At 46.8% G+C, this 72,089-nt stretch overlaps 2 protein-coding genes across 3 annotated transcripts; one reads left to right on the forward strand and one right to left on the reverse strand.

Annotated features, from left to right (window-relative positions):
- Positions 1–9,221: 9,221 nt before the first annotated feature.
- Positions 9,222–49,466, forward strand: ABCB6 (ATP binding cassette subfamily B member 6 (Langereis blood group)). Of its 2 annotated transcripts, XM_040439690.1 has the most exons (21): positions 9,222–9,484; positions 16,733–16,807; positions 17,316–17,845; positions 20,583–20,720; positions 27,029–27,212; positions 27,584–27,676; positions 28,995–29,187; positions 29,275–29,396; positions 29,573–29,682; positions 32,550–32,615; positions 33,555–33,680; positions 33,764–33,840; positions 34,248–34,311; positions 36,642–36,727; positions 37,071–37,128; positions 37,668–37,772; positions 44,026–44,200; positions 44,497–44,609; positions 45,805–45,899; positions 46,950–47,018; positions 47,532–49,466. In XM_040439690.1, the coding sequence occupies exons 3-21, from the start codon at positions 17,327–17,329 to the stop codon at positions 47,689–47,691; spliced, it is 2,553 nt and encodes an 850-aa protein (XP_040295624.1). In that variant the 5' UTR covers positions 9,222–9,484; positions 16,733–16,807; positions 17,316–17,326; the 3' UTR covers positions 47,692–49,466. The 2 variants fall into 2 exon arrangements, with proteins under 2 accessions (XP_040295624.1, XP_040295623.1); XM_040439689.1 differs by lacking the exon at positions 16,733–16,807.
- A 2,432-nt stretch (positions 49,467–51,898) lies between these two features.
- On the reverse strand, positions 51,899–53,582 carry LOC121008068. Its single transcript, XM_040440357.1, has 2 exons — positions 53,406–53,582; positions 51,899–52,520 (listed from the first exon to the last, which is right to left on the reverse strand). The coding sequence occupies exons 1-2, from the start codon at positions 53,452–53,454 to the stop codon at positions 51,922–51,924; spliced, it is 648 nt and encodes a 215-aa protein (XP_040296291.1). The 5' UTR covers positions 53,455–53,582; the 3' UTR covers positions 51,899–51,921.
- Positions 53,583–72,089: the final 18,507 nt, after the last annotated feature.

Here is a 72,089-nt window from a genome sequence, read left to right on the forward strand (position 1 = left end):
GTCTCGATCCGTCCCGGCCGCTGCACGGACATTATAGTAAATAGCTGGGAGGAAAGATAAACGGAGCGCCAGGATCAGGAAACAGTCACAAGGTGAAATCCGCAGATCTGCTCACCTCATCTGCCCCAGGTCACCTTAGTATCCTTATTAACATAACTACAAGGAAGAGAAACACCCCGACTCCCAGCACCCCACCAATAAGCTGTACAAAGGGGCCGCAGCACACAGAACAAGCTCCGATACAGCGCCACATACTGATTAGTGGCTGTGATTGGTACTGCAGCTATCTCCCATCCCGGTGATTGCATGAGAGCTGCAGCAGGGCGCTGTGCTTTTCCGAGACTTAACCCTTAGGATAGCGGAGGTTTTTTCGTTTTTGCATTTTCATTTTTCTTCCCTGTCTTCCTTGAGCCATAACTTTTTTATATTCCTGTTCATACAGCTGTATGAGGGCTTATTTTTTTGCGGGACAAGTTGTACTTTCTAATGCCCCTATTAATTATGGCATACAATGTAGTGGGAAGCGGTAAAAAAAATTCCAAATGGGGTGAAATTAGGAAGAAAAAAACGCAAATCCTCCACCGTTTTACGGGTTACGATACCCCATATGTATAGGTTTTTCATGTCTAAATAGTGTAAAATTAAATGTAAACATTGAAAAATAAAATTTTTGCGGTACAATCTGTAGGTTTTATTGATACCATTTTGCTGTTTGTGTGACTTTTTGATCACATTTTATTTGATTTTTTTTACGAGCGTCCAGGTTTTCGACCATTTAGATGCCATGATCTCACTTGATCATGGCATCTAAAGGCTTTAATTGCCACGATCGGCATTATTGCCGATTGTGGTAATTAGCCACGGGTCTCTGCTGTTTGAAACAGAAGAGACCTGCCGGCCATGATGCCTGCTGCACGTGCAAGCGAGCGCCATGTTTGCCTATCGCTCCAGCGCCGTACTAGCTAAAGGGTTAAATAGGGAGCAGGTAAGTATGACTCCCTATGCGGGGTCAGCCATATTGAGGGGTCCGCCTTAAAGCTCCTGGTAGTGCACAACCCCTTTAAGTATAAATACTATACAGCAGGTATCCCCCAGTTGTCAGTTTTATCATGTAACCCTACGGCCCCTTTCACACGAGCGTGATTTCCGCGCGGGTGCAATGCGTGATGTGAACGCATTGCGCCCGCACTGAATCCTGACCCATTCATTTCAGTGGGTCTGTGTACATGAGCGATGTTTTTCACCCATCAGTTCTGCGTTGCGTGAAAATCGCAGCATGCTCTATATTCTGCGTTTTTCACGCAACGCAGGCCCCATAGAAGTGAATGGGTCTGCGTGAAAAAGCCATTGTGTCCGCAAGCAAGTGCGGATGCGATGCGTTTTTCACTGATGTTGTTTGTAAACATTCAGTTTTTTATCGCGCACGTGAAAAATGCATCAAAACGCATTTTACCCGCGCGGAAAAAACTGAACAACTGAACGCAATCGCAGACAAAACTGAATAAACTTGCTTGCAAAATGGTGCGAGTTTCACTGAACGCACCCGGAGCTAATCTGGATTGTTCGTGTGAAAGAGGCCTACATGCTAGATAATTACATAGTAACATTTGTCCATCCAGTTCGGCCTGTTCTCCTGCAAGTTGATCCAGAGGAAGGCACAAAAAAAACTTGTGAGGTAGAAGCCAATTTTCCTCACTTTAGGGGGAAAAAATTCCTTCCCGTCTCCAATCAGGCATCAGAATAACTCCCTGGATCAGCGACCCCTCTCTAGTAGCTATAGCCTGTAATATTATTACGCTCCAGAAATACATCCAGGCCCCTCTTGAATTCCTTTATTGTACTCACCATCACCACCTCCTCAGGCAGAGAGCTCCATAGTCTCACTGCTCTTACCGTAAAGAGTCCATAGTCTCACTGCTCTTACAGTATATAGTCCATAGTCTCACTGCTCTTACCGTAAAGAATCCATAGTCTCACTGCTCTTACCGTAAAGAATCCTCTTCTATGTTTGTGTACAAACCTTCTTTCCTCCAGACGCAGAGGATGTCCCCTCGTCACAGTCACAGTCCTGGGGATAAATAGATGATGGGAGTGATCTCTGTACTGACCCCTGATATATTTATACATAGTAATTAGATCTCCCCTCAGTCGCCTTTTTTCTAAAGTGAATAATGTGGATAATCTTTCAGGGTATTGTAGTCCCCCGATTCCAGTTATTACTTTAGTTGCCCTCCTCTGAGCCCTCTCCAGCTCTGCTATGTCTGCCTTGTTCACAGGAGCCCAGAACTGTACACAGTCCTCCATGTGTGGTCTGACTAGCGATTTGTAAAGTGGTAGGACTATGTTCTCATCACGGGCATCTATGCCCCTTTTGATGCAACCCATTATCTTATTGGCCTTGGCAGCAGCTGCCTGACACTGGTTTCTACAGCTTAGTTTGCCGTTCACTAAAATTCCTAGGTCCTTTTCTATGTCAGTGTTAGGCCTCTTTCACACTGGCATGTGTGGCCCGTTGCTGTATTGCGGACCGCATTTGTGGATCCGCAATACACGGGTGCCGTTCCATGGGCATTCCGCATGTGAATGGGTCCGCAAATCCGGAAATGCGGAATGGTGCGGAACGGAACCCTACGGTAGCACTACGGAGTGCTTCCGGACTGTGCTCGTGTATTGCGGCCCTCATTTTGCGGGCCGCAATACAGCAACGGGCTGCACACGCCGGTGTGAAAGAGGCCTTACCCAGTGTTTTACCATTTAGTATGTACGGGTGACTTGCATTATTCCTACCCATGTGCATAACCTTACATTTGTCAGTGTTAAACCTCATTGCCACTTCTCTGCCCAAGCCTCCAATCTATCCAGATCCCTCTGTAGCAGTATACTGTCCTCTGTAGTGTATATACAGTATACTGTCCTCTGTAGTATATATGTACAGTATACTGTCCTCTGTAGTATGTATGCAGTATACTGTCCTCTGTAGTATATATACAGTATACTGTCCTCTGTAGTATATATGTACAGTATACTGTCCTCTGTAGTGTATATATACAGTATACTGTCCTCTGTAGTGTATATATACAGTATACTGTCCTCTGTAGTATACAGTATACTGTCCTCTGTAGTATATATATACAGTATACTGTCCTCTGTAGTATATATACAGTATACTGTCCTCTGTAGTATATATACAGTATACTGTCCTCTGTAGTATATATACAGTATACTGTCCTCTGTAGTATATATGTACATCCATTGATTCACTGCTGTCAAGTCTAGAACTTACCTCCTCATAGAAACTGATTAAATTTGTTATACATGACCGATCCCTCACGAAGCCATGCTGATATGGTGTTATTTGCTTATTTCCGTTGAGATGCTCTAAGACAGTGGTTCTCAACCTTTCTAAAGCCGTGACCCCTTAATACAGTTCCTCATGTTGTGGTGACCCCCAACCATTACATTTTTTTCCTTGCTACGTCATAACTAATTTTGTTACTGTTATGAATTGTAATGTAAATATCTGATATGCAGGATGTATTTTTATTGCTACAAATTGAACATAATTAAAGCAGAGTAATTAATCACAAAGACAAAATGTTATATATTGTCAAATATTTATTTCTAATTACAAATAAATGAAATTTTGTAGCATGGTGTATAAATCAGCGGGGCTTCAGGTCTCCCCCAAATAAATAAATCAGCGGTGCTCAGGGTACCCCCAAATAAATAAATCAGCGGGGCTTCAGGTCCCCCCCCAAATAAATAAATCAATGGTGCTCAGGGTCCCCCAAATAAATAAATCAGAAGTGCTCAGGGTCCCCCAAATGAATAAATCAGCGGTGCTTCATGTCCCCCCAAATAAATTAAGCCTTGCTCAGCCAAATAATTAAAATAAAATTAGCCAGGCTCAATTAAATCATTGGTGGCAGTGGTGCTCAGCGGCGGTGTCATTAACGAAAAAACTCGGACCTCAGCAGACAGGCGGCCCGACTTACCCGTCCAGACGTCAGGCTCCTTCAAGCACAGGCAGTGATAGGACATCACTTCCTGTGCGCGAGGATAAGGGGCCGCTGCCATTGTGCAGGCGACCCACAATAGGAAGCCTCAGACGACCCCCCGGAAAGGGCCAATCGACCCCCAAAGGGGTCGCGACCCCTAGGTTGAGAACCGCTGCTCTAAGATAGCATCTCTCAGAAAACCTTCAAACAGTTTACCAACGACGGATGTTAAACTTACCGGCCTATAGTTTTTAGGCTCTGTTTTTGAACCCTTTTTGAATATTGGCACCACATTTACTATGCGCCAATCCTGTGGGACATTCCCTGTCAGTATAGAGTCCTTAAATATCAGAAATAAGGGTCTGGCTTTGACATTACTTAATTCCCTTAGGATACGGGGGTGTATGCCATCTGGTCCTGGCGATTTGTCTATTTTAATCTTTTTAAGTCGCCGTTGTACTTCTTCCTGGGTCAGACAGGGCATATTTAATGGGGAATTTACTTTTACATTCTGCATTTTATCTGACAGTTTATTTCCCTCAGTGAATACAGTGGAGAAAAAAATATTTAACAGCTTTGCTTTCTCCTCGTCGCTCTCTGCAACTCCCCCTAAGGGCCGACACCTTCAGATTTATACTTTTTACCATTTATATAATTGAAGAACATTTTAGTTTTACTCTCTTTGGCAATTAATCTCTCGGTCTCTAGTTTGGCCACTTTTATTTGTTTTTTACATGTTCTATTTTTTTCCTTATAGTTTTTCAGTGCTTCCGTGCTACCCTCCTGTTTTAGTGATTTATATGCTTTCTTTTTGTCATTTATTGCTTTCTTTACAGTTCTATTTATCCACATTGGTTTCTTCTTGTTCCTTAACCTTTTATTCCCATACGGTATGTACCTCTCACAATGAGATTTTAGGATGCTTTTAAAAATATCCCATTTTGTGGCTGTATTTTTATTTTTGAGGACTTTGTCCCAGTTAGTTAGGCCTCTTTTAGTTGGCTAAATTTAGCTTTTTTGAAGTTTGGTATTTTTGTTCCTCCCTGTAGAAACGCTCTTTTGAATGATAATTGGAAGGTTATTACTTTATGGTCACTATTTCCCAGGTGTCCCCCGACCTGCACGTCTGTTGTTCTGTCAGGCCTATTGGTTAATACTAAGTCCAGTATGGCCGTCCCTCTAGTCGGGTCCTGAACCAGTTGGGAAAGGTAATTGTCTTTGGTTATTGCCAAGAACCTGTTTCCTTTATGAGATGTACAGGTCCCAGTTTCCCAGTCTATATCTGCGGAGTTCCCCCATAATAACCACCTCATTATGATTTGCCGCCTCGTCTATCTCGTTTAGTAGTAGATTTCCTGTGGACTCTGGTATATTAGGTGGTTTATACTAAACTCCTATTAGTAATTTATTGTTGTTTTTGCCTCCATGTATCTCTACCCACAGTGACTCCACATGTTCATGTCCCTCACTTATATCTCCCCGGACTGTGGCTTTAGACAGGACTTTACATAAAGGAGAACCCCTCCCCCTCTCCGGTTTTGGCGATCCTTTCTAAACAGACTGTAACCTTGTACATTAACTGCCCAGTCATAGCTATCATCCAGCTGTGCCTCAGTTATTCCCACTGTCATAGCTATTATCCAGCCGTGTCTCAGTTATTCCCACTGTCATAGCTATCATCCAGCCGTGTCTCAGTTATTCCCACTGTCATAGCTGTCATCCAGCCATGCCTCAGTTATTCCCACTGTCATAGCTATCATCCAGCCGTGTCTCAGTTATTCCCACTGTCATAGTTATCATCCAGCCGTGTCTCAGTTATTCCCACTGTCATAGCTATCATCCAGCCATCTCTCAGTTATTCCCACTGTCATAGCTATCATCCAGCCATGTCTCAGTTATTCCCACTGTCATAGCTATCATCCAGCCGTGTCTCAGTTATTCCCACTGTCATAGCTATCATCCAGCCATGTCTCAGTTATTCCCACTGTCATAGCCATCATCCAGCCATGTCTCAGTTATTCCCATTGTCATAGCTATCATCCAGCCATGTCTCATTTATTCCCACTGTCATAGCTATCATCCAGCCATGTCTCAGTTATTCCCACTGTCATAGCTATCATCCAGCCATGTCTCAGTTATTCCCACTGTCATAGCTATCATCCAGCCGTGTTTCAGTTATTTCCACTGTCATAGCCATCATCCAGCCATGTCTCAGTTATTCCCACTGTCATAGCTATCCTCCAGCCATGTCTCAGTTATTCCCACTATCATAGCTATCATCCAGCCATGTCTCAGTTATTCCCACTGTCATAGCTATCATCCAGCCATGTCTCAGTTATTCCCACTATCATAGCTATCATCCAGCCGTGTCTCAGTTATTCCCACTGTCATAGCTATCATCCAGCCAGGTCTCAGTTATTCCCACTGTCATAGCTATCATCCAGCCGTGTCTCAGTTATTCCCACTGTCATACCTATCATCCAGCCATGTCTCAGTTATTCCCACTGTCATAGCTATCATCCAGCCATGTCTCAGTTATTCCCACTGTCATAGCTATCATCCAGCCGTGTCTCAGTTATTCCCACTGTCATACCTATCATCCAGCCGTGTCTCAGTTATTCCCACTGTCATAGCTATCATCCAGCCGTGTCTCAGTTATTCCCACTGTCATACCTATCATCCAGCCATGTCTGTTATTCCCACTGTCATAGCTATCATCCAGCCATGTCTCAGTTATTCCCACTGTCATAGCTATCATCCAGCCGTGTCTCAGTTATTCCCACTGTCATACCTATCATCCAGCCATGTCTCAGTTATTCCCACTGTCATAGCTATCATCCAGCCATGTCTCAGTTATTCCCACTGTCATAGCTATCATCTAGCCATGTCTCAGTTATTCCCACTCTCATACCTATCATCCAGCCATGTCTCAGTTATTCCCACTGTCATAGCTATCATCCAGCCATGTCTCAGTTATTCCCAATGTCATAGCTATCATCCAGCCATGTCTCAGTTATTCCCACTGTCATACCTATCATCCAGCCATGTCTCAGTTATTCCCATTGTCATACCTATCATCCAGCCATGTCTCAGTTATTCCCATTGTCATAGCTATCATCCAGCCATGTCTCAGTTATTCCCACTGGCATAGCTATCATCCAGCCATGTCTCAGTTATTCCCACTGTCATAGCTATCATCCAGCCATGTCTCAGTTATTCCCACTGTCATAGCTATCATCCAGCCATGTCTCAGTTATTCCCACTGTCATAGCTATCATCCAGCCATGTCTCAGTTATTCCCACTGTCATAGCTATCATCCAGCCATGTCTCAGTTATTCCCACTGTCATAGCTATCATCCAGCCGTGTCTCAGTTATTCCCACTGTCATAGCTATCATCCAGCTGTGTCTCAGTTATTCCCACTGTCATAGCTATCATCCAGCCATGTCTCAGTTATTCCCACTGTCATAGCTATCATCCAGCCATGTCTCAGTTATTCCCACTGTCATAGCTATCATCCAGCCATGTCTCAGTTATTCCCACTGTCATAGCTATCATCCAGCCGTGTCTCAGTTATTCCCACTGTCATAGCCATCATCCAGCCGTGTCTCAGTTATTCCCACTGTCATAGCTATCATCCAGCCATGTCTCAGTTATTCCCACTGTCATAGCCATCATCCAGCCGTGTCTCAGTTATTCCCACTGTCATAGCTATCATCCAGCCATGTCTCAGTTATTCCCACTGTCATAGCTATCATCCAGCCATGTCTCAGTTATTCCCACTGTCATAGCTATCATCCAGCCATGTCCCAGTTATTCCCACTGTCATAGCTATCATCCAGCTGTGTCTCAGTTATTCCCACTGTCATAGCTATCATCCAGCCATGTCTCAGTTATTCCCACTGTCATAGCTATCATCCAGCCATGTCTCAGTTATTCCCACTGTCATAGCTATCATCCAGCCGTGTCTCAGTTATTCCCACTGTCATAGCTATCATCCAGCAATGTCTCAGTTATTCCCACTGTCATAGCCATCATCCAGCCATGTCTCAGTTATTCCCACTGTCATAGCTATCATCCAGCCTTGTCTCAGTTATTCCCACTGTCATAGCTATCATCCAGCCATGCCTCAGTTATTCCCACTGTCATAGCTATCATCCAGCCATGCCTCAGTTATTCCCACTGTCATAGCTGGGGGAGGGGAGGGGGGTTAACCCTTTAGACCGAGTTCATACATCGCATATTTGTTGTAGAATTTTAGTCGTTGAATCTGCGGTGGATTCCACGCACACGCCGCAGATTTTAAATGCGGATTTCGTTCCTTGCACCGCAGTGACCGAGAAGCGCAGCGTTGTGCAACACAAACAAAATTCATTGTGGATTTCTAAACCGGGTCAACAACCTAATATCTGCGCTGTGTGTGAACCCGGCCTTATTCTGAACTATTCATAAACCTGATTTTCTGGATACATTGTAGCAAGCTTGTAAACCCAGAATGTTTCCAGTGACTGACTGCAAGCAGAGCTGTTGACCATGACTCTGGCTTCGTAGGACATTAGTGCTGACTCACGATGAGAGAGGTGCCAGTGATTGATCGCTCCGTGGAGGTAGGTGTTGAGTCAGTGTACACGGCGCTGTACACAAAGACACTGCTGAGTCACAGCGGCTAACAGGGCGGGCGCAGGGACCCGGGGGCGCTCTGTCGGCTGCAGGAGGACATGCGCACTACAATGCACTGAGACAGGCAGAGTGCTGGAGGAGAGACTGCCTGGAGACACGGGGCATAGTGACTCCTACTGCAAGAGACTGCCAGACACAGACCTGAGGCACTCATAGGCTTGGACTTTGTACGAGAGACTGAAGGGAATCAAGGGGCAGGCCCAGCTGAGAGACTGCTGCATGCAAAAAGAGAGAGCTAGAGAGAGACCCAACTCAGAGACTGCTGCATAGAGAGAGAGAGAGCGCTAGAGACAGACCCAGCTCAGGGACTGATGCATGCAAAAAGAGAGAGCTAGAGACAGACCCAGCTCAGAGACTGCTGCATGCAAAAGGAGAGAGCTAGAGACAGAGACTGCTGCTTGCAAATCAGAGAGACAGACCCAGCTCAGGGACTGCTGCATGCAAACAGATAGGCAGCTAGAAAGAGACCGTGGTCAGAGACTGCTGCTTGCAAATCAGACAGCTAGAGACAGACCCAGCTCATAGACTGTTGCATGCAAGGTCTGCTTGCTAATTAGAGAGAGAGGGACAGTTAGAGACAAACCTAAGAGTCTTTAGTAACAGAGAGACAGCACCACACTACATTAGACAGAGACTGCCTGACATTACACAGAGAGGGTACAAAGAAACTGACAGAGACAGTCTCTGCACAATGAGAGAATCTCACAGACTGCCTCCACTACACAGAGAGTGACCTGCTAATATACAACCACCAGCCTGAGAGACTGCAGGGAGAAGAGACATCCCTCACCCCATTCCTATAAAAGGTAAGTGAGACAAGGACACACAATGTGGATTATTATACAACTGGAGTCTCTTAAAGGGATATCGCCTGCACAGAGCGGTGCTCTTGAGGATGTGTATTCTGCATTGGATACATGTATCTGTGTGTTGCCAGGTTACGGGTTGTTTGGTGAAAAAAAAAAAATGGTGCACAAGCAGTGACATCTCAGACCGTCCTGCACGTGTGTCTGGTGTGTAAGACTGCGAGGGGAGATTTGCATGGATCCCACGTGTCTGTATTGGTACATGTGACCCGCTGCGTTCTGCAATGTATTACACGCGTGAAATCGCATCGCACTGCGCTCCGCCTGGAAAACAACGCTTTTTGTCTTTGAAAATGTTGTGTGTTAGTAAAACTTTGCACGACCGTCAACACTACACTTGCCCTTTAAGAAATGTCTAAAAGATGCTCTTGGTTCTGGGCAGCATGGCGAAATTACTGATCGCGGAATATCCCCACCGGTGCTGATCTATGGCGGACACAATCGCATGAATCCCGCATTGTATGAATGATGAGGCCACAGGATGACTGAAAACATCATGCCATTAGTCAGTAGGTGCAGACCCGATACTTCTCACAGCTGAGGGTTTGCTACAGTGGTATCGAGTCTACAGATAGGTGTGTGTTTTTTTGTTTTTTTTTATCCAAAAGAAAGATCTGGGATAAATCTGCAAGTAAGGGCTCGTTCACACGAACGTGTGAAGCCCATGCCCGCAACGCACGGGCACCGTCCGTGGGTAAGGCGCATGGGGATCGCAGACCCATTCACGTGAATGGGTCCCCGAGCCTTCCGTTTCGCAAAAAGATAGAGCAAGTTCTCTCATTTTGTGGAGCGGAAGTACGGAACGGAACCCCAGAAAGCACTCCATAGTGCTTCCGTAGTGTTCCGTTCTGCATCTTCGGATTTGCGGACCTATTGAAATAAATGGGTCCACATCCGTGATGCAGAATGGTGCAAATGTGGTCCGCAATACGGCAACGGGCATCACGCGTTCGTGTGAACGAGCCCTAAGGCCTCATGCACACGACCGTTGTTTTGGTCCGCATCTGAGCCGCAGTTTTTGCGGCTCGGATGCGGACCCATTCATTTCAACGGGGCCGCAAAAGATGCGGACAGCACTCCGTGTGCTGTCCGCATCCGTTGCTCTGTTCCGTGGTCCGCAAAAGAAATATAACCTGTCCTATTCTTGTCCGTTTTGCGGACAAGAATAGGCAGTTATATTAATGGCTGTCCGTGCTTTTCCGCAACTTGCGGACCGCAAAACACACAACGGTCGTGTGCATGAGGCCTAAGGCCCCTTTCACACGGGCGAGTATTCCGCGCGGATGCGATGCGTGAGTTCAACGCATTGCACCCGCACTGAATACGACCCATTCATTTCTATGGGGCTGTTCACATGAGCGGTGATTTTCACGCAACGCAGGCCCCATAGAAGTGAATAGGGTTGCGTGAAAATCGCAAGCAAGTGCGTATGCGGTGCGATTTTCTTAATTTTTTTTAAAATTTTTTTTAAGTTTTGAAAATACTTTATTCTGAATAATGAGCAGAAAATACAAAAGATACAATAACCCCACAATAGGGTACTTATTACATAGAGTTCACATTCTTATAAGTGACATATTCAAGTACCTACAATAGGGGGGGGGGGAGGAAGGGAAGAGAAAAAAAAAAAGGTGGGGGGAGGTGGGGATCTTCCTACTGCATCTTCACGCACGGTTGCTAGAAGACCATCGGGATGGAGACCCGATCATTATTATTTCCCCTTATAACATGGTTATAAGGGAAAATAATAGCATTCTGAATACAAAATGCATAGTAAACTAGCGCTGGAGGGGTTAAAAAAAATAATTTAACTCCCCTTAGTCCACTTGATCGCGCTGCCGGCATCTCTTTCTGTCTCCTTCTTTGCTGATTGTAGGAACAGGACCTGTGGTGACGTCACTCCGGTCATCACATGATCTTTTTCCATGGTGATGGATCATGTGATGGACCATGTGACGACCGGAGTGACGTCACCACAGGTCCTGTTCCTACAATCAGCAAAGAAGGAGACAGAAGGAGATGCCGGCAGCGCGATCAAGTGGACTAAGGGGAGTTAAATTATTTTTCATTTTTTTTAACCCCTCCAGTGCTAGTTTACTATGCAGTCTGTATTCAGAATGCTATTATTTTCCCTTATAACCATGTTATAAGGGAAAATAATACAATCTACAGAACACCGATCCCAAGCCCGAACTTCTGTGAAGAAGTTCGGGTTTGGGTACCAAACATGCACGATTTTTCTCACGCGAGTGCAAAACGCATTACAATGTTTTGCACTCGCGCGGAAAAATTGCGCGTGTTCCCGCAACGCACCCACACATTTTCCCGCAACGCCCGTATGAAAGAGGCCTAACACACATGGATTTTGGTTTGGAAACGCAGCAAAATCTGCACAAAAATACAGATAAACCACATGGCTGTGCACGTACACCCTTAGGCCTTTCACACGAACTATATGGATTGGCTCAGGATCCGTTCAGGGTGCGTTCAGTGAAACTCGCACCATTTTGTAAGCAAGTTCAGTTAGTTTTGTCTGCAATTGCGTTCAGTTTTTTATGCGCGGGTGCAATCCGTTTTGATGCGTAAAAAAAAAACCTAAAGATTTACAAACAACATCTCTGAGCAACCATCAGTGATAAACGCATTACACTCGGACTGCATCCAGTAACATCCGGATACAATGTGTTTTTCACTGAAGCCCCATTCATTTCTATATTCTGCGTTTTTCACGCAGCCCTGGCCCCATAAAACATGCTGCGATTCTCATGCAACGCAGAACTGATGCGTGAAAATCACCGCTCATGTACACAGACCCATAGAAATGAGTGGGTCAGGATTCAGTGCACGTCCTATGCGTTTACTTCACGCATCGCACCCAGATGGAAAAACTCGCTTGTGTGAAAAGGGTCTAAGGGGTCCGTTACTGTGCATTTTTTTCCATGACAACTACCATGCAACCAAAGATCGCCGTTTAGCAGGGCTGCTATAGGAATGAATGGAACCATGGGCAGAAAATCCATAGCATAAAACAGTATTATGAAAATTGTATGCACTCACGCAGATATTCACTTGAGGTACATATTTTAAATCTGCCCCCTGGATTTCACTCTTTGCAATGCTGATGGTGAAATCTGCAACAGATCTGCAGGTAACATATGCGACTTTTGCTGTGGATTTTTACAAGGAAACGCAGCAAAATCCATTTCTGCACGGCCTATTTTTCTTGCAGAAAGTCCACAGCTTAAAGGGGTTTTCCCATCTTAGACAATGGGGGCATATCGCTAGGTTTAGCCCCCATTGTCTGATAGGTGCGGGTCCGCTGGGACCCGCACCTATATCGAGAACGGAGCGGGGAGCGCTGTGGCTGGAGGACCCCAGATTTCCCGGGGTCCGTCCACCACCAAGCGCTAATCCCCACCATTATTATTTTTTTTGTCACCTTACATCAACAACAGTGCAACAACAAGTGATCAAAAAGGCATATGCCCCCCAAAATAGTACCAATCTAACCATCACCCACCTGCAAAAAAATGAGCCCCTACCTAAGACAATCGCCCAAAAAAAAAACTATGGCTCAGAATATGGAGACACTAAAACATAAATTTTTTTTTTTGTTAAAAAAATGCTGTTATTGTGTAAAACTTAAGTAAATAAAAAATGTATACATATTGGGTATCGCCGCGTCCGTAAGGACCTGCTCTATAAAAATATCACATGACCTAACCCCTCAGATGAACACCGTAATTTTTTATAAAAACGGTGTAAAAAAAGCAATTTTTTGTCACCTTACATCACAAAAAGTGTAATAGCAAGCGATCAAAAAGTCATATGCACCCCAAAATAGTGCCAGTCAAACCGTCATCTCATCCCACATAAATGGTACCCTACCTAAGATAATTGCCCAAAAACTTAAAGTATGGCTCTCAAGATATGAAGACACTAAAACATGATTTTTTCTTGTTTCAAAAATGATATTATTGTGTAAAAACTTAATTCACTAAAAAAATGTAGACCTATTAGGTATCACCGCGTCTGAAATAACCTGCTCTATAACAATATCACATGACCTAACCCCTCAGGTGAATACCGTAAAAAAATTAAAATTAAAACTGTGTAAAAAAAAACATTTTTTGTCACCTTACATCACAAAAAGTGTAATAGCAAGCAATCAAAACGTCATACGCACCACAAAATAGTACCAATCAAACCGTCATCTCATCCCGAAAAAAATGAGCCCCTACACAAGCCCAAAAAATAAATAAAACTACGGCTTTCAGAATATTGAGACACTAAAAAATCATTATTTTTTTTCAAAAATGCTTTATGTAAAACTGAATCAAACAACCAAAAAAAGTTGTCATATTTGGTATTGTCGCGTCCGTGACAACCTGCTTTATAACAATACCACATAATCTAACCTGTCAGATGAATGTTGTAAATAACAAAAAATAAAAACGGTGCCAAAACAGCTATTTCTTGTTACCTTACGTAGATTCCAAAATGGAGTTTCTACTCTACAGGTGCATCAGGGGGGCTTCAAATGGGACATGGTGTGAAAAAACCAGTCCAGCAAAATCTGCCTTCCAAAAACCGTATGGCATTCCTTTTTCTGCGCCCTGCCGTGTGCCCGTACAGCGGTTTACGACCACATATGGGGTGTTAATGTAAACTACAGAATCAGGGCCATAAATATTGAGTTTGGTTTCGCTGTTAACCCTTGCTTTGTAATTGGAAAAAATTGATTCAAATGGAAAATCTGCCAAAAAAGTGAAATTTTATCTCTATTTTCCATTAATTCTTGTGGAACACCTAAAGGGTTAACAAAGTTTGTAAAATCAGTTTTGAATACCTTGAGGGGTGTAGTTTGTAAAATGGCGTCATTTTTGGGTGGAAAACAATTTCAGAACGGCCTGGATAAGTAAAAGCGTTTTAAAGTTATCACCACATAAAGTGACACATGTCAGATTTGCAAAAAAATGGCCGGGTCCTTATGGTGAAATATGGCAGGGTCCTTAAGGGGTTAAAGGGGCTGTCCAGGCTTTTACTAATGTTGACCCCAGCCAATCAGCTATATGAGGAGATGGCACCCGCAGTGTGCACGTGCCGTCTCCCTTCTCTCTTACTGCTGCTGTCTACTGCACGTATTTTCCTTCATACAGCTGATCAGCGGGTGTGTCGGACCCCCGTCAATCTAACGATAGGTCATCAATATTAAAAGCCCGGAGAACTCCTTTAAACAAGCCATGGTAGGAAATGTTCTTAGGTCTCCTTCTAAAATGGCGGTTTTTCGGTACTAAGGTTTTCAACTCATTGGCGAATTTAATTTCGGAAATAAGTAACAAACCCAATAAAAATGTGTCCATAGCAAATAAAAATAAATTGGCCGAACAGAGAAAATGCGTCTTTGTTTCCGTAGTAGTCAGAGTCCATATTTCCTTTTTCTGTTGCAGCTTAGAAATATGAACTCTGATGGGTTGCTGACTGTGTGCGTACATGAGGCCGACCGTGTAGCTCAAGCTATTCCCACCAAAGGGTTAACCCAGTGACATATCCTGTAGAGTACAATGATATACTCCTAGGCAGGCTTTTATGTGTACACTAGGCCTCAGTGTCTTGCGTCCATAGCAACTTCTGGTCTCTGCTTTGCAGAGTGCTTTATCACTATGGTTACCATATCTCTGAGGCCTAGTCCGTACACAAGCCTGACCAGAGTGAAAGCGGGCGGCGGGTGTGGGTCTTTGACAATGGAGGGTTCAGGGATGAAACCTTCCGCACGGTCAAAGTTCAGGAAGCATTTATATAATGTCTGTGGCCAGTATTTTTCTTTCTCTGTCATCCGTCTTTGTTCTTTTGTTCATTTTGGTGACTTCTCTTGTCAAACACCATCCCACAGCCTGTTACTAGACCTGTTCTGAGAAAAAGACGTCACACGACACGTACATAACCCAACTATAATAACAGCTACTGTTTACCTTACAATAATTATGGTGGCCATAATAACATCCTACCCCTCCCCCCATGTACAATGCTGATGTCATCATTAACATGGCACCTATATAAATATCAGGGCCTGTATTGTACATTTTCTTGCCTCCAGTTGGCACATAGAGGTTTGTTCACATGGAATAATATGGAATCTGTAATCTACTCCATCGGATACAGTAGGACAGAGAGGAGAATATAGTTCTTTGCACCATATGGCGGCTTTCCAGCATTCCCTATACAGTCCCTGTGCATGCTGCATGAGGCCATAGACTGTGTTCATATCACGTTTCACTTTGGGGTATATAGTCCAGAAAAAGTCACAGGCAGGTACACCAGACGTTTCAATAGGACTCATCCACCTGACGGAGTTCAAGAGAGTGTCCTGCAAACCACCGTCAGCTGTTAGACATCATTATACTTTTTTCTAACTGTATAGAAAACTGCAGTGAGCTGCTATTTTCTATGGAAAAACAATATAGATAATGTGGTAAAGTGTATGGAAAAGTCTTGGAAATGGTGTATATCTCGCCCAGGTTCCTCAACAGGGTGAGGTAAGTAAAATCCAGAAAAGCTAAAGTGGTTTCAGCAAGGTGTAGCTTGCTGAGACAGTTTTGTTTAGAAGTTCAAGAGCTGGATTTTATTTGGACTGGGAAGGTAGGTTTGGCAGTGGGACCTCCCCGGTCCACCCCCATTCCAGGGCAGATTTTGCCCTTGCCTGAGGGATACCCAGTATGCCCTCTGAGATATACAGTCCGGGCAGGAGTTTATTTTCTTTGGCTTTTGTTTTGTGGTGCTGGAACTTCACCGTACCTAGTGAATTATAACTGGGTTTGCCTGTAAATTGCCGGAGTGTCATAAAATAAAGCATCAATTTGGACTTTATTCCTGTTGTCTTCAAACGAATCTGTCACCGCCGCCCTGCTTGAGAGAGCAACCCATTACAATAAATATATACTGTATAATATCTCAAAACAATAAAAAAAAGTCTGTAATAAAATCAAAAAAATACACCGCAACACAATAAAAAAATGCAAAGCAATACAATTGAAAATACACCACAATTCATCAGTGGGCAGCTTATGACGATGCCTATTTACTGTCATATCTCACAGGTATACCATACATTCGGTGTTACCGCTGACCTATACGTCACGTCTGATAAGTCGTCTCTGTTTTTTGTTTTCTGGAGACGTCCCGTTTTAGTCGGTGGCTGACCGTGCCTTCAGAAAAAGCCAATAGGAGTTGTCAGGAGGAAAAGTGACGCAACGTTTGGCAGAGGTTGCAGCAATTATAGTCTCGCCTATCAATTATTGACAAAGGGCCATCATCGTCTGTACTGAGAAAATCCCTTTCATCGCTGCATAATAAGTTCCTCAACGTTCTTATATACTGTATGCAGTGCTTCTCACCACTTTCAAGATCTCTACTTGCTTTCAGTGAATACCCACAAACCTAATTCTTGAGGGTTTTATACAGTTGTATCCAGTGTAGAGTTCCAAACTGATATATATAGGAAAGCTATGTACAGCAAGGATGTCGGCAAGAATACTTTCCTCCACTGACAGCAAGCAGAGTTCTTGATCAGAGTGAGGAATTCACAAAGTATGTTAGAAAGTTGCAGAAGTTTGCATTTACTTTTTTTTCTCTAAAACCAGAAACTGCTGCTGAGAGAAGTGTCCCAGCTGGTCCTCTCTGCTTTGTTTCTGGTCTTGGAAGTTTGGATTCTGGTTTATCAGATGCCGGATTATAGAGATTTCACTGCACTAATGATGTTTGTATTTTCTAGGTATTGGAAGAATGGCAGCGCTAGGCGGTTACTGTGAACACAATGGCAGCGTGTCGCGGGCTTGGCTGGACAATGGACTGTCCCCTTGTTTTTACTTCACCTTGGTCCCATCCGTTCTCCTCAGCTTCTCTTTTCTTCTGGGAAGCCTGCAGTCCGTCTTTTACGCCAAGCATAGCAGGACAATGGAGCCCAAGTACATGCCCAAGTCCCGGCTTTACCGCCTGCAGCTGGCGCTATCCGTTGTGCTGATAGCCCAGGCTCTGGGGGGTCTGATCTGGCAGGCTGCGGGCACTAAGGTCTTGTATGGGTACATGATCGTATATGGCTGCCTGTCCGTAGGGGCTTGGGGCTTCAGCATCTGGCTGCTTCATTTGGAGCGGACGAGGGCCCTCGAGCGAGAGCGGAGTAAGGGCCACGGAGTGGTGCTCCTTCTCTTCTGGGCACTGGCCTTTGCTGCAGAGAACTTGGCATTCATATCATGGATGAGCCCTCATTGGTGGTGGACATCGATGGAGAACGTGTCACAAAAGGTAAGCCACTGCCACTTCAGTATGTTCTGCAAACTGAATTTGGGAATTGCAAGACCTCCGCTGCCATGCCCCGTTTGCCTCAGAAGCTTTGTGTGACAGCCGTAGACCCGCGCTAGGGCATCACGATGGCTTTACTTGCACAATTTTGCAGCAGACATCCATAGGAATAAGGCTACTTTCACACTAGCGTTCAGAGCGGGTCCGTCTGATGTTTCATCAGACGGACCCGCTCCTATAATGCAGACGTTTGCATCCGTTCAGAACGGATCCGTCTGCATTATAGTTTGAAAAAAAAACTAAGTCTGAAAGTAGCCTGAGCGGATCCGTCCAGACTTTACATTGAAAGTCAATGGGGAACGGATCCGCTTGAAGATTGAGCCATATAGTGTCATCTTCAAGCGGATCCGTCCCCATTGACTTCCATTGTAAGTCTGGACGGATCCGCTCGCCTCCGCACGGCCAGGCGAACACCCGAACGCTGCAAGCAGCGTTCAGGTGTCCGCTCACTGAGCGGAGGCTGAACGCTGGCAGACTGATACATTCTCAGTGGATCCGCCTCCACTGAGACGCATTAGGGCCGGACGGATGCGTTCGGGGCCGCTTGTGAGCCCCTTCAAACGGAGCTCACAAGCGGAGCCCCGCACGCTAGTGTGAAAGTAGCCTTAATGGAGTTGCTCTATTTCAGGGATGCTCAACCTGCGGCCCTCCAACTGTTGTAAAACTACAACTTCCATCACACCCTGCTGTAGGCTGTCCAGGCATGCTGAGACTTGTAGTTTTGCAACAGCTGGAGGGCCGCTGCTTGGGCATCCCTGCTGTATTTCAATGCTTCTGCAACAGTTGCAATCCTCGAACTTGCAACGGTCCTGCTTGTAACTACAGTAAACATTCATTCCTCCAACAGCTGCTTTTCCTGACTCTCCATTGCACATGCATGCTCCAATCAGCCAAGCATGCATGTTTTTATTTTAAAAATGAGAAGGGAATAAAGCTGTGGCAGACACTTCTGGCAGCAGATTTTATTCCTGCAGTATCTGATGTTGTGAAATCCAGCATTAGCAAACCTTTTTTTCCCCGTTATTTGCTGTTGGGGAGAGTTGGGACGCCCCTATACACATCAGGCAGTCCTGCAGAAATTGCCGCATTTAGGCCGAGTTCACACGAACGTGTGTGACCCGTGCCTGTGCTGCGGCCCGCAAATAGCGGGCCGCAATGCACGATCGCCGGCCGTAGGTCTGCCGCATCGGATCGCGGACCCATTCACTTTAATGGGTCCGCGATCCGGCCGTTCCGCTAAAAGATAGGACTTGTTCTATCTTTTTGCGGAACGGAAGTACGGGACGTAACCCCACGGAGGCACTCCGTAGTGCTTCCGAGGGGTCCCGTCCCGTGCGGCCGTTCCGCGATTCCGGATTTGCGGACCCATTGAAGTGAATGGGTCCGCATCCATGATGCGGAATTCACACGGAACTGTGGCCGTGTATTGCGGGCCGCAATACGGCCACGGATCACACACGTTCGTGTGAACTTAGCCTTAGACGACTTTGCTATAAAAATACATGGCCGCCTTAGGGGCGAGAGCTAGACTGTGACTTCTACCGAGTTGGAAAATATTGCCTGACTGCCTTAAAGGGGTCCTCTCACTTCAGCAAGTGGCATTTATCATGTAGAGAAAGTTAATACAAGCCACTTGCTAATGTATTGCTATTATCCATATTGCCTCCTTTGCTGGCTGGATTCATTTTTCCATCACATTATACACCCCTGATTTACTTAGTTACGACCACCCTGCAATCTAGCAGCGGTGGTCATACTTGAACACTATAGGAAAAAGTGCCGACCTCTCTGGTGGCCGGGACTGTGGAAGCTGGTGCTTGTTTCTATAGTGTGCAAGCACGTCCACTGCTGATGGATTGCAGGGTGGTCGTAACCATGGAAACGAGCAGTGTATAATGCAATGGAAAAATGAATCACGCCAGCAAAGGAAGCAATATGGATAATAATAATAATACATTAGTAAGTCCCTTGTATTAGCATTTATTATGTAGAGAAAAATATTTGCTGAAGTGACACAACCCCTTTAAGGCGCATTTACACTGGGTGAGGAGAAGCCGATTGTTGGGATTGAAGCATTCCTTCCCATTAAGTGGAGGTGAAGCGCTGCATTTACAGTATGAGGACCAGTGATCGCTGCTGCTTCCACTCGTCCCCCTACAAAGTCGTTGTTCCTGGGCAGCAGAACGATGTTTAGATTGCAGGATCTGCTGCCCGGGAGTGTTTCGCTTGTTCATCGGGTGATCAAAGGCACCTTTAGAGAGGGAGATTTTCGAGAATGAACGTTTGTTCCCGATTATTGGCCCAATATTCAGGCCATGTAAATCCAGCTTTAGTCCCTATTTACTTGGATTGATGTGCATTTGTCATTCATAAGGTGCTGCTTGGAATCTGTCCGCACTGTGTTGACAGATACATTCCTGGCATTCAAATTTTGGCGTTTGGTACAATGCAATATTGCCAATTATTATTTATTTAATGCCAAATTCATTACACTACCTAAAATTCTCAGCTTTATATGCTATAAACCAGCAGTGGTCTGCCAGATACTTGTATATACATCATTGTGGTCCTTCTGTACAGATATAATGGGCTGCTTCTAGAATTAAGGAGGTTCACTCATAATTATAGGAACTTTTGGTTATTCATCATGTAGATTTATAATCTGACGCTATCTTTACAGGTGCAGTTTGGTTTGTGGACTCTGCGATACGTCTGCACTCTGTTCCTATTCATGTTAGGATTCGTAGCGCCTGGGCGACCACACAAGCCATACGTTCTCCTTATTAATGAAGATGAAAGAGATATCGAGAACACACAGGTGAGTGGTGGAGGATAAGGGTATTACTACTATAATTCTGGCCACTATGTACAAGAATATAACTACTATAATACTGCTCCTATGTACAAGAATATAACTACTATAATGCTGCTCCTATGTACAAGAATATAACTACTATAATACTGCTCCTATGTACAAGAATATAACTACTATAATACTGCTTCTATATACAAGAATATAACTACTATAATACTGCTCCTATGTACAGGAATATAACTACTATAATACTGCCTCCTATGTACAAGTATATAACTACTATAATACTGCCTCCTATGTACAAGAATATAACTACTATAATACTGCCTCCTATGTACAAGAATATAACTACTATAATACTGCTCCTATGTACAAGAATATAACTACTATAATACTGCTCCTATGTACAAGAATATAACTACTATAATACTGCCTCCTATGTACAAGAATATAACTGCTATAATACTGCTCCTATGTACAAGAATATAACTACTATAATACTGCTCCTATGTACAAGAATATAACTACTATAATACTGCTCCTATGTATTAGAATATAACTACTATAATACTGCTCCTATGTACAAGAATATAACTACTATAATACTGCCTCCTATGTACAAGAATATAACTACTAGGGTTGTCCCGATACCGATACTAGTATCGGTATCGGGACCGATTCCGAGTTTTCTCGGCGGTACTCAGCCGCCGATACCCCGCCCCGATACATAAATAGAATACTATGGGCGTAACTATGGGCGGGGCCCGGTGCAGTCACTGTACTCTTACACCGGGCCCCGCCGCTCACCAAAGTATTTATAAACGTGAATCCTTATCCTGTTATTAAGTTGAACTAACGCTGCCCTCTCCCATGTTCCCATGTCCCCCCTGTATCCCCATAGCACTTACTTAAGCTTCCATAGCAGGCAGAGCAGACGGCAGCAGTAACGTCACTCACTGACGTAGAGCGCCTGCTCCGCCCACTTTATGAATGAAGCAGGCGGAGCAGACGCGCGACGTCAGTGAGTGACGTTACTGGTGCCGTCTGCTCTGCCTGCTATGGAAGCTTAAGTAAGTGCTGTGGGGATACAGGGGAACATGGGAGAGGGCAGCGTTAGTTCAACTTAATAACAGGATAAGGATTCACGTTTATAAATACTTCGGTGAGCGGCGGGGCCCGGTGTATTGGGGGACACTGTTATGAGGGGGATCTGTGGATGACATATAGCAGTGTCATCCACAGATCCTCCCCATAACAGTTCCATCCACAGATCCCCTATAACAGCACCATCCACAGATCCCCCACCAAATAACAATGCCATCCTCAGATCCCCCCACCCCATAACAATGCCATCCACAGATATCCCACCCCATAGCAGTACCATCCACAGATCCCCATAACAGTGCCATCCACAGATCCCCATAACAGTGCCATCCACAGATCCCCCATAACAGTGCCATCCACAGATCCCCATAACAGTGCCATCCACAGATCCCCCATAACAGCGCCATCCACAGATCCCCATAACAGCGCCATCCACAGATCCCCCATAACAGTGCCATCCACAGATCCCCATAACAGTGCCATCCACAGATCCCCCATAACAGCGCCATCCACAGATCCCCATAACAGCGCCATCCACAGATCCCCCATAACAGTGCCATCCACAGATCCCCCATAACAGTGCCATCCACAGATCCCCCATAACAGTGCCATCCACAGATCCCCCATAACAGTGCCATCCACAGATCCCCCATAACAGTGCCATCCACAGATCCCCCATAACAGTGCCATCCACAGATCCCCCATAACAGTGCCATCCACAGATCCCCCATAACAGTGCCATCCACAGATCCCCCATAACAGTGCCATCCACAGGTCCCCCATAACAGTGCCATCCACAGATCCCCCACATGACAGTGCGTCATCCACAGATCCACAGATCCCCCAAAACGGTCACATGACATTTAAAAAAAGTATCGGTATTCGGTATCGGTGACTACTTGAAAAAAAGTATCGGTACTTGTACTCGGTCCTAAAAAAGTGGTATCGGGACAACCCTAATAACTACTATAATACTGCTCCTATGTACAAGAATATAACTACTATAATACTGCCTCCTATGTACAAGAATATAACTACTATAATACTGCTCCTATGTACAAGAATATAACTGCTATAATACTGCTCCTATGTACAAGTATATAACTACTATAATACTGCTCCTATGTACAAGAATATAACTACTATAATACTGCTCCTATGTACAAGAATATAACTACTATAATACTGCTCCTATGTACAAGTATATAACTACTATAATACTGCTCCTATGTACAAGAATATACCTACTATAATACTGCCTCCTATGTACAAGAATATAACTACTATAATACTGCTCCTATGTACAAGAATATAACTGCTATAATACTGCTCCTATGTACAAGTATATAACTACTATAATACTGCTCCTATGTACAAGCAGGGCCGTTTCTAGGGGCGGGCGGGACGGGCGGCCGCCCGGGGCGCTGTCAGAAGGGGGGCGCCGGCAGGGGCGCCCTGTGTGGTGTAAAAAAATAAAAAATAAAAATTGGTTATATATAATTGCCGGCCGGCGGCACCCGTCATGCTGCGCCTCCTGAGCGGCTAAGCGCTTGCCGCTCCTCTAAAGAATCTCCTGCCTGCTGTCTCTGCTCTGTGCTCATGTTAATGTAGCGTGGCCGAGCTCTGGTCGGTCCGCGGTACTGGAGCTTCTGTTTCCTGTACCCGGCCGGACTGACAGGAAGTGCTCACTTAGTGTGCACTTCCTTTCAGTCCGGCCGGGTACAGGAAACAAATGCTCCTGTACCGCGGACCGACCAGAGCTCGGCCACGCTACACTAGAGGTGATAATAGAATGGAAATAAGTGACAGGGGGGGGGAGAATGGAAATTAGTGACAGGGGGGGGGGGAGAATGGAAATTAGTGACAGGGGGGGGGGGGGGAGAATGGAAATTAGTGACGGGGGAGGGGGAGAATGGAAATTAGTGACAGGGGAGGGGGAGAATAGAAATTAGTGATGGGGGGGGGGGAGAATGGAAATTAGTGATGGGGGGGGGGGAGAATGGAAATTAGTGACAGGGGGGGGGGAATGGAAATGAATGACAAGGGGGGGGATGGAAATGAGTGACAAGGGGGGGGATGGAAATGAGTGACAAGGGGGGGGGAATGGAAATGAATGACAAGGGGGGGGGATGGAAATGAGTGACAAGGGGGGGGGATGGAAATGAGTGACAAGGGGGGGGGATGGAAATGAGTGACAAGGGGGGGAGGGGGGTAGAAGAGAGTGACAAGGGAGTCCCCAGAGCCAGACTGCAGCCAGAGACCAGATCATCTTATTGTCCTGGTGGTAAGTAGACAATGCAATATGTTTATTATGTAATTGTTTAGTTATTAATACTACATTGGAAACTAATTGACCTCACATTTAGGGTCCATTCACACGTCCGTATGTGTTTTGCGGATCCACAAAACACGGACAGCGGCAATGTGCGTTCCGCATTTTGCGGACCGCACATTGCCGGCACTAAGAGAATATGCCTATTCTTGTCCGCTATTGTGGACAAGAATAGGACATGTTCTATTTTTTTCAGGATCGGAATTGCGGCCCCATAGAAATGTATGGGTCCACAATTCCATTCCGCAAAAAGACAGCTACAAGAAGCTGGATTAACCGTAAGGGAAGCATAGCAGTTATTTTAATTTAAAAGCTGAGAAAGGGGTGGGGGGGGCGGCAATTTTTATCTTGCCTAGGGCGGCAAAAATCCTCGCACCGGCCCTGCCTCCCTCTGACATCTCGCCTGACCTGTGCCCGAGTGCCGAGTCCTCTCACTCTTCAGACAGTGCGGGCGGCACTTACTGACGTCACGCGCCTGCTCCTCCCACTAGGCGGCGCAGGCGTGTGACATACAGTGAGTGAGTGAGCGCCGCACTGCCTGCCTGTTACCGCCCGCCCTGAGCCCCTGAGCAGTGCTGCTGCCTGCTGTGAGGCGAGTGATGGTCTGGGGGGGCATTAATTACAATGGGGGGGGGGCATTAATTGCAATGGGGGGGCATTAATTGCAATGGGGGGGCATTAATTGCAATGGGGGGGCATTAATTGCAATGGGGGGGCATTAATTACAATGGGGGGGACATTAATTACAATGGGGGGGGGGAGCACTGTGGGAGACATGAAAATGGGGGCCACTGTCACTGTGGGGGACATTAAGTTTAATAAGGATCAGTATGGACATTATTTAGAATGGAGGCTGCTGTTGGTGTCATTACTCATTATAACTGTATAATGTCAGGCCTAGTCCTGAGCTGAGTTATATCACCCTGCCCATGCCCTGTATAATAATGTACCCATCCCTGATACCCCTTAGTTATATTACCCGGCTGGAGTAATATAACTAAGGGGTATCAGGGTACATTATTATACAGGGCAGGGTAATATAACTCAGGACTAGGCCTATCAGACATTATACAGTTATAATGACACCCACAGCAGCCTCCATTCTAAATAATGTCCATAGTGATCCTTATTAAAAATAATGTCCCCCCACAGACAGGCAGTGCGGGCGGCGGCGCTCACTCACTGTACGTCACGCGCCGCGTGATGTACAGTAGTGAGGAGAGCACCGCCGCCCGCAGAGCCTGCCTGTTACCCCCCGCCCGGAGCAGTGCTGAGAAAGAAGCCTGCTGTGAGTGAGAGCCTGAGACTGTGGGTCACTGTGACCGTCCGTGCAATGTGGTTCCACATTTTTTACAATGGGGAGACACTTATTTCATCGAGCAGTTTTGAGGGGGGGGGGGAGTTTTTTTGACACTCGCCCTGAGAGAAATTTTACCTAGGAACTGCACTGTGTACAAGAATATAACTACTATAATACTGCTCCTATGTACAAGAATATAACTACTATAATACTGCCTCCTATGTACAAGAATATAACTACTATAATACTGCCCTGTATGTACAAGAATATAACTACTATAATACTGCCTCCTATGTACAAGAATATAACTACTATAATACTGCTCCTATGTACAAGAATATAACTACTATAATACTGCTCCTATGTACAAGAATATAACTACTATAATACTGCTCCTATGTACAAGAATATAACTACTATAATACTGCTTCTATGTACAAGAATATAACTACTATAATACTGCTCCTATGTACAAGAATATAACTACTATAATACTGCTCCTGTGTACAAGAATATAACTACTATAATACTGCTCCTATGTACAAGAATATAACTACTATAATACTGCTCCTATGTACAAGAATATAACTACTATAATACTGCTCCTATGTACAAGAATATAACTACTATAATACTGCTTCTATGTACAAGAATATAACTAATATAATACTGCCTCCTATGTACAAGAATATAACTAATATAATACTGCCTCCTATGTACAAGAATATAACTAATATAATACTGCCTCCTATGTACAAGAATATTACTACTATAATACTGTTCCTATGTACAAGAATATAACTACTATAATACTGCTCCTGTGTACAAGAATATAACTACTATAATACTGCTCCTGTGTACAAGAATATAACTACTATAATACTGCCTCCTATGTACAAGAATATAACTACTATAATACTGCCTCCTGTTGATTTGTACTTTGGTTTCTTGTATGAGGGGGTCAGTGTTTAGCTGTGACTATGGCTGTACATTATACCGGGGGGGTTTGCTGTCCCGCTCAGAGACCCCTCTCTATAACCTTGTGGTTTGGACTGTGTTGGGGATTTTGTTCTTTTTTTGTAGAAGACAAAGCAGTTAGGGGACGGGGTGAGGTGTGTAGCTCTGATGCTCCCTTGTTTATCTGGATAGTCTCCTACATGGTGAGTACTGAAGTATGTTTAGGGAGATGCTTCCTAGTAGCCGTCAACCCGAGACCATTAAAGTAGCCTTTAGGGGCATGAAATGTGGATCTTCCTTGTATTTCCCCTGTATACAGATATAGCAGAGATGACTTTGTGTGTGGTGCAGGGTTTGAGTAAACCTACTGCAGTATCTCATCTTGGATATCTGGATGCAGTGTCCTGGTGATAATCGGTTAATATGTACAAGCAAGGCTGCAGTGTAAAGCATGGAGGGTGGGACAGAGCCCGAGCTTCTGGTGAGACAGGAGGTGGAGTTTCTTTCTACCTCAGACTCCAGTGGACAATGCAGAGGAGCGGCAGACTTACCTGCTGGTTGTTGTGGTTGTATGACGCCTCGGACATTGACTCAGCTTCTATCCTTCTTTTGTATCAGCCACTGCTCAGAAACCCAAATGAATCCACATGGCAGGGTTTCTGGAAGAAGGTCCGTCTTCTCGTACCGTACATGTGGCCTCGAGGGAACGTATTTCTGCAGCTCCTGGTTCTCCTCTGCATGGGACTGATGGGGCTGGAGCGGGCCATCAACGTCTTTGTTCCCATCTACTACAAGACTATAGGTGAGGCGCCATCGTTGGGGAAGTCATGGGATTTTCTATGGTTGAATTTTAATTATTGTTCAAGGAAAGTTCTGAAACTTTTTAATATGCATGATGTTGCAAATTCCCGAAATGTTTTCAGGATCTCTGCTTCCTGTCAGTGAATGGGAATTTCACACCAACAGGATGAAAACCCTTTCAGATCATTGTCCAAATGAAACGCATGCAAAGCAAGCACTGTAACGAGCCCTGCACCTCTGTGAGCAGGACGTTCAGTGGCAGCAAGCAGAGATCTGGACACTGGGGAGGAAGGATTGCACTTTCTTTACGTAAAGCTGGAGAACCCCTTCAATGCTGGCATTGTCCTGTACGGCTATGTGTTCTTGTTACAGTGGACCAGCTGACGGAGGGCTCTCCGTGGCACACCCTGGCGCTCACCGTCTGCATATACGTTCTGCTCAAGTTACTTCAGGGCGGAGGAGCAGGTAATATCTGAATGCTGTCCGTATATATATATATATATATATATATATATGTGGTATGTTACGCACATGCGACATTACGGGGCACATTAAGTATTTAGTTTATTAGTGGGAGTAGCAGTTGAGGTTACGCAGCCCCATTAAAAACACAGGACTGTTACTGTATGAAGTGCAGAGGAGCCGTGATACATTATAACAATTACAATAGACACATCAGCCAATCACAGAGGGTCTTACTGTCAAGATCTTCCCCTCCCACAAACATATTTCCCCGCCTCCATGTCCTCTAAGGAGGGCCCCTAAACTCATTCCGGCCACCTTACCAGACCTGTACTCCAAACAAATCATAAAATTCAGTCAGACCATAAAACTATTCAGATGCCGCTGTGGTACCTGTGAAGGGGTTGTGCATGTTTGGGATATTTTCTCATTTTTTTTTTTGGCACCCGTCCACCTCCTGGGCAGACCTGCGAAGGGAAGCCTACTTACCCGTCTCCTGCGTTTTCCGGCCTTCACGGATCCACTGCTAGGTTCCTGGAAGTAAGCTTCTGGTTTGACACCGCTGTGGCCAGCGATTGGCTGCAGCGGTGTCAAACCGGAAGTTTACATCCAGTAACTTGGCAATGGAGCCGTGAGGATCGGAGAGCAAAGGAGACGGGTAAGTAAGATTCCCTTCGCAGGTCTGCACAGGAGATGGTTGGTTGCCAAAAAAAAAATGCAGCAGTGACCTGCTTCCTATTGTCATGACGCAATGGGAACAGGTCACAGCTGCAGCCAGCGATTGGCTGCAGTGGATGCAAAATGGGAGTTTACATCCAGAGACCTGAGTGGAGCCGGGAAAGCCACAGTGTCCTTCCCAGGTCTGCCCAGAAGCTAGGTGTGCAAACCCCCCCTCCCCCCTCCCCACAACCCCTTAAAATGAAAGTGTACCTACATTTTTAACTAAACTTTTTTAAAACCCTATTCTAAATGTGCTAAAATAATATTTGTAATACACTTTATTTATTTTTACTTTTCAATGCATAAAAGGCTCCTGAGATAAATTAGATGCCAGACAAGACCAATAATAAAAGTATACACTTGCTGCTCCTGGTTCCTCTTCACTCAGGACCCCTACAGTAGTTTCGCTAAATGCACTGGAGTAGACGCTGCCCCCATAGCTGGCATCCCTCCTCCGGATTCAGACCAGGGTTTGCCAATTCCGCCCCCCCCACCCCCCATAAGTAAACCCCTTGAATCGATCCTTTCACCAGTGTCTGCAGCGCCCATTTCACCTATGCCTTTTGATGATTTTCTAAAATCCCCCCCCCCCCCTCCAAAGGTGCGACTGGCTTTGTTAGTAACCTGCGCAGCTTCCTGTGGATCCGCGTGCAGCAGTTCACAAACCGGGAGGTGCAGATCCGCCTGTTCGCCCACCTGCACGCCCTTTCTCTGCGCTGGCATCTTGGCCGAAAAACGGGTGAAGTGTTACGCAGCATAGACCGAGGCACCAGCAGCATCAATAGTCTCCTGAGGTAAGTGACCCCGGAGACTGAGGGTCGGCCTGAGGGTCGATGCCGGAGCCACGTAGGCATGATGCCCGTCTTTGTCTCTTTTCCCAGTTACATTGTGTTCAGCATCCTTCCCACCATCGCGGACATTATCATCGGCATCATCTATTTCACCTCTTCCTTCAACGCCTGGTTTGGACTGATCATTTTCGTCTGCATGGCCTTGTACATAAGTGAGTATATTGGGGAGAGAGCGACGGGGGCCGGAAATCTCAGGAAGGTGGGGTGGGAGTCCTAGAACTGGGAGGAACCTGCAGACCTTGAAATGTTAGGGCCTCAAAAACCTTAGCCCAGAGGTTGAGCGTTTTAGGCATTTTAGCTTCTTAATCGTCTCACCCCTGGTTTTCAGCCTTGACCATCATCATCACAGAATGGAGGACTAAATACCGCCGGGATATGAACACCAGCGACAACGAGGCCAAATCTCGGGCTGTGGATTCGTTGCTGAACTTTGAAACGGTGACCTGCACCTCTCTGCTGCTCTGTCCGCTATAGCTGCATTTTCTCAATGTCTGATACAATATATACAGATGTAGTAATCGTTAACCTTTTATATTTTATTTTATTTTTTTGTGAGGGGTTTTGTTTTTTCACTTCCTGTCTTCCCAGAGCCATTACCTTTTTTTTTTCATTTACAGAGCCGTGCGGGGCTTTTCTTTTGCGGGACAATTTTGTACTTTCTAACGGCACCATTTACTGTTGCATACAATGTAGGGGAACAGGGAAAAAAAAATTCTAAATGGGGTGGAATTAGGGAAAAAAATGAATTTTGCAACAGTTTTATGTGCTTTGGTTTTACAGCTTCCCTGTATAGTAAAAATTGCCGGTTCCCTTCAATCTCTGGGTCAGTACGATTACGGTGATACCACATTTATATAGTTTTTCTTGTGTCTTAATATTGAAATAAAATAAAATCTTTGGAAAAAGAGCTGTTACTTTGCTCTGATGCGCTGGGTTTCTCGGAAGAGACCCAGCATATCCGAGCTGCAGTTCTTATGGAGGCCTGCAGGTGGCAAGTGGAGCTTAGATTGTAGTTCTGTTGAACTACACAGTGTAAGCTGAAAGCAATCGGAAGATCGTATAGTCTAGCCTCCTAGGAGGACTAAAAAAAGTTTAAAAAAATAACTAAGGGTACTTTCACACTTGCGTTTTTCTTTTCCGGCACGGAGTTCCGTCCTAGGGGCTCTATACCGGAAAAGAACTGATCAGTTTTATCCCCATGTATTCTGAATGGAGAGCAATCCGTTCAGGATGCATCAGGACGTCTTCAGTTCAGTCTTTTTGACTGATCAGGACAAAGATAAGGGCTCTTTCACACTTGCGTTGTTCTTTTCTTCCGGCATAGAGTTCCGTCGTCGGGGCTCTATGCCGGAAGAATCCTGATCAGGATTATCCTAATGCATTCTGAATGGAGAGAAATCCGTTCAGGATGCATCAGGATGTCTTCATTTCCGGAACGGAACGTTTTTTGGCCGGAGAAAATACCGCAGCATGCTGCGCTTTTTGCTCCGGCCAAAAATCCTGAACACTTGCCGCAAGGCCGGATCCGGAATTAATGCCCATTGAAAGGCATTGATCCGGATCCGGCCTTAAGCTAAACATCGTTTTGGCGCATTACCGGACCCGACATTTAGCTTTTTCTGAATGGTTACCATGGCTGCCGGGACGCTAACGTCCTGGCAGCCATGGTAAAGTGTAGCAGGGAGCAGCATACTTACCGTCCGTGCGGCTCCCAGGGCGCTCCAGAGTGACGTCAGGGCGCCCCAAGCGCATGGATCACGTCATCCATGCGCATGGGGCGCTCTGACGTCATTCTGGAGCGCCCCGGGAGCCGCACGGACTGTAAGTATACCGCTCCTACTATGGCAACCAGGACTTTAATAGCGTCCTGGCTGCCATAGTAACACTAAACGCAATTTGAGGACGGCTCCGTCTTCAAATGCTTTCAGTACACTTGCGTTTTTCCGGATCCAGCGTGTAATTCCGGCAAGTGGAGTACACGCCGGATCCGGACAACGCAAGTGTGAAAGAGGCCTAAAACCGCAGCATGCTATGGTTTTATCTCCGGCCCAAAAAACTAAACACTTGCCTTAATTCCGGATCCGGCATTTTTTTCCATAGGAATGCGCAGACCAAAAAAAAAGGTGAAAAAAAAATAAATGCCGGATCCGTTTTTACGGATGACACCGGAAAGACGGATCTGGCATTTTTCTGACTGATCAGTATCCTGATCAGTCTTACAAATGCCATCAGTTGGCATACGTTTTGCCGGATCCGGCAGTCAGTTCCGGCGACGGAACTGCTTGCTGAATCACTTTGCCGCAAGTGTGAAAGTAGCCTAAATAAAAAATATAAACATTTTAAATCTCCCCCTTTTCCCAGAATTAAAAATAAACACTAAAAAAACAAAGATCATGGCCGCATCCCATGATGCCTATTAAAATATAAAAATATTTATCCCATATGGCAAATAACGTAACAGGAGAAAAAAAAAACCTGGCCGATTCCCTTTCTTTTCTTTTTTTTTTTTTTTTTTTTATTGCTTCATTTACCCAAAAAATTGAATAAAACGTGATCAGAAAGTCAAACGCACTCCAAGATGGTATCGATAAAAACTGCAGATCGTCCCTGCAAAAAATGAGACCCACACCGCTCCGTAGACATAACTACAAAGTTATGTTTTTTTTTTCAGTATTAAAACACAAGAAAAACTATATAAATGTGGTATCGTTGTAATTGTAGGGGACAGGTCAGTAAAACTGTGGCGTAATTAAATAATTATTTTTTTTTTCCAATTCCACCCCATTTCGATTTTTTTTTCCCAGCTTCTTACCGCATTGTATACAATATAAAATGGTACCATTAGAAAGTACAACTTGTCCTGCAAAAAAAAAACAAGCCCTACACAGCTATGTGAATGGAAAAATAAAAAAAGTTATGGCTTCGGGAAGACGGGGAAACAAAATGAAAATACACAAAAATCCTCCGGTACTCAAGGGGTTAAAGCTTACTGTTACAATGTATTTAATGTGTTGTCAGGTCACAGATTGCTACATCTGTACATAACGCTGCTAAAGTCTTCCTGTAAAACCGAGTGATTTTAGGATCAAAGAAAGTAATGATGATGATCCCTGTATTTCGAGATGGACAAAAAAACACCTGCTTCCCATCCTGGCAGTGGATGAATCCAGTTTCCCTATTCGGGACACATGCATGCTCAGCCAAGCCCGGCATGCATGTGTCTGGGGGTGGAGGAATAGCCGTCTGAACTGTATGGGCACGTTTAAGAATGCTTTATACCTGACCCATGTCGTCTTCTCTCCCAGGTGAAGTACTACAATGCCGAGTCTTATGAGGTGAACAGGTTCAATGATTCCATAGTGAAGTACCAGGTAAGACCGAGCATTTATAGCTTTATATAGTGGCATCCATGGAAGCTGCTAGGTGCCAGATCAGCAGATTTTCTGCATTACCAGAAGGTGATATAAAAGTAGATATAACTGGGCATACTGTTTGGTGGGGGTTGATCCTGCTGATTAAATTATACCTGCCTTGTGAAAATCAGTTCCAGTGTTCCTGAGAAAAACTACTTAAATTTTTTTATGTAAATTACCCAAGGGCGGGGCCTAGCCCCTGAACTTTCCATGCTGGCTACGCCCCTCAATGCATCGGTGCACTATTTTGCATAGAAGTCTTTTTTTCTTGGAAATACTGGAACCTATTTTCACAAAATACATATCACTTCGTTCAGCAGGATCAACCCCGCCATACTTTTTTTTTTACATTTTTTTTTTCTCTCCAGTTTTTACAAGCCCTACTTGTTAGAAGGCTCCCTTTAAAATTAAGACGATCACAGAGTGTTCTGCTACTGAGAACCTCGGCAATCAGCTGTGATCTGTGGTGAGACCTGACGGCAAGTGTTCTGTTTTCCTGCAGCACCACCACAGGGGAAATGAAATATTACACAGTGCCCATTTTAGTGGATACAAGTTTAATGGGGCTGTCCAATATTTTTGTATTGATGACCTTTGCTGCTCCTCCAACATCCAGGACCCTGACGATCAGGTGTTTGAAGAGGCCGTGGTCCCCCGCCAGTAACGTCATGTTCATGGGGCTGAGCTGCAGTACCAAGTACAGCCACTATACCATGTTTGGCGCTGTGCTTGTATACCAAAGCACTGCGGCCTCTTCAAACAGCTGTTTGGTACTGTATCAGATATTGATGACCTATGCTGAGGATAGGTCATTGGTATCGAAATCTTGGAACACCCCTTTAAGGAAATGTTGCAGTACCTGGTTTTACTCCTGTCCTGTTATTTTCATCCTCGCAGGTCTCGGAGTGGAAGGTTAACGCAACGCTCGCCTTCTTAAATCAGACGCAGAACCTGATCATCGGGTTCGGGCTGCTGGCCGGGTCCCTTCTCTGCGCCTACTTCGTCACCGAGAACAAGTTCAAAGTAAGTTGGCGGCGGGTTTAGCCGAATATCAGTTTATTCTGTCCGGAAAGCTCTTTGCTGACGTCGTCCTCTCGCACTTACAGGTTGGCGACTTTGTGTTGTTTGGCACTTACATTATCCAGCTGTATACGCCTCTGAACTGGTTTGGCACGTACTACAGGTAAGTGACATTACCAGCTCCGGTACGTTCACTGTGAGTCCTTGCTGTCATAAAAATCTCCTCTCCTTGTGCTGATGTCCGGCTGAGCCTGTGCTTGTACACAGAAGCCAATCTGAACATGCAGGACTGCAGTGTAAAGCATGGGGAAGGGATTTCAGACTACATTAGAATCCAATCGATTATGCAGCTGCGCTGGAGTCTCTGCTCAAACATAGGTCCAAACTTTAATGTTAAAGATTTAAGGGGATATTTCCATGTTGGAAAGTGATGGCATTATTTTATGATCAGTGGGGGTCACAGCGCTACATCATCGCTGGGTCCTAGTGGTTGGCCTACCAGCGCCCATAGAGTATTCATATACCCTCACTTTATTAGCCTTGCATTTCATGTATTTCTTCTCACCTCAGGATGATTCAGAATTCCTTCATTGACATGGAGAACATGTTTGAGCTGTTCAGCGAAGAACAAGAGGTGAGTGAACCTCGAATAACTCGTACCTGATGAGCTTGTGGTTGGGGCCTTCACACACACACATCCCCCCCTCGGGCTCTGTTCACATCTGCATCATTGTTTCTCTTATAAATGGAATCCACAATGCAGATCTCTCTGTGCTCCTGATGGGCTCTCTGTGCTCCTGATGGGCTCTCTGTGCTCCTGGTGGACTCTCTGTGCTCCTGGTGGACTCTCTGTGCTCCTGGTGGACTCTCTGTGCTCCTGGTGGGCTCTCTGTGCTCCTGGTGGACTCTCTGTGCTCCTGATGGGCTCTCTGTGCTCCTGATGGGCTCTCTGTGCTCCTGATGGGCTCTCTGTGCTCCTGATGGGCTCTCTGTGCTCCTGGTGGACTCTCTGTGCTCCTGGTGGGCTCTCTGTGCTCCTGGTGGGCTCTCTGTGCTCCTGGTGGGCTCTCTGTGCTCCTGGTGGGCTCTCTGTGCTCCTGGTGGGCTCTCTGTGCTCCTGGTGGGCTCTCTGTGCTCCTGGTGGGCTCTCTGTGCTCCTGGTGGGCTCTCTGTGCTCCTGGTGGGCTCTCTGTGCTCCTGGTGGACTCTCTGTGCTCCTGGTGGACTCTCTGTGCTCCTGGTGGACTCTCTGTGCTCCTGGTGGACTCTCTGTGCTCCTGGTGGACTCTCTGTGCTCCTGGTGGACTCTCTGTGCTCCTGGTGGACTCTCTGTGCTCCTGGTGGACTCTCTGTGCTCCTGGTGGACTCTCTGTGCTCCTGGTGGACTCTCTGTGCTCCTGGTGGACTCTCTGTGCTCCTGGTGGGCTCTCTGTGCTCCTGGTGGGCTCTCTGTGCTCCTGATGGGCTCTCTGTGCTCCTGATGGACTCTGTTTACTTACAGACTTCATGCTCCGTCCGTCCATCATTTTGACAGGGCGAATAGGCCTGCGTGCTGCACTACTACTCCCATCAAATAAGATGGAATCCTGACAGCCTCAGGGGAAGATATGAACAGAGCCGCAGCCGCAGACCATGCACTTCAGACAGCTATTCCTCCCGATCTCCACATACACGCGCACACTCAGCTCACCTAGGAGTCCAATGAGGAGAGAGGATAAAGATGATGTGGTTGTGTATGGCCACTGGGTGCTTACATAATTATAGTCACATGTGTTTATATAGCAAGGATGAAAGACTCATTAAAGGAAACCTGTCTGCAAGAAATTGACTGCTTCATCCGGCACACTGACTTATAGAGCTGACTCAGCTTAATGTAATGACACCTTTCATTCCTAAGATAAAGTACTTTTAATCTATATGCAAATGTCCTGTTAAGTGCACTGAGGGCGGGTCCAGGCCACTCTATGCACCCTTGTTCCTCCTGCTTCCTTTGCCAGCCCCTCGCTCTCTTTCTTTATTGACAAGGCCAGGTTCATACCTGATCCTTTCACTTGGCCCTGTCAATCAAGATAGAGAGGGAAGGCTGGCAAAGGAAGCCAGAGGAGCAATGGTGCAGCGTGACTTGGGCCCGCCCTCGGTGCACTTAACTGCTCATTAGCATATGGATTCAAAGTACTTCATCTCCAGAATGAAGCAAGGGGTCGCTAAGTGAAAGCTATCATTACATTCAGCGGAGCAAGCTCTACCGGGCATTGTGCCTGCTGAATTTCCTGACCGCAGGCTCCTTCCACCTGATTTATCCTATTGTCATGTAGTCCTGGAAACTAAAGACCTACACACCGAACACTGCTCACAGCTGAGGATTGGTTACAGTTGTATCCTCTCTGAGCTAAACAGTCTCCAGAATGATACATTTCACTTGCACTGATACATTGAAACAAACTCAGGACAGAGATTTCTGAACTTTATACAAAATCGTAAAACTCCTAAAATATTAAACTTCATCATTTTTAGGATTAATCATCTGTGCTCATTAATTTTTATATATTTTCATAGTGGTCAGAGCCCCAAATCTGCTCCATAGACATAGAGGTAAGTGATACATTCTGCAGTCACCACTAGAGGGAGCTCAGGAGGTTACTGAATGCTGTTTTATTATAGAAATCAATGTGTAACAGTCTGTAGTGAGCTCCCTCTAGTGGTGACTGCAGGTGGAGAGATTTGAATCCTTTATGTCTACGCATCAGATTTAGAGCTCTGTGTTAGCTATAGTATGGAGCCATCAGCACATCATTTTCTACCTGTTTACATCAGATGAAGAGCGGCATTCTCTGTAATAAAGACGCTGTGGTCGCTGTATGCAGCAGTCGCTCTCGTAGGAAGTGCTTCCCCTGGTGCGGGTTGGAGACTTGAAATCCTTTTTCCTCTTCCTGATCAGTTTTCTCCTCTTTTTATGATCCGCAGGTGAAGGATTTGGTGAACGCCCCAGGGCTGAGGTTCCGCTTGGGAAAAATTGAGTTTGAGAACATTCATTTCAGCTACGCGGACGGGTATGGGCGCGTCACATTGGGCGTATTTAACTGCAGTTAATAGACAGTAAAATTCCTCTAATCTGGTATTAATTAGACCTGATATCCAATAGTAAAACAAAGAGTGAGTGCAATATCAAAGGGGTTGTACAGAGCGCCACTCCTGTCCATGGTTGTGTCTGGTACTGCAGCTAGGCTTTATTGAAATGAAAGTGACTGATCTGCAATACCATTCACAACCTGTGCACACGTGTGGCACTGTTTATAGACCCCCCCTCAAATGCAGAATGCTGGAGAATGATGTCTGTCTATTCTGTCTCATTTTGTCTCATTCATCTCCATTGTCTTCTTTTCTACACTGAAGGAGGGAGATTCTGCGTGACGTCTCTTTTACCGTGATGCCGGGGCAGACAGTCGCACTGGTGAGCCGCTTGTTGAATTCTCTCATTTGTGGAGTTTCCCCAAGGAATCTGCATTTAAAGAAGTTTTCCGGGTGTTTAAAATTGATGGCCTTTCCTCAGGATCGGTCATCAATATGAGATCGGCACCTCCGACCTCAGCACTCCAGTGAGCTCGGCAGCCTCCTTAGAACGTACCAGGCATCCTGTGCACAGTGCTTGGACTTGGTATTGCAGCTCTGGCCCATTCTCGGGGGGTTTGTCCTTGCCCAGGGATGTGTCCTGTAACTGTCACAGCTTCTAACAGAAGGTAGAGCTGGTGGCATTTGAAGGATGGAACTGAGCATGTGCGACCGCCTCAGCAAGGTGGACAGAGACATGAGGAAAAGGGCAAACAGCTGGTGGCGATATACAGAAACATTTTATTGAATAATAAATTGTTGCTATACTAAATTCTTCATTACATGTGATTACAATATTATTCAGATTCAGGTGCTGACTTTTAAAATGAAGAATATTTTTCGTGGGACAACAGCTTTAACCCCCAATTTTTACTTCAATAGGTGGGACCATCTGGATCCGGAAAAAGTACTATCATACGGCTGCTCTTCCGCTTCTATGATGTCAAAGGTGGCAGCATCAGGATAGATGGGCAAGATATCTCCACAGTGAGTACCCAGCGTCTTGGATATCTATTTAATATATCTATTTCATGTCTATTATATACATATATATTAGGGATCGACCGATATTGATTTTTTAGGACCGATACCGATAATTTGTGAACTTTCAGGCCGATAGCCGATAATTTATACCGATATTCTGGGAATTTTCATTTTTGAGAAAAAAAAAAAATTCCTACACAAATCTGCTGAAAATTAATATGTTTATTGTTAATGTGTATTTTTTTGTTTATTGTTAATGTGTATTTTTTTTTATAAGTCTTTTTCATTTATACTTAATATTTTTGTGGTTTTTTTTTTTACTAACTTTTAGCCCCCTTAGGGACTAGAACCCTTGTCCTATTCCCCCTGATAGATCTCTATCAGGGTGAATAGGATCTCACACTGTCCCTGCTGTTCTGTGCTTTGTGCACACAGCAGCATGGAGCTTACCATGGCAGCCAGGGCTTCAATAGCGTCCTGGCTGCCATGGTAACCGATCGGAGCCCCAGGATTACACAGCTGGGGCTCCGATCGGAGGAGCAGGGGAGAGGGGATCCTGTGGCCACTGCCACCAATGAGTAATACTGGGTGGGGGGGGGGCGCACTGCGCCACCAATGTTTTTACTATTGGCCGGGATTGGGGTGGGGGCGCACTGCGCCACCAATGATTAATACTGGGGGGCTTGGGGGGGGGGGGCGCACTGCGCCACCAATGAAGATAAGTCTCTCAATCATTCACATACAGGAGGCGGGAGCTGGCTGCAGAATCACATAGTCGGCTCCCGACCTCTATGAGCGGTAGCTGCGATCCGCGGCACCTGAGGAGTTAACTACCGCGGATCGCAGCTATCGCTCATAGAGGCCGGGAGCCGGCTATGTGATTCTGCAGCCAGCTCCCGCCTCCTGTATATGAATGAATGAAAGACTCATCTTCATTGGTGGCGCAGCGGCCACAGCCCCTCCCCTCCTCTTGTCTTCTCTTCTGTCATTGGCGGCAGCAGCAGCAGCACAGGGGGAGGAGACACTGCTTCCTTCTCCCCTGTGCTGCGGAGGGAACACAGAACGCGCTGAGAGCAGCACGTTCTGTGTTCCCCATACGTTATCGGTATATCGGCAAAATAGATGCCGATACCGATAACGTTCAAAATCCTCAATATCGGCCGATAATATCGGCCAAACCGATAATCGGTCGATCCCTAATAAATAAATATATATATATATATATATATATATATATATATATATATATATATATATATATATACAGTGGGGGAAATAATTATTTGACCCCTCACTGATTTTGTAAGTTTGTCCAATGACAAAGAAATGAAAAGTCTCAGAACAGTATCATTTCAATGGTAGGTTTATTGTAACAGTGGCAGATAGCACATCAAAAGGAAAATCGAAAAAATAACTTTAAATAAAAGATAGCAACTGATTTGCATTTCATTGAGTGAAATAAGTATTTGAACCCTCTAACAAAAAAAGACTTAATACTTGGTGGAAAAACCCTTGTTTGCAAGCACAGAGGTCAAACGTTTCTTGTAATTGATGACCAAGTTTGCGCACATTTTAGGAGGAATGTTGGTCCACTCCTCTTTGCAGATCATCTCTAAATCCCTAAGGTTTCGAGGCTGTCTCTGTGCAACTCTGAGCTTGAGCTCCCTCCATAGGTTTTCGATTGGATTAAGGTCCGGAGACTGACTAGGCCACTCCATGACCTTAATGTGCTTCTTCTTGAGCCACTCCTTTGTTGCCTTTGCTGTATGTTTTGGGTCATTGTCGTGCTGGAACACCCATCCACGACCCATTTTCAGTTTCCTGGCAGAGGGAAGGAGGTTGTCGTTCAGGATTTCACGATACATGGCTCCGTCCATTTTCCCGTTTATGCGAATAAGTTGTCCTGTGCCCTTAGCAGAAAAACACCCCCAAAGCAAAATGTTTCCACCCCCATGCTTGACGGTGGGGACGGTGTTTTGGGGGTCATAGGCAGCATTTTTCTTCCTCCAAACACAGCGAGTTGAGTTAATGCCAAAGAGCTCTATTTTGGTCTCATCAGACCACAGCACCTTCTCCCAGTCACTCTCTGAATCATTCAGGTGTTCATTGGCAAACTTCAGACGGGCCTGCACATGTGCCTTCCTGAGCAGGGGGAGCTTGCGAGCCCTGCAGGATTTTAATCCATTGCGGTGTAATGTGTTTCCAATGGTTTTCTTGGTGACTGTGGTCCCTGCTAATTTGAGGTCATTAACTAACTCCTCCCGGGTAGTTCTAGGATGCTTTTTCACCTTTCTCAGAACCATTGACACCCCACGAGGTGAGATCTTGCGTGGAGCCCCAGAGCGAGGTCGATTGATGGTCATTTTGTGCTCCTTCCATTTTCGAACAATCGCACCAACAGTTGTCACCTTCTCTCCCAGCTTCTTGCTAATGGTTTTGTAGCCCATTCCAGCCTTGTGCAGGTCTACAATTTTGTCTCTGACATCCTTGGACAGCTCTTTGGTCTTTCCCATGTTGGAGAGTTTGGAGTCTGCTTGATTGATTGATTCTGTGGACAGGTGTCTTTTATACAGGTGACTAGTTAAGACAGGTGTCCTTAATGAGGGGGACTAATTGAGTAGAAGTGTCTAACCACTCTGTGGGAGCCAGAACTCTTAATGGTTGGTAGGGGTTCAAATACTTATTTCACTCAATGAAATGCAAATCAGTTGCTATCTTTTATTTAAAGTTATTTTTTCGATTTTCCTTTTGATGTGCTATCTGCCACTGTTACAATAAACCTACCATTGAAATGATACTGTTCTGAGACTTTTCATTTCTTTGTCATTGGACAAACTTACAAAATCAGTGAGGGGTCAAATAATTATTTCCCCCACTGTATATATATAATATATATATATATATATATATATATATATATATATATATATATATATACACACACAAACAAGTTAGGGATATTTGGCTTTTGGGTGAAATTTATGGGAAACGTGAAAAGTTTCCGCTCCATTGATATATTATATCATGAAAGCTTAGAAGTAGCAACGGTGAGCCTCTACACATGGCGACTCAATGGGATTCAGATCTGGAGAAAGTGCAGGCTGGGACGCCATGCCTCAGCAGACAATAAGTCCACTTGTGAACAGCAGGAGACGTCGTTGTCAAGCTGGAATTGATGCTCAAGGCCACAGGACAAGTTATTGAGACACTGACATTTCTGTGGCGGTATACCCAGCACGGGGGTCGGCTTGTGTTTCAATAAATTGTGTGAGATGAAGAAATCACCATTGCTGCTTCTACTTAAATGCCCGACTTTCATGATATAATATCACTGGAGCCGGAACTTTTAATGTTTTCCATAAATTTCACCCGAAAGCCAAATATCCCTAACTAGATATATATACAGTACAGACCAAAAGTTTGGACACACCTTCTTATTCAAAGAGTTTTCTTTATTTTCATGACTATGAAAATTGTAGATTCACACTGAAGGCATCAAAACTATGAATTAACACATGTGGAATTATATACATAACAAACAAGTGTGAAACAACTGAAAATATGTCATATTCTAGGTTATTCAAAGTAGCCACCTTTTGCTTTGATTACTGCTTTGCACACTCTTGGCATTCTCTTGATGAGCTTCAAGAGGTAGTCCCCTGAAATGGTTTTCACTTCACAGGTGTGCCCTGTCAGGTTTAATAAGTGGGATTTTTTGCCTTATAAATGGGGTTGGGACCATCAGTGGCGTTGAGGAGAAGTCAGGTGGATACACAACTGATAGTCCTACTGAATAGACTGTTAGAATTTGTATTAGGGCAAGAAAAAAGCAACTAAGTAAAGAAAAACGAGTGGCCATCATTACTTTAAGAAATGAAGGTCAGTCAGTCAGCCGGAAAATTGGGAAAACTTTGAAAGTAAGGGCTATTTGACCATGAAGAAGAGTGATGGGGTGCTGCGCCAGATGACCTGGCCTCCACAGTCACCGGACCTGAACCCAATCGAGATGGTTTGGGGTGAGCTGGACCGCAGAGTGAAGGCAAAAGGGCCAACAAGTGCTAAGCATCTCTGGGAACTCCTTCAAGACTGTTGGAAGACCATTTCAGGGGACTACCTCTTGAAGCTCATCAAGAGAATGCCAAGAGTGCGCAAAGCAGTAATCAAAGCAAAAGGTGGCTACTTTGAAGAACCTAGAATATGACATATTTTCAGTTGTTTCACACTTGTTTGTTATGTATATAATTCCACATGTGTTAATTCATAGTTTTGATGCCTTCATAGTCATGAAAATAAAGAAAACTCTTTGAATGAGAAGGTGTGTCCAAACTTTTGGTCTGTACTGTGTGTGTGTGTGTGTGTGTGTGTGTATATATATATACCTTTCTGTGACTCTTCCAGTCTCTCTGTATCTCTGATACAACCTGCTGATGACACTCTGTGACACTCTCAGCTCAGTGGCCACTTCCGTCTGAGAACATCCTGCTTGAAGCCTCGCAATAGTGAGTTGGGGTACTTTCGCACTTTTCCGGCATAGAGTTCCGTCCTAGGGGCTCAATACCGGGAAAAAAACTAATCAATTTTATCCTAATGCATTCTGAATGGAGAGAAAGCCGTTCAGTATGCACCAGGATGTCTTCTGTTCAGTCACTGTACGGTTTTTCGACTGAGAAAATACCGCGGCATGCTGCGGTATTTTCTCCGTCCAAAATTCCAGAACACTTGCCAGAATGCTGGATCCGGCATTATTTTCTATTGAAATTCATTAATGCCGGAACCAGCTCCAAGTGTTCTGAAAAAACGGACCCAGTTTTGTGGTCTGCGCATGCGCAGACCTTTAAAAATGTGAAAAAGATAAATACCGGATCCATTTTTCCAGATGACAACCGGAGAGACGGATCCGGTATTGCAATGCATTTGTGAGACGGATCCGCATCCAGATCAGTCTACAAATGGTATCCGTTTGCATGCAGATTGCCGGAACTGCCTGCCGGAATCCAACAATGCAAGTGTGAAAGTACTGTTGATCAGTTGTTAGGCGTCGTCTTGGTCTCATGATGTCAAAATGTGAACAGCATGATGAGGAGGACTGTTTAAATACCAATTCTAATTGAGCCAGGAAATTTATTGGGAGATTCCTGGATCAAACCCCTGTTGTGAATTTTCCCGTTAACCTCCTTGTTAGAGAACAGCAAGTTGTGCAAAAAGTACTAAAACATTAAGCAGTTGGACATGTGCATTCAGAAGTTTAGAGATGGTCACCTGTAAAGGTCAGAGGGCATTTTAGGTTCATCCTGAAATTTCATCGACAAACCAAATATCCCTAACTTTTTAAGGGTAGTGTATTATATGCATACATAAAGAAAATCTAATAGATATATAATCTACAGGGTGGGCCATTTATATGGATACACCTTAATAAAATGGGAATGGTTGGTGATATTAACTTCCTGTTTGTGGCACATTAGTATATGTGAGGGGGGAAACTTTTCAAGATGGGTGGTGACCATGGCGGCCATTTTGAAGTCGGCCATTTTGAATCCAACTTTTGTTTTTTCAATAGGAAGGGGGTCATGTGACACATCAAACTTATTGGGAATTTCACAAGAAAAACAATGGTGTGCTTGGTTTTAACGTAACTTTATTCTTTCATGAGTTATTTACAAGTTTCTGACCACTTATAAAATGTGTTCAATGTGCTGCCCATTGTGTTGGATTGTCAATGCAACCCTCTTCTCCCACTCTTCACACACTGATAGCAACACCGCAGGAGAAATGCTAGCACAGGCTTCCAGTATCCGTAGTTTCAGGTGCTGCACATCTCGTATTATCTGAAGGCAATCGTCTATGCTGTGAAGATACGAGATGTGCAGCACCTGAAACGTTTTTCTTGCGAAATTCCCAATAAGTTTGATGTGTCACATGACCCCCTTCCTATTGGAAAAAACAAAAGTTGGATTCAAAATGGCCGACTTCAAAATGGCCGCCATGGTCACCACTCATCTTGAAAAGTTCCCCCCCTCACATATACTAATGTGCCACAAACAGGAAGGTAATATCACCAACCATTCCCATTTTATTAAGGTGTATCCATATAAATGGCCCACCCTGTAGATTAATGATATGAGTGTGTGTGTGTGTGGTGTGTGTGTATATATATATAGATAGATAGATAGAGATATGAAATCTATTAATCTATCCCACATATAATTGTCATTTTTATCTCCTATCCATCCACGTCTCTGTGTCCATCTTTTAGGTCTTGCAGGCGTCTCTGCGCTCCCATATTGGGGTGGTACCCCAGGACACTGTACTCTTCAATGACACCATCCGTAACAATATCCGCTATGGCCGAGTCACTGCCACAGACGAGGAGGTGGAGCAGGCGGCCATTGCAGCTGATATCCACGAGCGGATCCTTACTTTCCGTGATGGTGAGTGGCTACAGAGCAGACTCCGAAGATTTCGGTAACCCAACTGGATCAACTGTGGAGGTGGCTGAATGGTGTCACTTTATGGTGAAAGCCCATCTAATGGTGTAATTTCTATAAAGAAAACCTTACCGCCCCCAACATCTCCCCAGCATAGGAGGATTCAAGTACAGCACTGGAGATGAGCAGCACCAGAGGCGCCTGGCAGCTGCTTATCTCCACCCTTTATCAAAATGACATGGGCTTCGTCGGGTTTGTCAGCAACAAGCCTCACTTCACAAGTCTTTCTACATCTGCAGGTTACGACACTCAAGTTGGAGAACGAGGCCTAAAACTGAGCGGTGGAGAGAAGCAGCGAGTCGCCATTGCCCGAACCCTTCTAAAGGGGCCACAGATTGTCATGCTGGACGAGGTGAATCTAAATGGTTTAGGCTGAAGCTGAGCTTTTGTGTTTCCAGTTAATATTGAGGAATTGCTGTATGAGCGACTGCCCAATATAACAGGATTGTCGGAATCGTTTCCTTTACTAGCGGATTAAGTAATAACCCTTCAGTCCTGCAGAAATTTCCATCTATTAGAATCCTCCTGCTGGTAAGAGGAACCATTCCAATAATGACATATGTGAAGGAATTGCTACTTATGCAGTTTTCTCCTTTTTAGTTGACCTGTCGCTTGAATTTAGCACACCAGCACCATCCATATAGGTCAGGGATGGCCAACCTGCGCTCTCCAGCTTTTGTAAAACTACAACTCCCACCATGCCCAGCTGTAGGCAGTCTGGGCATGCTGGGAGTTTTAGTTTTGCAACAGCTGGAGAGAGCCGCAGGTTGGCCATCCCTGATATAGGTGAATAGTCACGGCCTGCTTCCCAAAGATGGTCCGTGATCAGCAGAAGCCTCCTGAGATATTACATATGCACCCTTAAAGGGGTATTCCAGTTATAACATGTTATCTCCTTATTCACAGGATAGGGGGTAACTATTACAGTATATTGGTGGGGGGCTGGGACCCACACCATTCCCGAAAATGGGAGGCCCCATATCCTGTAGAGCCCCCCCCCCCCCCCCCCCCCCGAAACAGACAGAGCGGCTGGTAGGAAATGTGCACTGCAGTTCCATTTATTTCTATGTTAGCGCCAGAGATGGGCGAGCGCTGTACTCGGTTATCTCCATTAAATTGAGTGGCGTCGCGCATTTGTTACCAGCCACTCCGTCCCTTTTAGGGGGGCTCCACAGGGTATGGGGCTCCCATTTTTGTCATCAGCAGGGGTCCACCAGTGATCTGTTAGTTATACCCTATCCTGTGGATAGGGGATAACTTATAACCAGAATACCCCTTTAACTCCTGCTTCCCTGAAATACTGCGTGTGTGGCGTTGATTCCTGCGGAGCGGGTGGACTAGCTCTGGTCTCATGTGCGCATTATGGGGCTTTCTACAAAGCTGGCAGTCCAGGGAGCAGGAATCATTGGCGCATGCGCAGGATCTAAGGGATTCTTCTGCTGACATTGGAACAGGTCAGGTATAGAAAAACTCCATCCTCCTCCCAAAATAAAATGAAATCCGCCTGTAGAATGTAGTTGGATATTGATGCTTCCTCTTCTTCTTAGGCCACCTCTGCCCTGGACACAGAAACTGAGCGCAACATCCAAGCATCGCTGGCCAAAGTCTGCGCCAACCGCACCACGCTTGTGGTTGCCCATAGGTGAGTCTGCAGCTGGATAATAAAAGGGGTCCCCAACCATGAGCCGATGTCATATTGTCCTGCTGATGGGACCCTATGCGGTCAGCTGCAATCAGTTGGGAGAGCAAGTGATCAGGGAGGTTTGAGGGATCGGGGACATGTCTGTAGCTGGGTGAGGGTGATATAATCTGTAATATGGTGGACAGTCATTGCTGTCAGACATCTGCGTACTGTCCTTGAAATGCAGGAGAAGCACAAACTGCCGGCATTGCAATACGAGACTGTGCATACGGAGTCGGGTGCACAGGCTGAAGACGCGCTATTCCTGATGACAATTTAACCCCCTCCCAATAACTGCCATGCATGTACAGCGCAGTCTGCACAATCATCAGGGGGTGTCAGCGGCCTGGATCAGAGATTATTCTGATCGCAGCTGTTTAACCTCTTAGTTTTGCAGGCCGAGGTTTATTTTTTATTGGTGCTATTTTGGGCTACATACAATTTTTGTTCATCTTTTTAGGGAAAGCACAAACAGCAGTGTTAAGTATTATTATTATGATTATTTTTTTTTTTTGTCGCTGTTCAGATTAAATAACATAACGTCACAGCTCAGGTTGTTCTGGATGCAGCAATACCAGTTATGGGTCTCTTTTTTGGGGGGCGTTTTAATTTTTTTCAAAAAATTTTACGCAAAGTTTTTTTTCCCCATCCCTTGTATAATACACTGCAGTACTTCCCTATAGTAATGTATTTTGCCTGTCAGACAGACAACATGTTAGGACCTCTGGCCGGTCCCCTAAGGTACGCTATGACCCGGGGACTATTGCTAGGCTTCTGGCTGCCATAGTAAACACAGTTAACCTCTTAGATGACGCTATTGTAGCAGGAATGACCAGGATCAGAGCTGTCTCCAATCCTGCTTATTCCTATAGCAGTGTACACCTCCTGAGCCCGCGGTTCACTCTGCCATATGTGGCGGTATGTATGATCCATCCCGCCCACTGCGCTGTACATGACTGTGACTGCTAGAAGTTAGAGATTTCTGTCTCACTTATAAACTGTCTTTCCCAGACTGTCCACGATCATCAGCGCCGACCAGATCCTGGTTCTGAAGGAAGGGCAGATCGCAGAAAGAGGGAGGTAAGCGCACTCCGTCTGTCGGTGTCTCGTAGCCGTATGAAGATGCTAAAAATGAAGCCGCTTTGCAAATAATCTTGAATATAAATTCCAACAGACACTGTGTATACAGCTCCCATACGTACCAATGTGTCTCCATGGTTACAGCCTACCTATAAACGCTGTGTGTGGTTTGGTCCGCCTACTACTCGCTAACCAACATTTGGCCAGGTCAGACTACACAAGGTTTGTTTGTAGTCTGTAACCAAGGAGACGCATAGGTCTGTCTAGGGTGATTTTGCAATCACAGCTATTTGCATAGTTCCTTTTTGTTTGGGATATTAAAAAATGGTTGCAAAAGTCTACACACCCTTTAGATCATTCATGGCAACTAGAGTCCAAACATGCCGAGAGGCAGCCGGAATAAAACTACGACATGTCACCTGCCGGAGAAGGCTGCCGCTAGTATGAAAGTAGCCTTATAGATGAGTGTGCTCAGGAGATCACCGGGTCATTGTTCTGGTTCTTTATTTCTAGGCATGATGAGCTGCTCGCCAAGGGCGGCATCTACGCGGGAATGTGGCAGAAACAACAAAGCGCCAACGAGTCGTCCTCTGACTCCGAGTCTGAAAGAAAAGATCGGGCGTCCGAGAAACTACAGCAGCCAAAACCAGCGCTGAGGAAACCTCATCACTGACGTCCAAGCCAAGAACCGCGGCGACAGAATTAGAGTTCTGGGCGGATTCAGTCCGGCCGTGACCGTATTATGGGAAATCAGTGCCGCACATAAATGACTGAACCTAAAGACTATTTGAATCTAATCTATTGTCCTCTGTTATCAGCCACCTCAGGCTAATGATCATAGACTGACGGAAAGCCCAGATCTTCACATACCTGAAGTCCTCCAGACACATCTACAGCCACACATCAGCTGCCCGTCTTACAGTGCTCCACTCTATTATGCTGCCCCACCTCTAGGGGGCCCTCCAGGGGTCCAGGAGATCTGGGCTGCTGTATGTGGGGCCCTTGCTACTGAATTTCTTTCATGGATTGGTGACTACCTGCCTTCCTCCAGATCTGGTCTGTAGGCACCATGACCACTCAAGCAGATCTCCGCACCCTACATCTTCCGGGACCCTTGTAAGGATGCATTGGAGGAGGAAGCAGGACTTAAAGGACTTTTCCTGTCATGTAAAGTTAGGATATGGTATTGCTTTATAATCGGTGGGGATCCGACCTTTGGAATCTCCACTGATCCTGAGAATGAGGGGTCCATGTTGTTGCACCCCAGCCACGCAGTCAGGGAACTGCAGTCAGCTCTGCCCAGGGGGCGCCGCTGTGCAACGAATAACAGCGCTACGCCAATGCTAGGGCCCCTTCATTCTCACGATCGGTGGGGGCCCAAGAGGTCAGACCTCGACCATCATGTAGCAATATGCCTTCATTTTACATGATTGGAATACCCCTGTCCATTTTTCCCTATTAGAACATATTGACCTCACAAAGGGGAGTCCGTTACTCTGGACCTCTCTCTGAGCCCGTCTGTCCCCGTCCGGCCCGGTCTGAACCCTCCTTGTATTCATCTGAATAGCCGCCATATAATGCTACGTTTCCCATGGCCAAATCAGCTGCTTGTTGTGGGTGCCGGGATTGGAGTGCTCTGATCAGACAACCCCCTTTAAAGGGTTCATGCACACAGCTGCATGTGTAAGACGGAACGTGGCTCTGAAGGACGAAGCTGTGAGCCGCTGTATAGTACCGCAACGTGGTATCCTACGATCCCAACAAGTAATAGCACAATGGAGCGATCAGAGGCATCTGGGCGTACAGTAGGGGCCCGTAGACCTGTATGGGCACTGTGTGACGTCTCTGTGCCACGAGAACTTGTACGGGGCCACATGCACAAGACTTAACTGCACTAAAACCTGATGGTGGAGAATGTCCGTGTTCCGCCGTGGATTTTCCGTGCTGCGCAAATATGTCCCGTGTGCATTGACCCTTTGGTGCAACCCAAACAGATTACAGATGCAATAGAGGTAAAAGTTGTAAATGTGATGCCGCTGTTGTGACAGGACAGCTGTCAGCCATCACCCTGCTCAGATCTGCCAGGTCATTTGAAAAAGAATATAGGATGAGCGGCAATCGGACTGACATGATGCCGCTTATCACAGTAAAAATAAAATCCAGCACATCCCATGTCTAGATACCAGGCGTCAGGGGACTTCTCTATGACCGCCTTCTACTTTTGATGCCTCGTACACACCTGTGCCGTGTGTGTGTACATCCGGAAAGCCCTACCGGACCTCAGGGTTAGAATACCTCATCGCCCCTCCTCCGCTTTTAAATTCATGTTTTGTATGATTTCACGGGTCTTTTGATTACTCGGCGGAGGAAGGGAAATGAATATTTATTCTACAGCGACGAATGAGCGGAATCATAGATTGTATTATACAGAATAAAAACCAGAAATTCTGTGCGCTGTCCGTCTGATCTGATGTGTGTAATCCTTCTTCTGTGTTAATCACAAGTCCGTGCACGGCGGTGCTCACCTTTTTACAGGCAGGATTATTAAAACTGTTCATCCTGGGCCTCCTGGTTCATGAGTCCCACAATCAATGTGACACCAAAGCTGGCCATACACCTTCAATAGCTCTCGGCTGAACGTCTACTCGGCTCACGGTTATGCTTCTCATCCCCCTCCCATACACATGCACACTCGGCTCTTCTGTGTATTAGGGCTGGTAGATGATTTCTTAGGTTTGGGGGAGGGGAACATAGACAGGGGGAGCGTTGTATGTGGGCAGTATAAACAGTGGAGGTGCCGGCTGTGAGTCACCGCCCCAAACTCCTCCCTGGTCTGACTGCTGCTGGACCAGACTGGTAAGTAATCCTCTCTGCAAGGTTGTCAGCCTTCCTTTTACATTTTTTGGGCAACTTACATGCATCCATGATCAATATGTGCCACATTGCTAATCCAAACAACCCCCCCTCCCCCCCTCAGCATTAAAGACATATTTGGATAGACATAACATTCACCACTACCAAACATACAGGAGAATACACTACCACATAGATGTTAAAACCGTGTGCTGTCCGCATCCGTTGCTCCGTTCTGTAGTCTGCAAAAAAAAATATAACCTGTCCTATTCTTGTCCGTTTTGCGGCAGTTATATCAATGGCTGTCCGTGCCGTACTGCAAATGGCGAAACGCACAAGGATACCATCCGTGTTTTGCTGATCTGCAATTTGCGGACCGCAAAACGCAACGGTCGTGTGCATGAGGCCTTAGGCATATTTCTGACGCAGATTGTGGCGCAAAGGTCCTTAGCACCGCAATCTGCATATTTTTCAAAATAATAGCAGTGTTTCAAAAAAAGTGAATAAAGCTCAAAATCCTTCTAATAGCTTTTATTTCCATCCACACAAATGCATTGGGAACACTACACATTCTATTCCAAATCAAAACATGAAGAAAAATATATAACTTTTCCTCAAAAATTTTTTTAAGAAAAGTAAATATTAGACTGTTCAAAAAAATAGCAGTGTTTGTCTTCTTTACAAACTCAAACACTCACTATATAAACTGATAATGTTTGAAGATTTTCTTTCCTCTGAATCCCTTCACTAATATCTAGTTGTATAACCGCTGTCTCTGAGAACTGCTGGACGTCTGTGTTGCTCGGAGTCACCACCTTCTGCCCCTGTGGACAGGTATTCCAGCCCAGGAGGATTGGACGACATTACACAGTTCTTCTCTATTTCTTGGTTTTGCCTCAGAAACTGCATTTTTGATGTCGCCCACAAGTTTTCTATTGGATTAAGATCCGGGGATTGGGCCGGCCGCTCCATAACGTCATGAAGAGGGCACTGGCTATTTGTTCAGTCCCACTAGCTCAACCATCATCCTACCCCCAACCCCACATCCTAACCAAGAAATAAACACACCACACCACTGCTTGGATTTAATCGGCCACAGCAGCCGTTTATTGAATACATACAAAATAAATAACATAAGTTAACCCCTGACGAGGGAGGTCCTAGAAGCCCCAATAACTCCATAAACACTGGAACACCTGCGTCTCCATCTTGCCCCCAGCCGTTGAACCCAGCTCGGAGGCAGCAACTGATGGAACGCGTAATTAGTTCCTACCAGCTCCTCAATGAGAGTCCAGCCCCTCCCGCGGGGCCCTCCCATCCTCAGGTACCACCATATTCCTCCACTTCAAGGACCTCCCCCGCCTCCACGACTGCCGCGACATATAACACCACAACGCTCTCCTCATTCCACCTCCACTAGGGTCGGGTGGGTGGGCGTTTGTCTCCCCTGGCCGCACTGACCTCACTTCCGCCTCCTTCCTCAGTCACTGCTCCGGCCACGCCCCCCGCCGTCCTGGCAACTCCCGCCTTACCTCTTACACCGCCCCCACAAACATCTTAACCCTTTTCTCACCAGTCCTTCACCGCCCGGCCTCTTCATGCGCGTCCTCCCCCACCGCTGCGCTCCAGTCCGGCCTGACTTGAAGAGGGCACTGGCTATTTGTTCAGTCCCACTAGCTCAACCATCATCCTACCCCCAACCCCACATCCTAACCAAGAAATAAACACACCACACCACTGCTTGGATTTAATCGGCCACAGCAGCCGTTTATTGAATACATACAAAATAAATAACATAAGTTAACCCCTGACGAGGGAGGTCCTAGAAGCCCCAATAACTCCATAAACACTGGAACACCTGCGTCTCCATCTTGCCCCCAGCCGTTGAACCCAGCTCGGAGGCAGCAACTGATGGAACGCGTAATTAGTTCCTACCAGCTCCTCAATGAGAGTCCAGCCCCTCCCGCGGGGCCCTCCCATCCTCAGGTACCACCATATTCCTCCACTTCAAGGACCTCCCCCGCCTCCAAGAACGCGCAGCTTGACAACCTCAACCCTGCGCGTCCCTCCACACCCGCAACGCAATTTCAACACCACTCTGGATCCCCAGAGCCCACAAATCCGTACCAACCGCATTCAGGTGCACTCCATCTGCTCTCCAAAATGCACCCTCGCCTTTCTCCAACACCTCATGCCGCACCACCACACCGCCATTCCTTGCCATAAACCGGCCAACTGCTCTGTTCACCTTAATCCGCGCCTTATTAAGGCTCTCCACTGACCTCGCACCTCTCCACACCTTCCGCGGCACAATGTCTGACCAAACTGTTACGATCCCCGGAAACAACTCCCAAATCCTGAGCAAGTCAAACTTGACGTCACGGACCAATTCCCTAAAAGGACGCTTACCCAAATCATTCCCCCCTACATGTAAAACTAACACATCCGGAGGGCGATCCAATCGCACGAAATGATGCACCTCCCGCAAAACACCACCCCACAACATACCTCTAACCCCTAACCACCTGACCGTAGCGCACTCCGGACTAAAACCCAACTGTCGCCCACTCGGCCTTACATCTGCTCTGATCGCACCCCAGAACACATAGGAGTGCCCCAGAATCCATACCAAAGCCGCCTCCGTCCGACCTGTGAACACACAAAAAAGAACAAATTAAAACCCACCTAACACCAACCGTACCACTACAATAACGCTGGCCTCACATATGATTTGAACCGCACCGACTCCCAACGCCCAATCCTCCTAATCACCTCCTCACTGGCGCCCCACCTGGCTGCCTCAGTTGCCGCGCCAATTCTGAACGAATGACCAGAATACTCCTTGACCGGCACGCCCAAAAGCTTCAAACATTTTTTAAAAACCGCCAGGAACTGAAACCTGGACAAAAAGGAGCCATCCTCATGCCTAAGGAAAGGAACCTCATTATGCGGTAGCCCCGCACCGTAAGACCCTGCACACCGCACCGGACACATACTACAACCTGGTACCTGGAACAACGTAAAACGCTGCCCCCTGCCCTCCTGATCAGTTTTTGATCTCCGAATCCGGACATACACCCTATCCCCAGCTAACTCAACATCCTCACTCCTAAGTCCACCTGCTCTCCTCACACTGTCACACACCAACTTCCCCCAAGCGAAAAGCACCGAAAAACGCCAAAGCAAATGCAGCCCTGAACAGCACTAACTCCCAATTGGAACTACAAACACAACTCAACCTCTCACCCATTTTCACCAGCAACTCGAAGGACACCGGCCTCCGATAATCCGGCACCCTGCCTGCTCCCCTACGCCACCCTTTCAACACCTGCCTAACCAAAAAACCCTTAGTCAAATCCGGCAACCCCCGCAACTTAAAGCCAAACGCTACCCCCGCAATCAAGTGGTTCACCTTTGACACCGACCACCCCTCACCCTTCAACTGTCCTAACAACATCAACAACCTCACATCACCATCCCCTACACCAGCCCCCCAGGACCCGTTCCAAGATTCCCAAGTCGCCCACGCCTTACCATACTCCCTCCAGGTACCCGGGCTCAACGAATCCCTCAACATCCCCATCACTTCTCCTCCAGGATCCCCCACAGCCACGGCGGACACTCCAGACCTTCCGGTTCCGCCTCTGGCGCAAGAAGCCGAAACCGCTCCCACTGTAAACGAGAAAGAGAATCCGCCACTGAATTAGACACACCAGCCACATGTTCTGCCACCAACCACATATTAATCGACAAACATCGCAATACCAGAAACTGTAACAGCCTAACCACCGGCGGGGAAACTGTTGATAGCCTGCACCACCCCCAAATTGTCACAATGAAAACGCACCTTCCTGTTTTCAAATTTCTCACCCCACAATACCACCGCCATCACAATGGGAAAAAGTTCCAACAACGCCATGTTCCTCACCCAACCCCGAATTACCCACGAATCCGGCCATACCCCCGCACACCATTGTCCTTGGCAATAAGCCCCAAAACCCACTCCCCCCGACGCATCGGTGTACAACTCGAACTCCACACTATCACACAACTCCGCCATCACTAAAGACCTGCCATTGTACTGACCCAAAAACTCTGCCCACACCCTTAAATCCCCTTTCAACTCCTTGCGCAACCTGATAAAATGATACGGCGCTGACACCCCCGCCGTAGCAGCAGCCAGTCGTCTACAAAAAATTCTACCCATTGGCATAATTTGACAAGCGAAATTTAATTTACCCAACAATGACTGCAACTCCCTCAGCCTAATCTTCTCCCTGCCCAAGGCCCTATCAATCTCCAAACGCAAATCCACCAACTTATCCAGCGGAAGCCTGCACTCCATCCGCTCAGTATCTATGACAATCCCCAAAAAACACAACTCTGTCACCGGCCCAAACGTTTTCTCATGCGCCAATGGTACCCCAAAACGCGCAAAAACCGACTGCACCGTGTGCAGCAACAAAGAACACACCCGCGAATTCGCCGGCCCTAAACACAAAAAATCGTCTAAATAATGGATAACGGATGAACAACCTGAAACTTCCACCACTACCCATTCCAAAAACGAGCTGAAGGTCTCAAAATATGCACATGACAGAGAGCACCCCATCGGCAAACACCTATCCACGAAATATTCGCCATCCCAAAAACAACCCAACAAACCCATGCTCTCCACGTGTACCGGAAGCAACCGAAAGGCCGCCTCCACATCCACCTTAGCCATCAACGCCCCCTGCCCCAACCGCCTCACCCATCTTACAGCCGCATCAAAGGAGGTATATACCACCGAACAAAGTTCAGGATCTATACCATCATTGACCGACGCACCTTTTGGATAAGACAAATGATGAATGAGCCGAAACTTATTCGGCTCCTTCTTAGGCACCACACCTAACGGGGACACCCTCAAACCCAGAATCGGCGGCTCCTTGAAAGGACCCGCCATCCGCCCCAACTCCACTTCCTTCTTTAACTTTTCCGCCACAACCCCTGCGTGAACAAGCGCGGACCTAAGATTCTTAAGAACCGTAGGCCCCGCCGTAACCACTGATGGAATACGAAAGCCAAACCTAAAACCATCCCCCAACAACCCGGCTGCCACCCGATCCGGATATCTATCTAGGAACACCTGCATCTCTTCCACCCGCACCGGCGTCCGTCCCTTTTCCAGCACCATCACCCCCCCTATTCTTACCCCCTTTGAAGCAACGGTTAGCTCCATGGGCTCCCCCACACCCCGTGCACTCGTGCTTAAATTTGCACTTGGCACCAAATCTGCAACTTCCTTCATTAAAAAGGAAGCACAACCCTTTTGCCGATGCTGCTGCCAACGCCCCGGGGGATGACCCCCCGGACTCCCCCCGAAAGGACTGCCCAGCCCTAGGAGGCGCCGTCACCCTCAACCACAACCCAATATCCTTATGATCCCACCGGATATCAGGCCTCACCGCCTTACGCTGCCGGAACTGCTCGTCATAACGGAGCCAGCCCGCACCCCCATACACCCTATAAGCCTCCCCTATAGCGTCCTGGTAGCAAAAAAGCGCCGAACAGCATTCCGGCGCCCGTTCACCAATGACACTTGCTAATATGGCAAACGCCTGTAGCCAATTAGCAAAAGTACGTGGAATCAATCGATGCCTACGCTTATCCTCTTCCTCCTTTTTCCCATCATCCTTCTTACCCCTATCCAGGTTAAACCTTTCCAACGGGAGCAGCGAGAATATCTCCACATACTCCCCCTTCCAGATCTTTTCTCTCACTTCCTGCTTTAAATGAGCCCCCAGCGGCCCCTCAAAGCACACGTACACCTCACCCCGAGCCCTATCATCCAACCTTTGCCCCTCCTCCTCCCCCCCCGCTTGCGTCTCCACTGACACCGACCCTGCCCCTGCCGTACCAACCTGCGTCCCTGACCCTAGCCCCGGCACCACTCCCCACCCCGGCAAAGGAGACCCAGCGCCAGCACCCATACCTGACAACCAACCCGCCAATCCCCCCAAAAACTGCCCCAAACCTTTACCAAATTCACCCATGTTTTCACCCCCCCCCCCCACCCGGGAAACCCTGAGCTAAAACAGATCCCCAACCAATCTCACCAGGCACCACGGGCGCTGTGACTCCCGCTGCCGTAGATCCTGACTCCCGCCGTAATGCCACTTCACCCTCAAAGCTCCTGGACGTCGACGGCTGCTCCTCCTGGACCATCTGCACGACCCTCTGCACCACGCTGGCTGGACGCCTGGACGAGACCGCAGCACCCACCACCGCAAGGGGATCTTCCTCCACGCTGCTGGAATCTTCTCTGGGCCTGCCCTGGAACTCCTCTCCCCTCAGAGCAGCCCGAGGAAGCCTGATACTATCTGACTGCCGAGTGGACCGCCCGCTTAAGGAAGGCCTGGGCCGGTCCACCGTCCCTGGTCCCGCATCCGAGTCGACTGCTGCAGGGAACGGGGGAAGGGGCGTCCCGCTCCTATCAGGGCCCCGCCGAGAATCGGGATTCCTCCCACGGCGAGAGCGGCTCGCAGGAGGCTGAGCGGCCGCCCTCCGCCGCCGAGGGTCCACAGGGGGGCTCCCTATTCGGCGCCGGGCCCGGGGGGTGATTTCAGGGCTTAGGCGTGCCGGCGGGATACTCCGCCGCAGCCGGGCAGCCCTAGCAATGGGGGTAGCCACCGGAGCAGGCAATACAATGCAGGCGCCCACCTGCTCCTGTAGCCAGCCAGGCCCCCTCACCTCCGCTTCTCGCCTCAGCCTCTCCAGCATCTCCTCCACCGACATCCCTGGCGCCGACATCATGAGGCCCGTCCTGCACGTTTGTCTCCCCTGGCCGCACTGACCTCACTTCCGCCTCCTTCCTCAGTCACTGCTCCGGCCACGCCCCCCGCCGTCCTGGCAACTCCCGCCTTACCTCTTACACCGCCCCCACAAACATCTTAACCCTTTTCTCACCAGTCCTTCACCGCCCGGCCTCTTCATGCGCGTCCTCCCCCACCGCTGCGCTCCAGTCCGGCCTGACTGTCTTGTTGGTCTGGAACCGAGATGTTGCCCGTTTACTGGAGTGTTTGGGGTGGTTGTCTTGTTGGAACACCCATTTCAAGGGCATTTCCTCTTCAGCATAAGGCGGCGTGACCTCTTCCAGTATTCTGATGTATTCAGACTGATCCATGATCCCTGGTCTGTGATAAATGGTCCCAACACCGTAGTATGAGACACATCCCCATCTCATGATGCTTGTCCACCATGCTTTACTGTCTTCACAGTGCACTGCGGCTGAATTCAGTGTTTGGGGGTCGTCTGACAAACTGTCTCCGGCCACTAGACCCTAAAAGATCAATCTTACTTCCATCAGTCCACAGAACGTCTCTTTAGGCCGTCAATGTGCTCTTTGGCAGATTGTAAGCTCTTCAGCTCATGTCTTTTCTTCAGCAGTAGGACTTTGCGGGGGCTTCTTGCAGATCGCTTGGCTTCAGATCGGCGTCTTCTCATTGTAACAGGAATCACAGGGAACTTTACACCTTCTGTCATCTTCCTGGAGCTGATTGTTGGCTGAGTCCTTGCCATTTTGGCTATTCTTCTATCCATTCGAATGGTCGTTTTTCGCTTTCTTCCGCGTCTTTCAGGATTTTGTTGCCATTTTAAAGCATTTGCGATCATTTTAGCTGAGCAGCCGGTCATTGTCTGCACTTCTTTATATGTTTTCCCCTCCAATCAACTTTTTAATTAAGGTACGCTGTTCTTCTGAACAATGTCTGGAACGACCCATTTTCCTCAGAATTTCAGAGAGAAATGCGCTGTAACCGGCAGGTACAATATTTGCCGCCTTACTTCCTTAAATAAGGGCAATAATTGTCACCTGTTTTTCAAAGAATGAATGACCTCACTAATTAAACTCCACACTGCTATTATTTTGAACATGCCCCTTTCAATTAGTGATTCAATGACACAGAATCAGCAGCATGCATGTCATGACTATTGGGTCTGTTGAATTTCTATTACTCTACACCTGCTAGTAAATTATTTGCCATGTAGAAATATAATTTCTACCAGAAACAGTGATTGATCAGGTTAGTGATGTCTGACTGCTATTATTTTGAACACAACTGTAACTGTCAGCCAGAACAGGCCCCAAAAATTAGCTAATAGGCATTCACCTGACAGCAAAGAACTTTGAATTCTGTGGCTGGAGGTACATTAGGCGGTCACAGGATAAATATGTAACTGTCGGCCAATACAGGCCCCAAAAATTAGGCATTCACCTGACATAAAAGGCCTTTTATGCCGCTGTACATACATAAGACCAGGACCATTCTCTGTTCTGGGTGGTTGGCGGATATGTGTGGGCTGGCATGAAGAAATTCAATTACACGTGGTCATCACAGGTGTTGAGTTCCTCCGAGATCCACGCCTCATTTATTTAAAAAAATGTGAGGTAGTCCACACTGTCGTGAGCTAGGCGAGCGCGCTTATCGGTCACGTTCCCCCCTGCTGCGCTGAACGTCCTTTCGGATAGGACAATCGACGAGGGGCAAGCCAAGAGTTCCATGGCAAATTGTGCCAGCTCTGGCCACAGGTCAAGCCTGCACACCCAGTAGTCAAGGGGTTCCTCAATTCTCAGAGCGTCCACGTCGGCCGTTAACCCTATGTAGTTGGACACCTGTCGGTCTAGGCGTTCTCTGAGGCTGGACCTGGAGGGCGGCTGTCGGGTTGGCTGCAAGAATCATCTCATATCCGAAGTGACCAACACATCTTTAAACCGCCCTCTTTTTTTTGCAGGCGCGGTAGGATTCGTACCCGCACCTGTTTTGCTGTGGGTGGAAATTCCTCTGCCAGCGCCCGCAACAGCAGAATGCAGCATCTCTCGCAGCAAGGCCTGGAAATGCTGCATTCTGCCAGCCCTCTGTGATGCTCGTAACATGTCCGCCATTTTGTGTTGGTACCGGGGGTCTAAGTACGTTGCCACCCAGTACTGGTCCTTGCCCTTTATGCTTTTTATACAGGGGTCCCTCTTCAAACACTGGAGCATGAAGGCCCCATTTGCACTTAATTGGAAGCGGTGGAGCGCCCTGACTCCTGCTCATCGCCCAGGATAATATTGTCCTCGGTCTCCTCCCCCAAGCCACGGACAACACCAGGGATCCCCGAAAAGTTTAAAGCCTGCTCTTCTTGCTCCTCCTCCTCCCCCCAGCCACCATCTTCCTCTGACTCCTCTTCAGACTCCTGCTGACTTGTCTCAGATGGAGTAGCCCCCCCTGGGAATTCATTCAGCATTGTGACTTCCTCATCTTCCTGCTCCTCGACGGCTTGATCAATGACACGACGCAATGCACGCTCCAGAAAGAAGGCGTAAGGTACGATGTCACGGATGGCGCCCTGGCTGCAACGGACCAGTTTTGTGATCTCATCAAATGGCCACAGAAGTCTGCATGTGTCGCGCATGAGCAGCCACTGGCGCGATGAAAAGAAACCAAGCTCCCAGAACCTGTCCTGCCGCAGAGTTCGTACAGGTAGTCGTTAACGGCACGTTTCTGCTGGAGCAGCCTTTCAAGCATATACATGGTGGAGTTCCAACGCGTCGGGCTGTCACAAATCAGACGTCTGACGGGCAGGTGGTGTCGCCGCTCAACGTCAGCAAGGCGAGCCATGGCCGTGTAAGATCTTCTAAAATGGCCAGAGATTTTCCTGGCCCTGCCTCAAGACGTCCTGGACCCCGGGGGATTTGGCAACGAATCGCTGCACGACTAAGTTAAGGACTTGTGCCAAGCACGGCACGTGAGTCATTTTGCCCTGTTTCAGCGCGCTCAGCAGATTGGCACCGTTGTCGCACACCACTTTACCAACTGTCAAATTGAGCGGGGTCGGCCACTGATCGGCCTGTGACCGCAGAGCTGAAAGGAGTGCAGGACCGGTGTGGCTCTTGGCTTCCAGGCACAACAGCCGCAGCACAGCATGGCAACGTCTCACCTGGCACGTCAAATAGGTTCTGGGGAGCTTGGGGGGTGCAGCGGAAGAGGCGGTAGCAGTGGAAAAGAAGGAGTCAGCTGAGGAGGAGACGGAGGATAGAGTAGGAGGAGGAGAAGGAGAAGAGGCAGGCCTGCATGCAATCCGTGGTGGTAACACCAAATACACATGGGTGCCACGGGTTACATGCTTGACGGCCGTCAGAAGGTTCACCCAGTGGGCAGTAAAAGTTATGAACCTTCCCTGCCCGTGTTTGCTAGACCACGTGTCTGTGGTCAGATGTATCTTGGCAATGACACTGTGTGCCAGAGATACATTAACTTGCCGCTGAACATGGCCGTATAGCTCCGGGCTGCTCTTCTGGGAGAAATATTTCCTTCCAGGGACCTTCCATTGCTGTGTGCCAATGGCCACAAATTTTCTAAAGACCTCCGAGTCCACCAGTTTATATGGCAGTAGTTGACGGTCAGCCGTTGGGCAAGAGGATTATCCAGCGTCATAATTTTTTTACGTTCGAACATTTGGGCCACGGAAGCCTGCCTTTTGCCAGATGAACGCGACGACGGCACGGTGGAAGGTGGAGTAGAGGACAAATGGGAGAACAGAGGAGAAGGAGAAGAGGCAGGACGTGGAGCGCCGGGAGTGTGGCTTTGTGGGTTCTGACGGCGTTGCTCCCACTGGGCTCGGTGATGGGAGGCCAGGTGCCTTCTTAAGGCGGTCGTCCCTAGGTGAGTGTTGGGCTTACCGCGACTTATGCGTTGACAGCACAGGCTGCAGATGGCGACACTTATGTCAGCAGCTGACACGTTAGAAAAAGCCCACACTGCGGAGCCACGTGTCGGCGTCCTGGGAGCGCCAGATGTGACCGTGCATGGTTGATGGCTCGCTCCAGATACGTTTGCTTTTTGCCTCCGGTGCACTGCGAGTTCTGCCTGCTTCTCCTGCTTCTCCTCCTTATCTGCTGCTCCGTCTCTCCCTCTGAACTCCCCTCCTCTTCCTCTCTTGTGGGCATCCACGTGACTTCCATCGACACGTCATCATCGTCACCTTCACCACTGACATTAGAGATCTCGGAGTAGGCAGCAACAGCGGGGACCACCCTCCTTGGGCCGATCTGGGTACTGTCGTCAGACTGCTGGGTGGCGGCCGTTGCTACCTCCTCACCCGATGCCAAGAATGGCTGCGAATCGGTAAGGTCTGGGAATGGATGGGAAAATAATTCCTCTGACTCAAGTGAAGGGGCTATGGTGGTGGTGTATTTGGGGGTGCACACAGCAGAGAGTGAGGAGGGTGCAGATACAGAGGATGAGGAGGGTGCAGATACAGAGGATGAGGAGGGTGCAGAAGCCGAAGGCTGAGTGAGCCACTCAACCAACACTGGTTGGTCCTTTGACGTAATCGCACGCAACTTCTCCAACTTCCCACTTAGGCTCCGGCCTGGTGCACCTGCCCGACCCCTACCACCCCTGCGGAACGGCCTCTTCCTCTGCCTCTCATTTTCTAAATGACCCTCTGCCTAAGTCCGTAGAGAAGAGCAGTATTTGTGGAAGCAGGTATATATCAATAGCACCCCTCAATCAGTATTTGGTGGAAGAAGGTATATCGCAGCCCTCAAGCAGTTTTTTGGGGGGCAAAAGGTATATCAAACCAGTTGCAATTATTTGTTCCAATAGCGTTTGTCCCTCTATATAGCTGCGGTATCGCAGCAGAACCGCACACAACTGCTGCACAATACAAATGCAGTATAATATAATTTCTATGTTAGAAAGTATATTATAAGTATATCGCACCCCTCATTATATCACACCTATCGATAGCACACCTATACCAGTCCTTAAAAGGACTTTTGTGGCCCTATTAGCTAGCGTTTGGTGTCCCTAACTGTCCCTGCTCCAAAATGCAACCTCTCCTTTAAAAAACATAATGTAAAATGGCTGCCAGATCGGGTTCTGTTATAGGGTTGGGGGTATGTCCATGTGCTAAAACATCTCAATTGGCTGTCCTGTCCCACCTGATGGATGTGTCATGGGTCAAAGTTCGGCGCTATGCAAAAAAATATGGCCCGTGCGAATATCACCATATGTTTGCATGTTCGGCGAATAGCGAACGAGCAAAGTTCTCAGCGAAACGACCGCCGGGCGAACTGCAAGGCCATCTCTAGCCTTCAGTAGTAATAGTGCCCTAATAGTGATAATGCTTCCCGAAAGTACCCCTGTTAGCAGTAGTGCCCTCCATATTATGCCAAATAATAACACCCCCAGTAGTAGTAATAATGCCTAATAATGGAAATAATGTTTCTCATGGTGCCTCCAGTAGTAATAAATTCCCTTATAGTGACCCAGCAGTAAAATTGCCATCAGAGTGTATCCAGTAGTGATAAAGACCCCCATAGTGCATCCCAGAAGTAATAAGACCCCTCTATAATGCTCCCATATAGTGCACCCAATAACCTAAATGCTCCCCTATAGTGGCTAGTGAAGCTTAAATGGCCCCCGGCAGTAGTATAAATGGTCCTGTATAGTTCCCCCAGTAGTTTAAATGGTCCCCTATAGAGCCCCTCCAGTAGCAGGGCCAGGATGAGGTAGTTTGGCGCCCTAGGCTGAGCAAGCAAAAGTGACCCTACTTACTAAAAAATAGATTAAAACACATTTAAAAGGAGCAGGCAGGGGCAGATCCAGTCACTTACAGGTGACGTCTACACGGATTTCAGTTCTTCACTTTCCTTTTCTTCTCCGTTTGGCCCAGACCATCACGGGCAGACGTCTTTAGTCAGTTGTGTGCAGCCCCCTCTGCCACATAAGAAGACAGGAAACTGAGAAAGAAGCCGCGCTGTCATTGGTGGCCAGTGGACTCCTCTTCATGACGTCTGTCTCCTCTTATCAGGTACCATCTCCCTGCACTGTGCACGCATGCGCAGTGCAGACCTCAGACATTGGGCACAGATTTTACGGACAGCGTTGTTTTCTGCCGGACGCTATAGACAAAAAGAATTAAACACTCGGTTTTTACGGACTGACTGCAAATTCAAGACACTGGAGAGGAAGCAGTTAACATGGCCAGATTAAGGAAATATTTCCTGACAACCATTCATACATATTTTTGTAATTATGTTCTATTGTCAGATAAAGCTGGTTAATATGTAATAAAACCCATTTTAATATATCACCCGTTAATAGTTACATTGGGAAAACCTGGAGGATTAGAGGAGTCTATGGCTGCATGGAGACGACCATAACAGAGCTCCACATGGGAGGTGCTGCACTAACCTATAGGCTACAGTGTCAGCCAATCACAGCGCATTCCATATGCAAATGAGTTGGCGCTATATGCAAATAAGCTGTGGCAAATGGAGCACAAGCAACCTCTTTTTAACCAAAATCTCCCCAATATTGATCACAACTTGAACTTCTAAAACAATAGGGTTTTTCAGCGCGGCTTACTCAGTTTATTGGCACTTTTTGTCGTAGAATTCACATTTCTCCCTAAGTTAAAAGTCTCTGCCACAAAAGGCGCCTAGAGACCCGGCTGACTAGGCTCCTTGGGAAGGTGGGATTACAAGGGGACCACCAGCTAACTGTGACGCCCCCAAAGCCGGCCTGATTGTAACAACCTCCAGGGGTTGGATGATCAATCAAGGACGATGGGGGGTTGACCTAGAGTTGACTAGGTCAGGTAACGCACATGTGACGCCCTTGGGTGGCCAGATTGTGACAACCCCTAAGGTCCTATCAACCTCGACCTAGGGGTTGAATGATCATCGGCTAACCCCAGGGTTGACGGTGTCAGGTAACGCACATGATGTTAGCTGGTGGTCTCCTTGTGACGAGGTCAGTGTGGACGAGGTCAATCCCCCTTCCCTTTTTTTTTATCAAGAGCTTTGCTCGCTATAAGGTCAGTGCAGTTGCAGCGCTGGGGTCGGGGGTACAAATCACCCCCCTTCTTCGCTGCTGCTGTCTATGACAAAGACCGCAGCAGCGGACAGGAAAAGAGAAGGGAGACGCCACGTGCGCCGTTTCCTAATACTACTGGTTAGCGGGGGTGCTGGGTGGCGGACCCTGCAGAGATCTCACATTAATCACCTATCTGGAGGATAGGTCATCAGTAGTAAAAGACTGGACAACCCCTTCAAGTTCTTGCACTGTGACTTGTGGTATAGCAGAGCTGAGCTACTTTCACACTCTATGTATGGTGATGTAGCTCAAGTAGTTGCACAATAGAAGCGGATAGTGGAGCTAAGTTACTTTCAGTAACAGCCATGACTTTACTAAATATCGCAAACAGAAAGGAACAGGAAGGTGGAGACGCCGGGGACAAGACTGAATAAACAGGCAGCGTCCAACCGCCAGAGGTGGCTTTAAATAATCTGGCAGTTTGACGTGATGGGCACATGCCGGGTTTCCTGGGCAACCTGACGCACTGGAGATGAGGAAGGACTCCTTACTTCCTGATTGACAAAGCCAGGTTCATACCTGATCCTTTCACTTGGCCCTGTCAATCAAGATAGAGAGAGAAGGCTGCCAAAGGAAGCCAGAGGAGCAATGGTGCAGCGTGACTTGGGCCCGCCCTCGGTGCACTTAACTGCTCATTAGCATATGGATTCAAAGTACTTCATCTCCAGAATGAAGCAAGGGGTCGCTAAGTGAAAGCTATCATTACATTCAGCGGAGCTAGCTCTACCGGGCATTGTGCCTGCTGAATTTCCTGACCGCAGGCTCCTTCCACCTGATTTATCCTATTGTCATGTAGTCCTGATGTAGTCGTAGCAGAAACAGTCCCTGGAAACTAAACCTTTACATATCAATACTTCTCACAGCTGACATTACAGTTGTATCCAGTCTAGAAAATCCTCTCTGAGCTAAAGTCTCCAGAATGATACATTTCACTTGCACTGATACATTGTAACAAACTGTCAGGACAGGAGAGAGATTTCAGAATTTTATGTAAAATAGGAACATTCCTTAAATGTTAAACTTCATCGTTTTTAGGTTCACTCATCTGTGCTTATTAATTTTCATTGTGGTCAGAGCTGCAAATCTGCTCCATAGACATACAGGCAGGGGCGTAACGATCGCGGTCGCAGAGAGTGCGACTGCGATCGGGCCCGGCGGGAGGGAGGACCCGCTGCAGGCCACAAGTGCGGGCGGGCCCTGCGAGTTAACTAATCTGTGCACTGAGGAACTTGATCACCTGCTGCCTGTGTGTCGCAGATGACAAATGATCACACCGTCCCTCACTCAGCTGCTGCCGCTCCTCCGCCGGGCCCTCCCTCAAGCTACACACACGCCCACAATACGCCCACATGACCAGGCAGCTAGGACGCGCCCGCCGCGGCCCTCTCTCACCTCATACCGCTGGTCTGGAAGCGGCCGCGTGACCCGTCCCTCCGCTCCTGCGAGATGAGAGTCTGACGTCACGAGAGTAGACTCTAGGCGCGCAGGCGCAGCAAGAGCCCGTCAGAGCAGATTTAAAAGCGCCCCAGCGCCAGCCAGCGCAGATTAGAGGGCGCGACTCCGCGAGGAAGAGAGACTGAGTGAGAGACAGAGAGAGACCGGCCGACCGACCGACCAACCGACCAACCAAGTCACCAGACACGAAGCATCAAGGGCGAGCGCTGGGCGTTGCAGCAGAAGTACTCCAGGACCATCTGCCTGGACTGGTCTATAGACTGGTAGGTAGTATTAGTAATGTAATGATTCATCCATCTGCCCCACCCACACCCTGATTTCAGACATCATTTCCGTCCACTGATCATCCATCCATCCATCCACCCACCCCCTGAATTTAGACATTATTATTGTCTGAAATCAGGGCCGGGGTGGGGCGGATGGATGGATGGACCATCAGTGGATGGTAATAAATTATTGCTGTCCACTGATGATCCATCCATGATCCGCCCCACCCGCACCCTGATTTCAGACATTATTATTACCGCCCAATTATGCCACTTACTAAATGCTACCATCTCCTTTCCTACAGTGAGAACAAATTGGTTCCTTTCTACTTGATGCCTCCTTGTTGGACCTGGCTCGTTAATTTTGATGATTCATTTGGATTTCTGTTCTGGTTAAGAAGCACGACTCTTACTTATTCACAATCAAATTTCAGTAAAATGTATTATATTTGAAATTCTTATCTAATTGGGCACCAAACTGACAGCCAATATTCTGTGATTATTATCTTTTTTAATTGTAGGTGATTTACCAAGATATGGGTCAAGAAGGTTTATGCCTTATGTGGGGAATCTTTGTTCTGGAATACTTTAACATTTTTTTCTATATTTTATATGGTACCGTAAAAAAAAAAAATTAAAACCCCTATCTCCTTCTATTTAATATTCGACTACAACACTTTCATACCGGGAGTGGGCGGAGGCTTGGGGTGCACGGAGGCTTGGGGTGGGGGGCCCCAATTCAAAGTTTGCCCTGGGGCCCATAGAACTCTAGTTACGCCACTGCATAGAGGAAAGTGATACATTTTGGAGTCACTGCAGTCACCACTAGAGGGAGCTCAGGAGGTTACTGAATGCTGTTTTATTATAGAAATCAATGTGTAACAGTCTGTAGTGAGCTCCCTCTAGTGGTGACTGCAGGTGGAGAGATTTGAATCCTTTATGTCTACGCATCAGATTTAGAGCTCTGTGTTAGCTATAGTATGGAGCCATCAGCACATCATTTTCTACCTGTTTACATCAGATGAAGAGCGGCATTCTCTGTAATAAAGACACTGTGGTCGCTGTATGCAGCAGTCATTCATGTAGGAAGTGTTTCTCACTGTCATATTGTTGTGGATATTACCTGTGGCTTCCTGGCTGGGGGCAGTAGTACTCCAGCCTTGTTTGGTGATGGAGCTCTGCTCCTTTCCTGGGTGATTCTGCCCAGTCCTTGAGGGCCACCTTGTTGGACATAAATTGTCTTCCTTTTGTATGCTCCTTATACCCTACCTCACTTGTTGTATGTTAGGTGTGGGTTGATGTTCAGGGTGTTTTGTACATCTTGATTGTCGTTACATGTCTGGGCTGTTGTTGATGTTTGTCCCTGCATGTATGTAAGATGTCTTCCCTGTGTGTCCTCCGGAAGGGGGTTGGTTTCCTGGAGGGGTGAACCACTAGCTTGTATGCAGCGCTGCCTGGGGCTGCCATGCACCTTGTGGCATGGGGGTCCTGGCGGAGTCTGGTGTGCTGGATACCTGTGTGAGTTGCTGGTACGGTGTCCTGTTTGGTGTTAGGGCTCCTGTACATATGCACAGGTTCCAGTCGTGGAGACTTCAGCAGGTAAGTGTGTTGTCTTGTGTTCTTACCTGCCGATCCTCTTGCTGTATATGGTCTCTCCTTTTCCCTGCTACTTGGTCTTTGGAGACTCCTGTTCTTCCGTGTCTTGGATGAACAGGACGTTTCTCCCCTGCTCCTATGTGAGAGATTATCAGGGCGACTCAGGGTCCCAGGTTTCCAGGGTATGAGCCGTCCTACCATCGGGGTCCGCTCATACGGTGAGGAGTTAGGGAGAGGATTAGGGACGCTATAGGAGGTGACCTGCTTCCCTTTTCCTGGCTCCTTGGCCTTGCAGCTATCCAATTATCCTTTTACATTGTACGGTGGGGGGTTTCCCCCACACCCACCGTGACAATTTATGTCCAACAAGGTGGCCCTCAAGGACTGGGTAGAATCACCCAGGAAAGGAGCAGAGCTCCATCACCAAACAAGGCTGGAGTACCACTGCCTCCAGCTTGGAAGCCACAGGTAATATCCACATCATGGCCACACCCAGGACACACCTAAATCCCCACTAGCTAGATGATATACCCCTCGCTCACCAAACCGCAGGGAGACACTCCTTAACCACCTCAGCCCCCCTAGCTTAAACCCCCTTAATGACCAGACCACTTTTTACAATTCTGCGCTACACTACTTTCACGGTTTATTGCTCGGTCATACAACTTACCACCCAAATGAATTTTACCTCCTCTTCTTCTCACTAATAGAGCTTTCATTTGGTGGTATTTCATTGCTACTGACATTTTTTGTTATTAATCGAAATTGACCGAAATTTTTGCAAAGAAATTACATTTTTCACTTTCAGTTGTAAAATTTTTCAAATAAAACTACATTTCTATATAAATTTGTCTCTAAAATTATTGTTCTACATGTCTTTGATGAAAAAAATGCAATAAGTGTATATTTATTGGTTTGTGCAAAAGTTATAGCTTTTACAATCTATGGTACAAAAATGTGAATTTCCGCATTTTGAAGCAGCTCTGACTTTCTGAGCACCTGTCATGTTTCCTGAGGTTCTACAATGCCCAGACAGTAGAAACACCCCACAAATGACCCCATTTCGGAAAGTAGACACCCTAAGGTATTCGCTGATGGGCATAGTGCGTTCATGGAAGTTTTTCTTTTTTGTCACAAGCTAGCGGAAAATGATATATTTATTTTATATTATTTTTTTTTTCTTACAAAGTCTCATATTCCACTAACTTGTGACAAAAAATAAAAACTTCCATGAACTCACTATGCCCATCACAAAATACCTTGGGGTGTCTTCTTTCCAAAATGGGGTCACTTGTGGGGTATTTATACTGCCCTGGCATTTTAGGGGCCCTAAAGCGTGAGAAGTAGTTTGGAATCCAAATGCGTAAAAAATGCCCTGTGAAATCGGAAAGATACTCTTTTGAATTTGGGCCCCTTTGCGCACCTAGGCTGCAAAAAAGTGTCACACATCTGGTATCGCCGTACTCAAAAGAAGTAGGGCAATGTGTTTTGCGGTGTCTTTTTACATATACCCATGATGGGTGAGAGAAATATCTCTGTAAAAGTCAACTTTTCCAATTTTTTTATAGTTGTCATTTTAGAGAGATATTTCTCTGACCCAGCATGGGTATATGTAAAAAGACACCCCAAAACACATTGCCCAACTTCTCCTGAGTACGGCGATACCACATGTGTGACACTTTTTTGCAGCCTAGGTGCGCAAAGGGGCCAAAATTCTAAAGAGCACCTTTTAGGAGGGCATTTTTAGACATTTGGATTCCAGACTTCTACTCACGCTTTAGGGCCCCTAAAATGCCAGGGCAGTATAAATACCCCACATGTGACCCCATTTTGGAAAGAAGACACCCCAAGGTAAACCCGATTTCTCCATTCACATCAATAGATGTGGATGAATAAATCATTGCCGGGATTTTTTTTTTTTTTTAATAAAAAATGTTTGCCAAAGCTCATAAGCCTCGGCAAACGTATCTTTTTTACTGCAGAGGAGAAATCTCGTCTTGCAGCGCCGCATACACCGACTTTTGTGTAATCTGACAGCAGCGCAATGCTTCTGTCAGAATGTACATCAGTGCTGCAGCTAGTCGATCGGTTGGTCCACCAAGAAAGTAAAAAAAAAAATGAAAAAACAGGCCGCAACGCAATAAATTTATTAACATTAACTTTATATAACATTTGAACAGAACATTAACTTTTATAAACTTTATTGAACTTTTGGAACAGAACATTTATTAACATTAACTTTATATAACATTTGAACAGAACATTAACTTTTATAAACTTTATTGAACTTTTGGAACAGAACATTAACTTTTTTGCTTACCTGTGTTTTTTTTTAATTTTTTTTACCTTTTATAGGACAAACCTCTCCTTCCCCATGGGACAATGTGCAAAGCGCAAATCGCCCAGAGATGTGGCGAAGTACATTATGCACTTTGTCCCAGGTGAAAGGAGAGGTTTGCAGCAGCTGTGAGTGTAAGGGCCCTAACTGTGTAACGTAATCCCTATGCTAAGTGTACCTGTGTGTGGTACTTGCGGAAACACTCCCCTAAGCATAGGGCAGGGTGGATGGAGCCACAGAACCTCCTGGATACAGGAGGTTCTCGATGATCTCTTCCTGAAATTTGAGGAAGGATCGTGTTCTCCCAGCCTTACTGTAGAGAACAAAACTATTGTACATCGCCAATTGAATCAAATATACAGACACCTTCTTATACCAGCGTCTGGTGCGTCGGGAAACTAAATAAGGAGCCAACATCTGGTCATTGAAGTCCACCCCTCCCATGAGCGCATTATAGTCGTGGACCGAGAGGGGCTTTTCAATGACACTGGTTGCCCGTTCTATTTGTATTGTCGTGTCTGCGTGAATGGAGGAGAGCATGTAAACGTCATGCTTGTCTCTCCATTTCACCGCGAGCAGTTATTCTTTACACAAGGCAGCCCTCTCCCCCCTTGCAAGACGGGTGGTAACGAGCCGTTGGGGGAAGCCCCGGCGACTAGGTCGCGCGGTGCCACAGCAGCCAATCTGTTCTAGGAACAAATGCCTGAAGAGGGGCACACTTGTGTAGAAATTGTCCACATAAAGGTGCTACCCCTTGCCAAATAAGGGTGACACCAAGTCCCAGACTGTCTTCCCACTGCTCACCAGGTAGTCAGGGTGTCACGACTGTATGTGAGCAACAATAGTATACACAGTAAAAGAGCTACTGACCGGACCCAAACTAGGGAGGATAAAGGGTGACCCCTGTCAGACCCTCAAAGCTCTCCCTATGCTGCTAAAGCACATGCCCGGATCCAAATGGCGGAACGAGGCATGCCCACGTACCTAAGACTGATGACCACTGTAACCCCTACAATAGTGGAAGGGGCACGGCCACCGGTGCCCTACTCAGTATATGGAGGGAACCGTGGCCACCTCAGATCCAGTCAGAAAATAATCAGGTACACAGCAATGTCTGTACACTTAGCTGAAGGTGTTGCAGCCGCAGAGAAGACGGATCCAAGGACAGCTGGCAATATCCGGAGTGCTTGCTGCAGCAGAACACAGGTCCAGTGAACTGATAGCTACAAGTGAAGAAACTAAAGCAAGAGCTACAACTTAAATGAGAACTATAATCCACGCCCTACAATAGGAGGAGGGGTGATATAAAGAGAGGGAAATAAAACGCATGAGGAACAGCTGGGAGGAAGGAAACCAAAAGTAAACAGAGCAGTGAGAACTCCTCCCAGCTCTAGTAGTGACATCATCACAGGGGTGGAGAAACAGAGCTGTGAGAATGTCCCAAAGCTCTGGTAGTGACAGTACCCCCCCCCTCTACGGGTGGACTCCGGACACCCAGGACCCACCTTCTCAGGATGAGCCCTATGAAATGCCCTGATGAGGCGAGTGGCTTTAATGTCCGACACCGGAACCCACATCCTCTCCTCAGGACCATAACCCTTCCAATGAACGAGGTACTGAAGAGAACAGCGGACAATGCGAGAGTCCACAATTCTGGAAACCTCAAACTCCAGATTGCCATCAACCAAAATCGGAGGAGGAGGCAAAGAGGAGGGTACCGTGGGCTGGACATATGGTTTTAAGAGAGATCTGTGAAATACATTATGTATCTTCCAAACCCGTGGAAGATCAAGACGGAAGGCAACAGGATTGATGACTGACAAGATTTTATAAGGCCCAATAAACTTGGGACCCAATTTCCAGGAGGGAACCTTCAGTTTAATATTTCTTGTAGACAACCACACCAGATCACCCACATTCAGGTCCGGACCAGGCACACGTCTCTTATCAGCCACACGCCTATACCTCTCACTCATCTTTTTAAGATTACTCTGAATCTTTTGCCAAATGGTAGACAAAGACGAAGAAAATCTCTCCTCCTCAGGTAAACCAGAAAGAGCCCCTCCCGAGAATGTCCCAAACTGCGGATGGAACCCATATGCACCAAAGAATGGTGACTTATCAGAAGATTCCTGACGACGGTTGTTCAGAGCAAACTCAGCAAGAGGGAGAAATGAACACCAATCCTCCTGGTTCTCTGCCACAAAACAGCGCAAATATGTCTCCAGATTCTGATTGAGGCGCTCAGTCTGACCATTCGACTGCGGGTGAAAAGCAGAAGAGAAGGACAGCCGAACCCCCAGGCGAGAACAGAAAGCCTTCCAGAACCTGGACACAAACTGCGTGCCTCTATCGGAAACAATATCAGAGGGAATGCCGTGCAATTTAACAATATGGTCGACAAAAGCTTGCGCCAACGTTTTAGCATTGGGTAAACCAGGGAAAGGTACGAAATGAGCCATCTTGCTAAAACGGTCCACCACCACCAGGATCACCGACTTCCCCGAGGAACGAGGAAGATCCGTGATAAAGTCCATGGACAGGTGTGTCCAAGGACGGGAAGGTATGGGTAACGGGAGAAGGGAACCTGAAGGCCGAGAACGAGGGACCTTAGCGCGAGCGCACGTCTCACAAGCAGCCACAAAACCCTCCA

This window comes from Bufo bufo, chromosome 7 (genome assembly GCF_905171765.1).
Source record: "Bufo bufo chromosome 7, aBufBuf1.1, whole genome shotgun sequence".
In the NCBI taxonomy this organism is placed as follows: Eukaryota; Metazoa; Chordata; class Amphibia; order Anura; family Bufonidae; genus Bufo; species Bufo bufo.

Excerpts from the sequence above, each read along its gene's own strand:
- LOC121008068 (XM_040440357.1), bottom strand. The coding sequence starts at position 53,454 with ATGGGGATGTTGAGGGATTCGTTGAGCCCGGGTACCTGGAGGGAGTAT. Across the intron at positions 52,521-53,405 it reads GGGTACCTGGAGGGAGTATG|GTCGGACGGAGGCGGCTTTG; the intron begins GTAAGGCGTGGG and ends GTGTGTTCACAG.
- ABCB6 (XM_040439690.1), top strand. The coding sequence starts at position 17,327 with ATGGCAGCGCTAGGCGGTTACTGTGAACACAATGGCAGCGTGTCGCGG. Across the intron at positions 17,846-20,582 it reads TGGAGAACGTGTCACAAAAG|GTGCAGTTTGGTTTGTGGAC; the intron begins GTAAGCCACTGC and ends CTATCTTTACAG. Across the intron at positions 29,683-32,549 it reads CGTTGCTGAACTTTGAAACG|GTGAAGTACTACAATGCCGA; the intron begins GTGACCTGCACC and ends CTTCTCTCCCAG.